General features: G+C 38.5%; 1 protein-coding gene across 1 annotated transcript; it reads left to right on the top strand.

Annotated features, from left to right (window-relative positions):
• Positions 1-39,900: 39,900 nt before the first annotated feature.
• Positions 39,901-41,308, top strand: LOC127100816 (ribonuclease S-2). The gene is made up of 2 exons (XM_051038100.1): positions 39,901-40,560; positions 40,649-41,308. Exons 1-2 carry the CDS (start codon positions 39,922-39,924, stop codon positions 41,066-41,068), a joined length of 1,059 nt encoding a protein of 352 aa, XP_050894057.1. The 5' UTR covers positions 39,901-39,921; the 3' UTR covers positions 41,069-41,308.
• Positions 41,309-72,089: the final 30,781 nt, after the last annotated feature.

The following is a 72,089-nucleotide window of genomic DNA, read 5'->3' as shown; positions in this document are numbered from 1 at the left end:
CTCGATATTCTAACCCGTTTGCTGAATTTTGTAAGGGCTTACATATTCCCGGAAAAGAAGCTGGCTAGGTATTCCACTTTATTTGTGGGATACCCATGTGGAGATTCATCCTAATTACTTAATTGATTATAATATGGACCTAACTACCTAATTGATTACAACTACCTAATTGATTGTAAAACATTGCCTTTGAATATGTGATCTTGGACCTCTCTTTGTTGCCTTACGGTATTACGGCATTATGGTCATGTCCCGCGAATGTGGGGATACACTTATCAAAGACCCTTCGGTTAAATCATCATGTCCCTATAAAATAAATCATAGTCCCTCGGATGTTGCCTGCGAATATATGATTTTGTCCCTCGATGACCCGTCGTTGTAGCCTACGGTTAAATGATGATCGTCCCTTCGAATGCTAAGGTATCCTTACAAATGTTGCCTTCAATGACCAATCGATGACCCTACGATGACCCTCTTACATCCAAAGGACAAAATTACTTACTTCTCAATAGTAAGGACAGTTTTACCCTCATAAGGATAGGAAACGCCCATAAAGACCTTGGGTAGGTATAACTCTTAATTGCTTACTCACAACTTAAAATACTTCTCACACCTCACACCTTTCAAAACTAAACGAGATAACCACTTTGTATACATTCATACAAGAATCATTACAAAATTAAATTCTCCTTTTCAAAACATTTCCTAAACACTTCTCAAACACTTTTTTCAAACAAAAGAAAAACATAAGTGATTAAGCAATTAAGAGCCCATGGATAACCATGGATACAAAGGGTGCTAACACCTTCCCTTTGTATAATGTACCTCCCGAACTTAAAATCTAAATTAAGGTCTTTCCTGTTCTTTTCTGCCTTTCCTTATTGGATAAAAGAAAAGTCGGTGGCGACTCTTGCTAACCGCGACATTTGCTTTCCAAAGCAAAACACAAAAAGTCAGTTCACCGTATGACAGAACTGGCGACTCTGCTGGGGACTACAAAGAGAGGTCACCTTAAAAAAATCATTTATGTTTTCAAATTGTTCCTTCTTTTAAGGGTATTTTCGAGTGAAAGATCCTACACCCGGATCTAGTGTACCTTAGGTAAGTAGCAATAGATCATCGCGACTATCCGGTGTATACTGGAATGGTTAAACTGATGGCTACGGTTAATGTGACACTTTGGATATCCTGATGTTCCTCATGTTTACTTGAGGAAAAATTTGGCGTCTGCGTGGTGTCATCAAAGCATTAACCAGACTTTAGCACCCTAATTGACTCATCTTAGCCATTAGAAAGTAGTGAGATAACTGGATTCGGTTCTGACTGAGGTTGGTTGAGACTCGATACTACACTCTTTGAGATTGGACTTTAAGGAAATTTTGGTCAACCACTTGGTGTTGCACTGAAGTGGACTTAAGGAAAGGTCGATGATTTGAGATCCTTCTAGAACCCGGTTACTATTCTAGGACAGGTTGAACCAACCAAACTTCAGTGGGGAGGGTACTTACCTATGGAACTCATGCAAGCCTTAAAACCTAGGAATGATTGTTGTGTGACTTGCTTGTGCTTGTTATTTACATAACATCATAACATCATAACATCATAACATCATAACATCATAACATCATGACATTGTGCTAACCATTTCAAGGACTTAGGGATTTAGCTTTGCTCCGTTAAACAGGTTATGGCTTCCAGGAAGACCATCCGGATCAATTTTGTAGTCATCTCTCCTCAACTCAAGGATTTAGTGTCAGAACTTCCCGATCATGCTCAGTTCATCAAGAAACATGGTTCTCTCCTCAATTTGGTTACCACCGGTTTCAAGGAAGATATGATGAGAGTTTTATTCCAGTTCTTCGACCCTAAACATCATTGCTTCACCTTCCCAGATTATCAGTTGGTGCCCACGTTAGAAGAATTCTCCAGGCTGTTGGGGATACCTATCCTTGATCAAACACCTTTCAGTGGTTTAGAAAAGATTCCGAAGTCTGAAGAAGTTGCCATGGCTTTACACTCGATAAAATCCAACATTGAAACTAATTGGGTAACAAGAAATGGAGTTAAGGGTTTACTTGCCAAATTTCTGATGAATAAAGCCCGAGAATTCCTAAAAGTTAGGGATGTCCATGCTTTCGAAGATATTCTAGCATTACTAATCTATGGTTTGGTGCTATTCCCTAATCCAGACCAATTCATAGACGTGAATGCTATTAAGATATTCCTCACTCATAACCCTGTGCCTACCTTGCTCGGAGATATTTTGCATTCCCTTCACACCCGTACTATGAAAAGGCAAGGGACTCTCGTGTGCTGCATACCTTTATTGTCTAGGTGGTTTATTTCGCACCTTCCTCAATCAGTCTTGAAGAATGAGCGAAATCTGAAATGGTCTCAAAGGATAATGTCACTCTCCCATTCAGACATCCGTTGGTGTCCCAATCTCAGAGAAAATGTTATCCTCATCGACCGTTGTGGAGAATTCTCTAACGTACCACTCATGGGGATAAGAGGAGGTATTACTTATAATCCTGCTCTAGCCCTACGTCAGTTTGGTTGTGCTCGAAGAGATGGTCCACATGAAATGATTATCCAAGGCACGGTGTTTGACTATGACAACGATTCTCAAAGTCTCCGTCAAAGGTTCGTACGAGCTTGGGGCATGGTAAAAAGAAGCACTTTAGGACAGAAAAATTCTATTCCTATGGAGCCTTATCTCAGATGGGTACGCGCCAGAGCTCGTGAACTTGTCATGCCATATCTTGCGGTCGGACCATTGATCGTTGAACCAGAAGTTGAAGGAGGTACTCCTCAGATCATTCCTTATCCAGATATGCCTACCGATGTTGAAGAATTGAAGAGATCCTGGATCCAGTTGAGAGAGGAAAGGGATACTTTTGAAGCCCAGTTCTGTGCTGAAAGGAAGAAAGTGTCAGAACTTACCAGCCAGCTTAATGAGGAACGAAGACTCAATGCATATCTTCGCCCAAAAAGAAGCCGTCCCTGGGAGACTTGAGCTTTCATTGTATTTTTATTATTTATTGTAATGAACAATGATTAAAGAAACTATTAATAAAAATTTCTCTCTTTTTGGTGGTTTACGCAAAGTTAAATTCCAAAAGTCCTTGAAAACATTTCATACATTGCATAGCATAACATAGCATCGCATAACAGGTATTCTTAAAGATCGATGTTCTCACGGTCTGCCTTCTAAACAGAAACATGGCCCTCGAACAAACTGTCAAAGATCTCCAGGCTCAAAACGCTGAATTCCAGGAGATGATCTCGAGCTTATCCAAGGGGCAGGAGGAACTGAAGGCTCTCTTGCTCGAGCAGAAGAAAGACAAGAAACCTGTAAGTTACATCAACCCGGGAAGAAGGCTTAAAGGACAGGCCGCAGGAATCAAAATCAGAATGCCAAAGGATCAAGAAGAGGAAACAGAGAATGAGTCAGAAGAGGAGAATGTTGATCTCTTCAACCCTGAGGACGACGATGAAGATTACGAGAATGGACAGTACTCTCCAAAAGATGGCAAGTACAAGTTGCTAGAAGAACGTATGCTAGCTATGGAAGGCCAGAAGGCGCCCGGTCTGGATTTTGAAAGCTTGGGTCTGGTTTCCGACGTGGTCATTCCCCGCAAATTCAAGATCCCCACTTTCACTAAGTACGATGGTGCGTCTTGTCCTCAGATGCATCTGAGAGCTTATGTGAGAAAGATTCAGCCGTATACCACTGATAGGAAGCTATGGATCCATTTCTTCCAAGAGAGTCTATCTGGCACACAGTTGGAATGGTATTATCAGCTCGAAAGCTCTAACATCCGCACCTGGACTGATTTAGCGACAGCTTTCTACAAACACTACCAGTATAATTCTGAATTGGCGCCTACTCGACTACAGTTGCAGAATATGACTGTGGGATCTAAAGAAAGCTTCAAAGAGTATGCTCAAAAATGGAGAGATTTGGCTGGCAGAGTCAAACCCCCTATGACTGATCGAGAATTAGTGGACATGTTCATGAGTACATTGACTGGCCCATTCTACAGCCATCTACTGGGAAGTTCTTCATCGGGTTTCACTGAACTTATATTGACAGGTGAACGTGTGGAGAGCGGCATTCGAAGTGGAAAGATACAGGCGACTACCTCTGCAAGCACCAAAAGGTCCTACCAGGGGAGGAACGAATCAAATGATGTGTACGGTCAAAAGGGTCGTAACAAGAAAAATCGTGACCATACCATTGGAGCAGTTACGATTGCAGCGCCGCCATCTCAAAACTTCCAGCACAGACAAGACAGGCCAAGAAGGCAGTTTACCAAGATCAATATGACTTTAGCACAGGCACTGCAGGGTATGCTAAAAGCAAATTTGATTACCCTCAAAGATCCTCCTACGAATCCCAACACTACTTCTCCTCGTTATAATCCCAATGCCAGGTGTGTGTATCACTCCGATAGCCCCGGGCATGATACAAACGATTGTTGGTCGTTGAAGAATAAAATCCAGGATATGATCGACGCTGGGGAAATTGAATTTGAGCCTCCGGAGACTCCCAATGTCATCACTGCACCTATGCCTAATCATGACAAGGCTGTTAATGCTATGGATGACAACTCTCACATTTCTAATGTAGCTGACTTAGCATCTCCTCTCCTGGCCATCAAGAAGAAGTTGTTGCAAGCTGAATTATTTCCAGGTTGTGCTGAAAATTGCGATCTCTGTATATCCCGACCCAATGATTGCTTGAAGTTGAGAATTGGTATTCAACGGCTGATGGACGATCATACAATTCTCTTCGAAAAGGTTCCTAAGGTGGAGGACCCTATTGAAGAAATATCTGTGATCGCTAGGTCCAAAGTTCCAGTGAAGATTACCGCTCCTAGAGTACCTGTGAAGATTACTGCTGAACCCAAGGTAGCTCCCCTGATCATTACTGCACCTGGCCCAATACCATATTCCTCAAGCAAAGCCATTCCGTGGAATTATGGAGGTGATGTTTACATCCATGGTGTAAAGCAAGATGATAATTCTGCTAATTCTGATGACGTTGACATTGTTGGGACTAGTAGAATTACTCGAAACGGAAGGATCTTTTCTCCAGAGATCTCACCTCCAGTCCCCGAAAACCGGGGAAAGGAAACAGTCAACCCTTCTCAGTCAGAGACATCGGTCGAAGTTACTACTGAAGATGCTGCCAAACAGGAAATGGAAGAAATGTTGAAAATCATCCGCAAGAGTGATTTTGATGTGGTAGAACAGTTGGGGCATACCCCGTCTAAGATCTTGATGTTATCCTTGTTGTTATCTTCTGAATCTCATGCCCATGCCTTGATAAAATTCTTGAAGACTGCTCATGTACCTCAGGAGACCTCCGTCGATCAGTTCGAAAACTATGTTGCTAACCTGACTGTTGACAATGGCCTAGGTTTTTCCAATGCTGACCTGACACCAGCAGGGAAGAATCACAATAAATCTCTGCATATCTCCATTGAGTGTAAGGGGATCACCTTGTCTCATGTGTTGATCGATAATGGCTCTTCTTTGAATGTGCTACCGAAAGCCGTGCTCGATAAACTTGACTGCAAGAGCATTGAACTGAAGCCTAGTGACATTGTGGTGCGTGCTTACGATGGTGCGAAGAGTGTTGTCCATGGTGAAGTGGTTCTACCTATCAAGATAAGACCTCAAGTCTTCAACACTACCTTTCATGTAATGAACATTCGTCCCGCCTATTCCTGCTTGCTGGGACGCCCTTGGATTCATGGGGCAAGTGTTGTAGCTTCGTCTCTCCATCAAAAGCTGAGATATCCAATAAAGGGTAAGATCGTCACTGTGTGTGGGGAAGAAGAGTATATCGTCAGTAGTGTACATACCTTCAGATACGTCGAGATGGAGGGTGAATTCTTTGAGACTCCGTCTCAGTCATTTGAAGTAGTTCCTCCGACTAATCCTGTCCTTAAGCCAACTTCCTGTGCGCCCAAGGTTATTCGTGCTCCTCCTACTATGATTTCTATGAAAGATGCTCAAGCTGTGGTTGAAGATGGTGGTCGTACTGGCTGGGGTCAACTGATCAATGTACCGTACAAGTCTGATAGATTTGGCCTAGGGTTTAGCTCTAAGAAGGTAGTCAAGGATCAGATTAATGCTGTAGAAGACGCTGACAGCGATTGCGACCTGGATAGCTGGATTTACCCAACAATTGGTGACGGACTCAATAATTGGACGGCTGAAGACACTATCCCGATTTCCTTTAGTCAGGAGTAATTGTTATTGTCTATTTTAGTGTTGCAAATTTTTTAATTTTAATGTTTACAATTGAACTTCTTAAAGCATTGTGTCTAGGCCCGGGGCACAATAGCTAATTTGTTAAGGGTTTGTCATTTCATAAGCATATTCACATTCAATAAATCAATGGACTTTCTGCATTCAAATATTGCGCTCTTTATCTTTCCTGTCATCTTCCAAACAAGCTATGTTTCTTACACACACTCACGTAACAAATTGCAGATCCGCACCCACTCTGGATCCTGTTAATAATAGTTCTACTACTGTTTATTATGACTTTGAAAATCCGATCTACCAAGCCGAGGATGGAAGTGAGGAAGAGTGTGAAGTCCCTGGTGAACTTGCCAGACTGTTACTACAAGAGGAAAAGACCATACAGCCGCATGAGGAATCAATTGAAATTGTAAATCTGGGTACTGAAGTAAACAAGAAAGAAGTCAAAATAGGAGCAGGCTTGGAAAACAGTATCAAAGAAAGATTGATTCAGATGTTACATGACTATGTAGAGATTTTTTCTTGGTCTTATGAAGACATGCCAGGATTGGATACTGATATAGTAGTGCATCGGCTGCCAATGAAGGAAGATTATTGTCCTGTTAAGCAGAAGGTTCGTCGCATGCGCCCGGAAATGTCTGAGAAAATCAAAGCCGAAGTTATGAAACAATTTAACGCCGGTTTCCTAGCCGTTACTTCTTATCCTCAATGGGTTGCTAATGTGGTACCGGTACCGAAGAAGGATGGTAAGGTGCGAATGTGTGTAGATTACAGAGATTTGAATAAGGCGAGTCCCAAGGATGACTTTCCACTTCCGCACATTGATGTTCTGGTAGATAACACCGCTCAACACAAGGTATTCTCATTCATGGACGGCTTCTCAGGTTATAATCAGATTAAGATGGCGCCTGAGGACATGGAAAAAACTACGTTTGTGACGCAATGGGGCACTTTCTGTTACAAAGTAATGCCATTCGGTTTAAAGAACGCCGGGGCAACGTACCAGCGTGCTATGGTGGTTTTGTTCCATGATATGATTCATCATGAAATAGAAGTATATGTGGATGACATGATAGCCAGATCTCATACTGAAGAAGAACATCTCGATCATTTGTACAAATTGTTTGAGAGGTTGAAGAAATACAAGCTGAGATTGAACCCGAACAAATGCACCTTTGGAGTAAGATCCGGTAAACTCTTGGGATTTATTGTCAGTGGTAAAGGAATTGAGGTTGACCCGGCTAAGGTGAGAACTATTCAAGAAATGCCAGTGCCCCGTACAAATAAAGAAGTCCGAGGTTTCTTGGGACGTTTGAATTACATCGCCCGGTTTATCTCCCATTTAACTGCTACCTGCAAACCCATCTTCAAACTACTGAGGAAGAATCAAGAGATGATATGGAATGACGAATGTCAAGAAGCTTTTGACAAAATCAAGAAGTATCTCCAGGAACCTCCAATTCTGATACCACCAGTTGAAGGAAGACCTCTAATCATGTATTTGACCGTGTTAGAAAATTCAATGGGGTGTGTGTTGGGGCAACATGACGAGTCTGGTCGAAAAGAGCATGCCATATACTACCTTAGCAAAAAGTTTACCGACTGTGAAACAAGATACTCGCTGCTCGAGAAAACTTGCTGTGCTTTGGCTTGGGCTGCTCGCCGACTAAGACAGTATATGTTGAGTCATACCACTTTATTGATTTCTAAGATGGACCCTATCAAATACATATTTGAGAAACCCGCCCTCTCCGGAAGGATAGCAAGATGGCAGATGATTTTAACCGAGTATGATATCCAGTATACTACCCAAAAGGCAATCAAAGGAAGCGTGCTAGCTGATCATTTGGCTCATCAAGCGGTGGATGATTACCAGTCTATGAATTTTGAGTTCCCAAATGAGGATGTCATGTTTGTTACTGATTATGAAAAACCTGGACCGGATGAAGGACCCGAACTTGGATCCCGATGGACTATGGTTTTTGATGGATCTTCTAATGCATTGGGCAATGGTGTTGGTGTTGTAATCATTTCTCCCAGGGGTGGCCATACGCCTTTCACTGCTAGACTATGTTTTGATTGCACCAATAATATGGCTGAGTATGAAGCGCGTATTTTGGGACTCAGAGCTGCTATAGACCTGCGAATCAAGTTTTTGAGTGTGTACGGAGACTCAGCATTAGTAATCAGTCAGATCAAAGGAGAATGGGATACTAAACATCCGAATCTCATCCCTTATCGAGAGCGGGTGTTGACGTTAATCCCATACTTTGAAGAGATTACATTCGAACATATACCAAGAGAAGAGAATCAGTTGGCAGACGTATTGGCTACCATGTCATCTATGTTCAGAGTCAGATGGGACAATGAAGCTCCCAGGATTACCATTGAACGATTAGATGAACCAGCATATTGTTATGAACTTAATACTGAGGGAGTAAAGGAGAGACCTTGGTTCCACGAAGTGAAAAGATATTTAGAAACTCAGGAATACCCTGAAGGGGCATCCATCAATGACAGAAAATTTCTGAGGAAGTTCTCCGCTAAATTCTTTTTGAGTAATAGAGTATTATACAAACGTAATCATGATTCGACCTTGCTTCGCTGTGTGGATAAAAAGGAAGCAGAAAAGATTATGGAAGACATGCATGACGGTATTTTTGGGACTCATTCTAGTGGACATACGATGGCCAAGAAGATTCTGAGATCAGGGTATTATTGGTCTACCATGGAAGCTGATTGCCACCATCACTCCAGAACATGTCACAAGTGCCAGATCTATGCGGATAAAGTACATGTGCCTCCTGCTCCATTAAACGTGTTGACAGCCCCTTGGCCCTTTGCAATGTGGGGCATTGATATGATTGGAGAGATTAAACCTACAGCTTCTAATGGACATCGTTTCATTCTTGTTGCTATTGATTATTTTACAAAGTGGGTAGAGGCAACCTCATTTGCTTCTGTCACCAAGAATGTGGTGGCACGGTTCATCAAGAATAGTCTTATTTGTCGATATGGCATCCCTGAAAGGATCATTACTGATAATGGTACTAATTTGAACAACAAGATGATTACTGAACTCTGCACGCAGTTCAAAATAAAACACCATAACTCTTCTCCGTACCGGCCAAAGATGAATGGCGCCATGGAAGTTACTAATAAGAATATTAAGAAGATTATACAAAAGATGACAGTAACGTACAAAGACTGGCATGAGACGTTACCCTTTGCTCTCCATGGTTATCGCACTTCAGTGCGCACTTCGACCGGGGCAACTCCGTTCTCTTTAGTCTATGGAATGGAAGCCGTTTTACCAGTGGAAGTCCAGATTCCCTCTCTAAGAATCATGAAAGAGGCGGGCTTAGATGAAGATGAATGGATTCAGACTCGACTCGATCAGATAAATTTGATTGATGAGAAGAGACTTGCGGCTGTTTGTCATGGGCAGATATATCAGAAGCGCATGACCCAGGCATTTAACAAAAGAGTCAAGAGACAGGTGTATCAAATTGGTGACTTGGTAATCAAGCGTATCGTTCTACCACAAGGTGATCCCAGGGGCAAATAGACACCCACATACGAAGGGCCATTTGTGGTTAAGAAGGTATTCTCTGGCGGAGCCATGATACTGGCTACGATGGATGGTGAAGATTTCCCGCATCCGGTGAACGCGGACATAGTTAAAAAATACTACGCATAAAAGACCCGCTAGGTCGACGTATCTAGACAAAAGTAAGGGCATCCCGGCGAACCAAAAAGGGTTCGGGCAAAAATTAGGGATAAACATATAAAAATGTACACCCGGCAAGTCGAAAACCTGAAAAGGCGACTTGGGCAAAAAAGGGTATCCTGGTGGACTGAAAACCTGAAAAGGCGGTCCAGGCAAAAATTAGGGATTAAAGCGTAAGACTATGTCCCGTTCTCAGTCACCTTCAACCAAGTTCAAGGGACTGAACAAGCTAATCACTTCCATCCGACAGCAAGGGATGAGATGCTTGAAGACATAATGACAGTAGTGGAATTAAAATCAATAGGACTTTTTCTGCATAGCTTTCTCTTTGTTTTCCTGACAATTTCCTCTTACTAGGATTTCTGTCTCCCTGTACACGAATTGCCTGTTTATAGGCCCTCTTTCAAAATCAATACAATTTTATTTCCCAAAAGATGATTTTGTTTTTACTTTTTCTGTTTTGTTTGCGTAAACGTCCATTGATTTAATTTGAATTAATATATGCATTTGAATATGATCAATGTTTACCAAAAATACATACATAAAATAGCAATAGCAATTACTAAAAGACTTCAGGATCGAGAAAAAGGTCTAACCATGCTTTCCAACAAGTCCAATTGCTAATTCTATTCCCCAACAAAAACCAGCTATTTCCCAGAAGAGGTCGGCATCACCAGACAGACGGATCATCTCTTCCATCCCCAGTGGGTATTTCCACCATCAGACAAAAATCAAATACCCCCCAGCTAAGAAAGGGTCATCAATACAAGTATTTCCAATCAGAATATTGGATTTATCTTCCCCCGGCAAAACTTCCCCACACATAATTCATTCATTACATCATTTCACATCATACACATGCATACAATGACCGCATTTATTTTCAGAAGCATAAAACATCCCATGCATCATGACATGGCATGAAGCTAACTCTATTTTTCAGGTTAACTATCCTCCTGACACAGTCAAAATAAAGATCCATTCAGACGGACATCTTTATCGATTACAGACACATCTTTCAGATATACTCCATGTCAACATTCATCCTGACATTCTCCTAATGATGACATCTCTAAGCCCATCCCAGACATTTATTGTAAATACAACATATACAAATATTGTCAGACATAGCCTAACTCTAGCGTACGACCCATTTGGATGTTCATCCCCTCAGATACGATCTCGCGTATGGTCCATTCTGATCTTTATTCCTCGGATACTACCCAGCGCGCGGTACATTCTGAAACGCGGTCTAGCATACGACTACCCTTTCATTCTCAGATGCGGCCTGACAGACAACTCATTCCGCAACTCCAATACGGCCTAACGTATGACCCCTTTGGATCTTCAACTCGGATACGATCTAGCGTACGATCTATTCTAATTCTACCTTCCTCAGATACAGCCTAATGGATGGCTCATTCTGCAACTCAGATACGATCTGGCGTACGATCCATTCTGATCTTTCGTCCCCAGTGGAGTCACCCGCGAAATCACCCGCCTAATGAATAACTCCTTCTGTGATTCAGATACGGTCTGGCGTCTGGCCCATTCTGATCCCTTGTCCCCAGCAGCATATAACACTCTGACTCCCCGGCGAAGTCGACTGCCTAATGGATGACTCACCGTACGGTCTAGCGTATGACCCGGTATGACACCCATGTCTTCTGATATCGTCTAATGTACGACGCACTCTGAAGTCCTCATCATCAAACTTCCTGGATGGCATCTTTAAGCCCATCTTCATCAAGACTAACGGTTGATTAACAAGTGGAAATTTTGGGGCATTCTAAGTGTTCAATAATCTTTCACCTCAAGACCACGAATGGCGTACATACCATTCTAATTCTCTCGATTCAAGAAAATTGAACAGGGGCAGCTGTCATACCCCAAAATTTGCCCGTTAATATTACAAGGCATTTTTTCAGGACACTCCAACTTATTTTTCAAGGCACTGATCCCAAAAGAACAAAGGCCCGGCACACAGATGGCCAAATCCAGAAAATGGCCCAAACTGGCCTGCTCGCTAGGCGAGCAAAACCGTCGCCTAGCGAACCCTTCGCTATGCCACTCGCCTAGCGAAGCTTGCGAATACCAGAAAATTCTGGGCTTCATTCTGAGCCCATTAGGTCACGAAAAAGCATTATAAATACTAAGGATTTCAGTCAGAAAGGGGGGAACGAAAACGGAAGGAAGACGGGAGCAAGAGCGAAGGCACAGCAAACCCTGGAGGCTAACCCAGAGAATTCAGAGCAACCCTAAAGGAAACCCTGAAGGAAACTCATCTGCATCAAGGTCACCTCCTCCCAACTCAATCCGACTTACCAATTCAAGGTTGCAATTCGATTGCAAACAGGTTTGCATTACGATTACTGCTTTAGGTTCTTAACTTGCATGTGATATTATAATTGAATTCATAAACATATTTGAGGTTTTGCATGTGAATTTAAGTGTGCCTGAATATTGTAATGTTGAACCATGTAATTTATGTATTGGATGCCATAAGGCGTGCAGCAAGTTGAGGTCGTACTTAATTGATTATAATATGGACCTAACTACCTAATTGATTACAAATACCTAATTGATTGTAAAACATTGCCTTTGAATATGTGATCTTGGACCTCTCTTTGTTGCCTTACGGTATTACGGCATTATGGTCATGTCCCGCGAATGTGGGGATACACTTAGCAAAGACCCTTCGGTTAAATCATCATGTCCCTATAAAATAAATCATAGTCCCTCGGATGTTGCCTGCGAATATATGATTTTGTCCCTCGATGACCCGTCGTTGTAGCCTACGGTTAAATGATGATCGTCCCTTCGAATGCTAAGGTATCCTTACAAATGTTGCCTTCAATGACCAATCGATGACCCTACGATGACCCTCTTACATCCAAAGGACAAAACTACTTACTTCTCAATAGTAAGGACAATTTTACCCTTATAAGGATAGGAAACGCCCATAAAGACCTTGGGTAGGTATAACTCTTAATTGCTTACTCACAACTTAAAATACTTCTCACACCTCACACCTTTCAAAACTAAACGAGATAACCACTTTGTATACATTCATACAAGAATCATTACAAAGTTAAATTCTCCTTTTCAAAACATTTCCTAAACACTTCTCAAACACTTTTTTCAAACAAAAGAAAAACATAAGTGATTAAGCAATTAAGAGCCCATGGATAACCATGGATACAAAGGGTGCTAACACCTTCCCTTTGAATAATGTACCTCCCGAACTCAAAATCTAAATTAAGGTCTTTCCTGTTCTTTTCCGCCTTTCCTTATTGGATAAAAGAAAAGTCGGTGGCGAGTCTTGCTAACCGCGACATTTGCTTTCCAAAGCAAAACAAAAAAAGTCAGTTCACCGTATGACAGTAGGCAATGGGTTTATCCATTCAAACACAAAAATTGTAAGTATTTTGTACATTCTTTCTCTCATCTCCTCAATCATGTTTGCACAAATAATTTTTCACAAATACCAACCTACCTTACAACATTGTGAAAAGGGCTCCCTAGGAGTACCTAGGATGTTTTGGGTGCTTAAAACCTTCCCATTGCATAACCAACCCCCTTACCCAGATCTCTGACATTTTTATTAGTTTTTTATTTGATAAAATTTCTCGGTTTTTGTTCACTTTCTAACCTTTCCTTTGGATAAATAGAAGTGCGGTGGCGACTCGAATTGTATGATTTACTTTTGATTTAATCAATGTATCTAAAGGTAACGAATACCCGCTACCCCGCTTTCTAACCTTTCCTTTGTGCAAATTTGGGATTACTGTATTGTATGTAATGCATGAATTGCTTGATATATTTATTACTTGTATGCTTGGTGGTCTTATGAGATGAGTTCTATACCTGAATTCGAGTGCACTTAGGATAGGAGAATGGCATAGTCTTGTCAACTTTTGTGGAGTTATTCCTTAGCAAGTTCACTTGCAAGCCCATTCACATGGTGAAGGTTATGTTGGGTTCAATAATGTCACACGAGTAGTCGTGGTTAGGCATTACTCTTTCCATTATAGACCTTAGAAGCCAAGGACCTTAGTTTACCAAGCCCATCTTGGCCTATTTTTAGGACGTAGTGCAAAGATCGTTCAAGTGTAAGATTTGATACGATTGTTACGCGATACTATACTCATAAGAGTCTCTCTTGAGAATATTTTTGGAATACGAGTAGTCGTTTATCCGATAATATCTGAAAGATGGAATGATGACTATGGGAACCTCTTGTAGAACATGATTGTCAGGTTTAACCATAGTACACTGTCTTTAGGTGGTTCTTAACCGAGACCCCATGCTCGTGACTTGCAACAAACCCTTGATTCATGGTTGATTCGTTTGTATCCTTAATATCAATGGAACTTGGGTGTTGATAAGGTGTAAACCATAATCCACCAAAATGGATGATTGATATTAACGATGACTTGATCCATCCCATGACCTTTGTGTGGTGTGATTTGCTTGATCCTTGAGTGTGATTGTTGCATCCATGCATTCGTGCATTCATACACATCCATATCATCAACAATGAGAAAATTTCAAGGAACTTAAGAGGTCTATTTGCAAACTTTCAGACATGGATAAGCAAAGAAGGAATAGAAAGAAGTACAGTTTCAGACAACCCGACTTGAAAGAGTTAAGGAATTTGACGTCCTATGTATTAGATCCCTTGGAATTCAAGGCTCGTTATGGGAAGCTTTTGTCTATTCTTGCTACCCAGGTGGATGAAGGTCTGATGAGTGTATTGGTGCAGTTCTATGATCCCTTGTACCATTGCTTCACATTTCCGGATTTCCAACTTTTACCTACGCTTGAGGAGTACACCTATCTTGTGGTATACCTATTCTAGATCAGTTGTCGTTCAGTGGCTTAGAGAGAGTTCCTACTTTTCAAGAGATTGTTGATCTATTGCATATAGATGAATCTATTATTGGTGCTCATATGACTACCAAAGGTGGAATTCAAGGTCTCCCTTCTGATTTCCTCATTGCTCAAGCTACTTTGTATGGGAAGGCCATGAGTGAGGACGCCTTTGAGGCCATATTTGTACTTCTCATCTATGGGCTAGTGTTATTCCCCAACATCGACAAGTTTGTGGATGTGAACGCTATTAGGATTTTCTCTACTCTTAATCCCGTTCCGAATCTGTTGGGTGACACTTATTTCTCTTTGCATATGAGGAATGCAAAGGGTGGTGGTACCATTGTGTGTTGTTTGCCTCTGTTGTACAAGTGGTTTATTTCGCACTTGCCACAGACGGTCGCCTTCAACGAGAACAAAGGATGTCTACGGTGGTCCACGAGGCTTATCTCTCTCACTAATGATGATATCTTTTGGTACAACCGTGTGTATGATGGTGTGCAGATTATCGACTCTTGTGGTGAATTCTCCAGTGTACCTCTTCTTGGTACATGTGGTGTGATTAACTACAACCCTATTTTAGCACGTCGTCAGCTTGGGTTCCCCTTAAAGGATAAACCTAATAACATTTTGTTAGAAGGTGTGTTCTTTCAAGAGGGTAAAGATCCCTAAAACTTGAAGGGCAGGATGGTCCGCGTTTGGCGCAAGATCCATAGGAAGGGAAGGAAAGAGCTCGGTCCGAAGAATTGTATTGCTTTGGAACCCTATACCTCGTGGGTAAGGAGGAGAGCTTCTGAGTACCTTATGCCTTATGAATATCCAAGACCTACACCTATGGTTATGGTTGGGCCTTCAACCCTTCCTGACCAAGGAGTAGAGGAGTTGAGAGACAAAGACTGTTCGCGTGCTTGGGTCCGTGAGCGAGAGGAGCTACTTCAGCAGCTTAGAGATAAGGATGCGTTGATAGAGTTTTTTGAGCATCAGGTTATTGACGAACCTGATGATGTGGTGACTTCTCTTCTTCCTCAGTCTTCCAAGTTTTGGAAGAGGAAGTATGATCGACTCGCCAAAGAGAAGGCAGATATGAAGGCAGCCTATGAGAGAGAGGTGAAGAGGCTTCGTGCAGCTTACCTTCCAGTCTCAAGAGCTTTGGACGATTATTTCTAGGGTTCCATATGATGTTCATTTTCCTTCTCTCTTGTATTATTTGGTTACCAAGACTGTACTTCTTTGGTGTAAAATTTTTTCCAGATATTATTGATATGATATTTCCATATATGTCTAAATGATTAATATTTCCAATATTTGTAAGTAGAACTCTAAAAGCTCCTCTGATAAAATATAAATCATATGCACAAGCATTGCATGCATCATGTGCATAAGCAGGTTTTGCTCCAGGGCTTCTTGTTCAGTGGTTTAACTCTGTGTTCTTCATTTATTTTGAAGACAAGCTGACGCACCGATATTATTCCAGAGCCAACTCATCAAAGCTGATGGATCACCTAGAACAAGAAAACAGAGAATTGAAGGAAGAAGTGGCAAGATTGACTACCCTGATGGAGTCTTTCTTGGCCGCCCAAAGCCAGTCGTCTCCAACGCCTTCAACTCCTCCCCAGAGGACAGTCATTTCTGAGATTGCCTCTTCAACCGTGCCTGCTGCCAGTGCCCATTTTGCGCCTACTACCATGCCAGCCGGGTTTCCTTGGGGGATGCCCGCGAACTTTATTCCTGAGGGTCTCGCCCCAACGTTTGCTTCTCTGTCGGCATCTAGCCCGGTCCTTGCTGTGCCACCTCTAGTCGTGCATACTATGCCGAGAGTAGATGACACCATTTATCACTCTGAGCCATCTGAGGGCCCAGACGTGTATGAAAATATGGATGCTATGAACGATCAATTCCTTGAGCTTCGCAAGGAACTCAAAACTCTCAGAGGGAAGGACCTCTTTGGCAAATCTGTTGTTGAGCTTTGCCTTGTTCCTAATGTTAAGATTCCTGTCAAATTCAAAGTGCCTGACTTTGAAAAGTACAAAGGAAACACTTGCCCGCTCAACCATTTGGTCATGTATGCACGAAAAATGTCGACTCAGACCGACAATGATCAGCTCCTAATCCATTATTTCCAGGACAGCCTGTCTGGTGCCGCCCTGAGATGGTACATAGGTTTGGACAACGCGAACATCCACTCCTTCAACGACCTTGGTGAAGCCTTCGTCAAGAAATACAAATATAACATTGATATGGCTCCCGATAGGGACCAATTAAGGGCCATGTCCCAGAAGGACAAGGAAAATTTTAAGGAGTACGCCCAGAGGTGGCGAGAATTGGCTGCACAGATCGTGCCTCCGCTAGAAGAGAAGGAAATGACCAAGATCTGTCTGAAGACCTTGAGTTCATTCTATTATGAGCAGATGATTGCTAGCGCTCCTTCTGACTTCACCAAGATGGTGAATGTGGGGATGCGTCTAGAAGAAGGAGTCAGGGAAGGGCGCCTGACTAGAGAAGAAGGCTCTTCTTCCAAACGTTATGGGGCGTTTGCAAAGAAGAAATATGGTGAGGCACATGTTGTGACCTCCCATATTAAATCTAGAAGACCCTATGTGAAGAGGAAGACTGTGCGTCCAGCCAGTAATTAGTATTAGGTGGCTCATATAACACCTGTTTTCAGAGAAAATCAGCAATATCAGCATCACAATCAGAACCAGCAACAGCAATATCAACAGTATCAGCAACAACAGCATCATCCTCAACAACAGGCCTACCAGCCTCGAAACAACAATCAGACCAGTACAAGCTATGATAGGAAAAGGGTCACTTTTGATCCTATTCCGATGACCTACGCAGAGCTATATCCTTCTTTAATTGAAAGGAAACTGATCACTCCACGTGACCCACCTGCTATACCTACTAACCCTCAATGGTGGTATAAGCCCAAGCTTCATTGCGTTTATCATTCTGGTGCTCCCGAACATGATGTGGAGAATTATTACCCGTTGAAGACCAAGGTGCAAAACCTTGTGAGAAGCGGTATATTGTTTTTCGAGGACGTAGGTCCTAACGTGAAGAAGAACCCATTGCCCGAGCATGGGAAACCTGCTATCAACATGGTCCAGGGTTGCCCTGGAAAATATAAGGTCAGATATGTCAGCCATATCCGACAATCTTTGATCGAGATGCACAGACTGTTGTGTGAATACAGTCACTACGAGCATGACCACGACAGTTGCCGTGTTTGCACTGTCAATGAGAGGGGATGTCGTCAAGTTAGAAAAGACATCCAAGAAATGCTGGATCAGGGTGTAATAGAGATACTTCAGAATCGTGATGAGGATGATGAAGTTAATGTGATATGACCTGTATTCAGGATCCCTGAGCCTGTTGTCGTCCGTTATGATGGCAGCAAGCAGAAGGCTTCTCCTACTCTCATAATTAAGCCAGCTGGCCCTGTGCCATATTCTTCTGACAAAGTCGTTCCCTATTGTTATAATGTTGTGGCATTGGAAGATGGGAAGGAGATACCCCTACCCTCCACTTCTGTTGTTAATATTGTTGATGACAGTGGTCTGACCTGTAACGGTCGTGTTTTCTCGGCGCGGCCGAAACCCCAGACTGACATCAGAAGAGCTGATGTTGCTGATAGTGTCGTTCGTCCGGTTGGGAATTCTTCTTCTTCTCCAAATCCGGAACTTGTTGTTAATAGACCTGTCGCCGCTGTTGCTAGAACTCTTGTCCCTGCTGGCCAGAATGGCATGATGAAAGAGGACTGCGATGAGATGCTTAGGCTCATCAAAAGGAGTGAGTACAATGTCGTAGATTAGCTTCTACAAATGCCTTCAAAGATATCTGTACTGTCTTTGTTAATGAACTTTGAACCATACCGTGAAGCTTTGCAGAAGGTGTTGGACATAGCGTATGTGGATCATGACGCCACCATAGAACAATTCGGTAGTATTGTTGCAAACATTACTGCTTGTAACAATCTGAGTTTCTGTGATGTTGATCTCCCCGAGGAGGGAAGAGACCACAATTTGGCACTTCACATCTCTATGAACTGCAAGGATGATGCCATGTCTAATGTGCTGGTAGACACTGGATCATCGATGAATGTGCTGCCAAAATCCACTCTGGCTAGACTTTCATATCAGGGGCCTCCCATGAGGCAGAGTGGAGTGGTCGTCAAAGCTTTTGACGGATCCCGCAAGACTGTGATTGGCGAGGTTGAACTCCCATTCAAGATAGGACCTAGTGATTTCCATATCACTTTTCAGGTCATGGATATCCACCCATCATATAGCTGTTTGTTGGGCAGACCATGGATTCACGAGGTAGGCGCCGTGACATCCACCCTACACCAAAAGTTGAAGTTCGTGAAGAACAAAAAGTTGGTGGTGGTAGGGGGAGAGAAGGCTCTCTTGGTTAGCCATTTGTCTTCCTTTTCTTATATTGATGCTAAGGACGAAGTTGGGACGTCGTTCCAAGCTTTGTCTATTGCTGAGCCTTCTAAGAAAGGAACTTCTTCATTTGCGTCCTACAATGATGCGAAGTTGGCCATTGAGGATGGCGCAACTACTGGTTTAGGATAAATGATCAAGCTGGAAGACAATAAATCCCAGGCTGTAATAAGGTACTCTTCAGGCACTTTCAACAAGCATGGGTTGTTTCAGAGTGGTGGTTTCATCCATACGGTTGAAGACCAGGAAGCAGCTGCTGTTGTGGAAGATGATGCAGAGGAAGATTCTGGCAACTTTGTCATCCCTGGAGGGGTCTGCAATAATTGGGTCGTTGTTGATGTTCCAACGGTTGTCCATAAGTCCACGTAATGTTCATTTTTGTTTAAAAACCCTTCTCCCATGCCAAAAGGAGAGGTGATGACATTGTTGGCCCATAAATACAATGATATTCATTCAATAAATTCATGTTAAATGTTTGTTTTTCCAAATTATTTTCACTTTTTTGCTTTTTGCATGAAATTGCTGATCACCAAAAAACCCTAAAAAGAGAATAAAAACAATCTTTTCATCTGCATAATGATTTGCCTTGTTTGAAATCTAAAATCTCTTTTATATCCAAAATCATTATGCAGGTTGATCAAACCCATTGAACATAATGATCCAACACCATCTCCCAACTTTGAGTTCCCTGTATTTGAGGCCGAAGAAGATGATGTTGAAGAGATTCCTGATGAGATTACCCGTCTACTTGAGCACGAAAAAAAATTCATTCAGCCACATCTTGAGAATCTGGAAACAGTTAACTTGGGGTCTAAAGATTGTGTTCGTGAGGTGAAGATCGGGGCACTCCTTGAAGAGTCTGTAAAGAAGGGGTTGATTGAGTTGCTATGAGAATATGTCGACGTCTTTGCCTGGTCATATAAAGACATGCCTAGTCTGGATACTGATATCGTGCAACATTTCCTGTCTTTGAAGCCTGAGTGTATGCCTGTGAAGCAAAAGCTCAAAAGAACTCATCCTGATATGGCAGTGAAGATTAAAGAAGAAGTTTAGAAGCAAATTGATGCGGGGTTTCTGGTGACTTCTGCATATCCTCAATGGGTGGCCAATATTGTGCCCGTGCCTAAGAAAGATGGAAAATTCTGAATGTCTGTGGACTATAGAGACTTGAATAAAGCTAGTCCGAAAGACAATTTTCCTTTACCACATATTGATATGTTGGTAGACAATACAACTAAATTCAATGTCTTCTCATTTATGGATGGATTTTCCGGTTATAATCAGATCAAAATGGCACCCGAGGATATGGAGAAGACAACATTCATCACACCTTGGGGAACATTCTGTTATCGAGTGATGCCCTTCGGTTTGAAGAACGCCGGAGCCACGTATCAACATGCTATGACTACCTTGTTTCATGATATGATGCACAAGTAGATCGAGGTATATGTTGATGATATGATTGCAAAGTCGAGAACGGAAGTTGAACATGTAGAGCACTTGTTGAAGCTTTTTCAACATTTGAGGAAGTATAAGCTTCATTTGAATCCTAACAAGTGTACATTTGGAGTCCGTTCTGACAAGTTATTGCGCTTTATTGTTAGCGAGAGAGGTATTGAGGTTGATCCTGCCAAGGTCAAAGCAATACAAGAGATGCCTGCGCCCAAAATTGAGAAGCAAGTCCGAGGTTTTTCTGGCCGCTTGAATTATATTTCCAGATTTATATCCCACATGACTGCCACATATGCGCCAATATTCAAGCTCCTCTAGAAAGATCAGCGTCATGATTGGATCGAGGATTGCCAGAAGGCCTTTGAAAGTATTAAAGAGTATTTGTCCGAGCCTCCGGTTCTGTCTCCGCCTGTGGAAGGAAGACCCTTGATTATGTACTTGACGGTTCTTGAAGACTCTATGGATTGTGTATTGGGTCAGCAAGATGAATCAGGGAAGAAAGAGTATGCTATTTACTACCTGAGTAAGAAGTTCACTGATTGTGAGTCTCGATACTCAATGCTTGAGAAGACACGTTGTGCTCTGGCTTGGGTTGATAAATGCTTACGCTAGTATATGTTGAATCATACGACTTGGTTGATATCTAAAATTGATCCAATCAAGTATATTTTTGAGAAGCCTTCTTTAACTAGGAGGATTGCCCGTTGGCAGATGTTGTTGTCTGAGTATGATATTGAGTATCGAGCTCAGAAAGCTATTAAAGGTAGTATCTTGGCTGACCACTTGGCACATCAACCAATTGAGGATCATCAATCAGTTCAGTACGATTTCCCTGATGAAGAGATTCTGTATTTGAAAATGAAAGATTGCGATGAGCCTACGCTCGATGAAGGGCCAGAGTCTGGTTCACGATGGAGCATGGTGTTTGATGGCGCTGTAAATCAATATGGAAATGGTATAGGGGCAGTGATTACTACTCCTCAGGGCACACATTTTCCTTTTACAGCGAGGCTAACTTTCAAATGCACGAATAATATGGCAGAGCATGAGGCATGTATTATGGGTTTAGAAGAATGTATTGATCTTAGGATCAAACATCTTGATGTTCATGGTGATTCGGCCCTTGCTGTTAATCAGATTAAGGGTGAATGGGAGATGAATCAGCCTGGCCTCATTCCATATAGAGATTATGCGAGGAGGATTTCAACTTTCTTTACTGAGGTTGACTTCCATCATATTCCTCGAGATGAAAATCGGATGGCAGACGCTCTTGCTACACTTGCTTCGATGATTGTGGTGAAATTATGGAATGAAGTCCCCAACATTACTATGATGCAGCTTGGATAGACCAACTCATGTATTTGCAGTAGAAGAAGTTAAAGATGACAAACCATGGTATTATGATATCAAGTGTTTTCTTCAGAGTCAGATTTACCCGCCTGGGGCATCTGTTAAAGATAGAAAGACTTTGAGGAGATTATCTGGCAGTTTCTACCTCAATGGCGATGTGCTTTATAAGAGGAATTTTGACATGGTTCTGCTCAGATGTGTGGATAGACACGAAGCAGACCTGTTGATGACCGAAGTCCATGAGGGTTCATTTGGTACTCATTCCAATGGACATGCCATGGCTAAGAAGATGTTGAGAGCAGGCTACTATTGGCTGACGATGGAGTCTGACTACTGCAAGTATGTGAAGAAATGCCATAAGTGTCAGATTTATGCGGATAAGATTCATATTCCCCCGACACTTCTGAATATGATTTCACCACCATGGCCTTTCTCCATGTGGGAAATTGACATGATTGGCATGATAGAGCCGAAAGCGTCCAACGGTCACAAATTTATTCTCGTAGCAATTGATTACTTCACCAAGTGGGTTGAAGCGGCGTGATATGTAAACGTGACCAGGCAGGTGGTTGTGAAGTTTATCAAGAATCAACTCATATGTCGTTATGGTGTACCAGATAAGTTCATTACTGATAATGGGTCTAACTTGAACAACAAGATGATGAAAGAGCTGTGTAGCGAGTTCAAGATAGCACATCATAATTCTTCTCCTTATAGACCCAAGATGAATGGGGCTGTTAAAGCTGCTAATAAGAACATCAAGAAGATTATCCAGAAGATGGTTGTTACGTACAAAGATTGGCATGAGATGCTGCCATTTGCTTTGCATGGTTATCGTACATCTGTCCGCACTTCAACAGGGGCAACCCCTTTCTCCCTTGTTTGTGGCATGGAGGTTGTCCTCCCAGTAGAGGTGGAGATCCCATCAATGAGAGTCTTGCTAGAAGCCAAGTTGACTGAGGTTGAATGGGTTCACAGTCGTTATGACCAGCTGGATTTGATTGAAGAGAAGAGATTGACTGTCATGTGCCATGGTCAGTTATATCAGCAAAGGATGAAGAAAGCCTTTGATAAGAAGGTCAAGCCTCGTGTGTTCCGAGAAGGTGACCTCGTTCTCAAGAAAGTCTTGTCTTTCACGCCCGATTCCAGGGGCAAGTGGACTCCAAACTATGAAGGTCCATATGTTGTTAAGAGAGCCTTTTTAGGCGGTGCTTTGTGTTGGTGTAAGCCCTAGAGGCCAATACTTTTTGGTACTTGTATCGAATTATTTATTAATAATAAAAGGCATTTTATTTATTATGGTTGATTAATAAAGTCCCTGGAATAGATAGTCCGTTTAATGTATTAAGTGTGACTTAATCATGAGAACACATTAAACATAAGAACACTATTCTTAAAGTATCCGTAGTCGAGCTTTAGTGTGAAGTGGGATAACATTAAAGCATTAAGACTATTATGTTTGTAGACTGATGATCACATCTCATGGATCATGGATAAAGAGTTATCAAGTCTTAAACATAGGTATGAATATTAGGAGTAATATTTATACCGGATTGACCCGCTATGAGAATTCTATATAGAAAGTTATGCAAAGTGTCATAAGTTATTCTCATGGTGATAATGGTGTATACCACTCTTCGACCTGAAACCACTATGGACCTTAGATGTAGAGTCAAGTGCTTTATTGTTGATCAAACGTTGTCCGTAACTGGATAACCATAAAGACAGTTGATGGGTACTCCACGAAGCATGCTGAGGGACATGAGTGACCTAGATGGAATTTGCCCATCCTGCATAACAGGATAAATGTCTATGGACCCAATATTGAAATGGACAAGGATGACACGGTCTATGCCTTGTGTTCAATATAGACATAAGGGCAAAAGGGTAATTATACACATAAGTATTATCACAGAAGGTTTTGTCAGATCACATGACATTTTCGTGTCTTGGGTAGCAGTGATGTGTTGCTAGATACTGCTCACTGTTTATTATGTTAAATGCGTGATTTAATATAATTGCCAACGTCACGAAAACCTACAGGGTCACACACAAAGGACAGATTGATGAGAGATAGAGTAACTAAGGAATATCGTAAGGTACGGTGCCCTTAAGTGAATTATAGAACATCGTAAGGTACGGTGTACTTGAGTAGAATATGAAATATGGTAAGGTACCATGGGCTTAAGTGATTTTGGGCATATTATAAGATATGGGCCAAAATACACTTAAGTGGGCCTTTTAGCTCGAAGCCCACACAAGTGGTTCTATAAATAGAACCCTTGTGCAGAAGCATTCATTGCGGTTGCATTATTTTCGTTTTCTCTCTCTCTCTCTCTCTCACTCAAAGCCTTCATTCGTACCAGCTAGCACTGAGATTGAAGGAATCCGTTCGTGTGGACTGAGTAGAGACGTTGTCATCGTTCAACGTTCGTGATCGCTCCGTGGATCTGCATCAAAGGTTTTGATCGTCACAAGAGATCTGCACCAAAGGTTTCAATCGTCACAAGAGGTAAATATTCTATCACTGATCATGACCATTTGTAAGGATCTCTAAAGGAGAAAATTTTATTTCCGCTGCATTTTGGACCGCAATTCTCCTTCACTTTGATACTTACAACTATGGATGGGGAGGATTTCACTCGTCCTGTGAATTCAGATGCAGTCAAGAAATACTTCGCCTAAAATAAAAACAGAATAGCTCGCTAAGTTGAAAACCCGAAAGAGCGGCTTAGGCAAAAATGAGCGTCTCGGTGGATCGAAAACCCGAAAGGGCGATCCAGGAAAAAGTTAGAGACATAAAAAATGAATATATATCCTGCTAGATTGAGTACCTCACCCTGGGGAAATCTAGGCAAAAATTAGGGATTTGGCAAGTAACTGCATCCAGACAAGACTTTGTTCTTCAGCTGTCTTCTGTCAAATAATTTCGCTCAGTCATTGTCAACTGAAGCTTCAAATACATTGGATTTAGAGTTGGTGGAGAAATGGTCATTATGTTCAATGTAGCCTTTTCCAATATATATCACCAATTTCAAATTTGTAAAGATCCATGGAGTCTTTCCATTTGCAGACTACCATTCCATCAAATAAATTTGAGCTTTTATCCAATTCTTTGCACTCTTATTTGTTTCTGTTCAACAAATGTTTGCATGTTTTAATTAATAAATATCATTGTTTTAAAATAAATAAAAAAAAATCATAAATTGTTTTAAACAAAAGTGAACATTCACAAAAGACTGAAAAGGGTACTTGGGACATCTTCAGTGCTTTCCCAAGGATAGTATGATCTCCGAAAGGGTAAGACATTTGTTCATATTCCTAGCATGTCTGTATTCTTTACATCATCTTTTAGGTTATCTCCTCCGCGAGCGCAGAAGAAGATTATGCATCACCAAAGTCCCCCAGAGAGTCTGGAGCTTTGGTCCTAATTTGTTTAGAGAAGTATAACGCCACTCAGATCCCCTGAGAATTTGGAGTTTGGTTTTAATCTTCTAGCTCCCTGGAGAGACTGGATCTAGCATCTGTGTTATCAATTATATCATTGTCATCCCTTGTATGGAGTGACCTAAAATCCCTTATAGATTGATAAATTGATATGTATCTTTTCGAGGAAGCTGGTTTTCCCTCATCTCAGATCGGAAATTCTCCGCAGAGTGAGCAGGAACTCTCTTCAGGAGCAGTTGGTTTGTAGCCTATTCCTTACGGATTCGCCTATATTAATCTCCAACAGGTTTGGCTCTTGTCCATACTCATCAGGGTTGATCCCAATTAACTCCCCAGTACGGTCGCCAGCAGGTTATCTCCAGCCAACCGCCTACAGGTTGTTCTTGGTTCAGTCCTCAACAATTGTTCCCCAATAGAGTTGCTTGATCAGGAATCTGATTGTTGTTGCTTCCTCCTTCTTGGATAGTTCTCCCTTTAGCATAGCGGGTGGTGAAAATGTTTATTTTCCTATCCCCGACGGAGCATTGTTTCCTCTCTCCTCGGCAGAGATTGTTTCTCCAGCTTTATGAGGAATTGTGGTGGTTTTTAGAACTTTTAGTTGGTGGTTATTCCCCACAAAGTTTCATCTCTCTCCTTGATAATTTCCCTAGTAGAGTTGTTTCTACGATGGATCTTATCCGTGCCTAGCTTCCCCAGCTTAGACTTTGCCTAATTTTGGTTTGGCGTTGGAACTTCGAGGAAGATGTGTTGATTTCTTCCCCGATGGAGTGACTGGTTCTCCTTCTCCGTAGCAGAGATATTTCCTTCCGTGCTTAGAAGCGAATGTTGTTTGGTGTGCTTCTGTTTGGTGGTTGTTCCCCACAGATTTCCACATCATACCCTGATAGGATCCCCAATGGAGTTTTTTCACTGACTGATCTTATCCATATCTCTGTATACTGTTGGAAGATCCCCAACTTTGGTGATTGTGATCCCTTGCTTATTCCTAATAGGAGTCTCTGATCCCCGGTGATTCTGCTTAGCAGTAGCTTTTGTTCCCGGTAATGATTATGTCTGATCCTCAGCATTGGCCTTGTTCCCCTGCAGAGATTGGTGTTTCCTGGTATCTGTTGCCCCCATCAGATTGGATGTTTCCCCAGTGGGTCTTGTTTTCTCTTTTGAGATGTAGTACCGGATGTTTGTCCATTGATTCTTGGACCTGTTTGTGTTAAATATGTCTGTTTGTCAGCATTTATCATACATAAACCACGCATATACATGCATAATTATAACATTCAGATATTCATGTTGCATTCTTTACCATATATCTTTGTTTGGTGTCTCCTGCTATTTGGTGACACATATTTCCCCAAGCAGATGTTTGTGTCTGATCTCTCCATATAGAGTCAGCCCCATAGGCAGAAAGTGTTTATCCCTTCTTCCATACTCCCCACTGAGTTATGTCCTCATGGATGATTGTTGTTTCAGTTTCCTCCCGAAATATGTATTGGGATGGAATTATTCCCCTGAGTTATATCCTCATTGGGTTGAGTCCTGTTTCATTTGTGTCTCTCTAGTTTGTTCCTAAATTGACTCCTCTTGTTATTTCCCCTGCCCTTCCCCGTAGTTTAGATGAATGATTACTCAGTAACTAGTAATTGTCCATCTTTTCCCCGACGGAGTTTCTGTGGCCTTCTACCGAGTAACCGGTAGTTATAAGTCCTACTTCTGTGGTTTACTACCCAGTAACCGGTAGTTGTAAACCCCATTTTATCACTTTGCAGAGTTAACCCTGGATTTTGTTCATCCTAATCGATGACGGTTACTCTCTTCTATGGTTTTCTACCCAGTAACCGGTAGATGTAATCCCCTCTTTGTTGGTTATCTTTATCCAATATTCGGTATTGATATTCCTTCCCCTTTTGAGTATACCACCCAGTAATCGGTGATATCTCTCTTGGATAATTGCTCTGATAAAGTAATGTATCCCCGACGAGTCATCTTTCATTTACCCTTGTTCGGCAAGGATTGTTTCTCCCCCCTTGATTGGTCATCATTTTATACCCAGTAGTCGGTATCCCGATGTCCTTTCTTTTCGAACGATTTATCCTTTATTAACCCAATAACCGGTTTTGGATAATCTTCCATGCGAGTATATTATATACGTTCTGACGGTAATAGATAATATATCTCATGCGCTCTTCAGTCGAAGTCTTTTTCTTCCCCAGTCGAGTAAGATTCGTATTTCCTTATGGAATCGAATGTCCATCCTGTAATTGAGTCTGCTTTTTCAGCCCTCCTTTCGAATGATGAGTGTTATGGAAATATTCCCCAATTCACGCCTGGTTGGTCACCTATTATATGCCCAGTAACCGGTATCCCTGTTGTTCCTTCCTTCTGTTCCCTATTATGACTTTTTGTCCCCTATGGAGTCAGATTTTCTTGAGTTGAAATATACCTTTTTAGATCTTCCTTAGATGTTTTGGATGATTGATACCTTTCACCCTTATACCGGTCTTAGATATTCATTCTCCCTGGGCGTGTGGTTCCCTCACCCTTATACCGGTGTTTTGATCACAAGTCTCTTAGAGCTTATTACCCAGTAACCGCTAATACCTCATTTGCTTCTCCCTCAGTTGATTCCTTTGTGGATGTTCCCAGCCTGAGTCCCTTTGTGGTTTGTCCCCACCTGAGTCCGGATTTTTATCCGAAGTATCCTTTGTGGATAGTTTTGTTGTATTGGCATATTCTCCGATACATGCATTTCTGTGTCAGCTCGAGTCTTTCCATTGATTTATTTTCATGGAATCCTTCGTGTCTCTTAGCAAGTTTCAAGTCGTGACCTGCTCACGCATTTTATCCCCTTTATTCCCCAATTAAGTCCCTAGAGTCTCTGTCCATTTACAAGTGTATTGCTCGTATGAATTTTCAGTTTCTCCTGATTTCTTTTTCTTTGTGGACATATATCCCCACAGAGTATTACCTTTTGCATACATACATTTGCATCATGAGGTCTCTTAGGGACCAAAATTCGTCTCTTTGTTATTATTTAAGCCCATTCTACCTCGTCGAGACGAAGATTTTAACCTTCACTTCTCCGGCTAGAATGACCTTAAATAGGGGCATCTGTAAGACCCTAATTTTGACCCTAAGATCCCTCATGGCATCATATCATTGCACTTTGCATTTGCCTCAAGGATCATAGCATCTTGGCTCCTTACCCTTGGGTTGGGACTTGTGTGAGTTGGTTTGAGACCACCAAGTATGCTTGAATTGTATATTATTGCTTTTCTTATTTTGTTTACTAACCAAAAGCACAAAAATATGTCAATACATCTTTTGTTTTGTAGCTTGAGCAATCATCAGATCCAAGACTCCTAGGAGGCCCCTATGTTCATTGATATGGCCAGGTGAAGGTGAAAGCAAGCATGAAAATGGTTCCCAAAGCTCTCATGTATTATATATGCCTCCCTAGCATCTCAATTTGTCAATTTGATCAAAGCAAACCAGAGGGCTTGAGGATTTTTCCCAAGGAAACCCTAATTCAACTGTACATCAACTGTACCTTGCTCATGAAGCAACCTCAACCCATGATTAAATACAATCAAGGGAAGTTCTTTAATTAATCATTTCATGCACATATGAGCTTATTTGAGTTTCCTCAATCATCAATTCATCATGATTTGAAGTTTGGACTTGAGAAGTTGATCAGTCAATTCATCTGACTATTTTGAAATCTACTGAGACCTAACTTTTGATGTGTTTGTCAAATAAAGATGACCCCAAGCGAAAATATGTTCTTAAGAACCATATTAACAACTTTCATGTTCATTAAAAATTGATTTGAAGCTTGGAAGGTCATCATCCATTTCAAAACATTATATGTCATTTTGACTGAAACCCTAATTTTAGGTCAACTTCCCAAGGGCCTAACTCATTCATTTTTCATGATTTTGAGGTGGGATTAAATGAATTGGAAATTTAAAGATGTCTACTTCATTTGTTATGTTCAACAAATTTTCATAATCCTAAAAGAAACACATGTGATAATACAAAACATTATAGGTCACTTTGGACCAAAGTCATTGAAATGTGAAAAAGTCCAACTTCAAGTGCCCATAACTTTCTCATAAAAAATCCAAATGATGCCACATTTGAGTCCAAATTGATTGTATTGAAACGATCTACAACTGTTTGTTGGAGGTTTTTCCATTTGGAGCTTGCATCGTTGAAACAGAAGGGCTTGAAGTTGGTCCATTTTGGCAAAATTCACATGAACATGTTTTGTACATTGAACTTCATGGCCTGTTTTCATTAATTTCCCAATCCCAAATGGATTTTTGTTCAACATAACAATTATTCCTCATGTCAAGACCTTTCCAACCATTACCCACAAGGTCATGTTTCATTTTGGTAAGAGGCATTTTCGAAGAAGGGAAAGTTTATGTACATTTTTAGAAACCATGTGAAACTTTATTGCACAAGCCAATTCCATCAATTTTACACGTCCAATTCAGCTTCATGTGATATCAGCATGCCAAATCATTTTCATTTGGGCCTTCCATGCGCCTGTACAGGCCCATGCATGGAGGCCCTCATCACACATGCACATGAATTTTCCATGCCTTGCATCAGCTTTCACTATAAATAAACATGCTCAGCTTCATTCACAATCAACCTTAAGGCGCCTTATATGCTGCAGAACTCAATCCTCACCTCACTCAAAAGGAATTTTTGCATTTTACTTCATTTTTTCAGATCCAATTTTCAACTTCCTTGGTTGATTATTGGACTCTAATTCCTTAGCCTAGCCCTATTTCCATCTCAAGAACAAGTTGTTATCAAGAATTGGGAGAGATCGTGCTTCATAGATATGCACTTCAAATGTTGCTATCCAAACTTTTTAAAATTGAAACTCACTGATTCTAGCTCATTTCTTGTATTTGTTGGCTCCTCTAAAGTCCTCTCATAAGAGGCAATTGAATTGTGTATTTAATTTTGTGAATCCATCAGGTTCAGATTGAACACCATGATTTTCTCTCTCTGATTTCTCTTTCTATGAGAGTCTAGAGGAGAAACCAATGGCACAGGGGTGATGTACATCACCCCAGCTTTCCAATGATATGAGGATCGCTCGTTTTCATTAAGATTTTATGACCTGAAACTTCCACCGGAGATGGCATGTTCGCCGGAGAAGATGGTGGTGTACACCACCGTTCCTTTGCCAGATTGATTATGGACCATTTGATCACATCTCCAGATCTAATCACAGCCTTACAATGTTATGACTTTTTTTAATTGTTTGTGTTTCTCATTTGACTTTGGACTATGGTGAGTGCGCGCATGGGGATCCTTGGATGTGCCACCTCATTTAATGAGGTTGATCCAACGCGCCAGATTTTTTTCTATTTTCTGATTTAATCCATTTTATTTCTTTATTTCATTTTATTTCAAAAATTCATATCTCTTTCATTTTAAATCCAAAAAATATAGGACCAATTGCATTATTTCCCTTTTAAATTCTAGTTTCTGAAAATGATTTTATTATTTTTTATTTTGTCCTTTGATATTTTTTGTGAATTTTCTCTTTTCTGGTTATTTTCAATTCATTTTAAATAGTTTCCAATATTCAAAAAATGCAAAAATATTTTCTTAACCTCTTTGAATGATGATGAATCTATGAAAAATATTCTCATCAATTTATTAATTGAGTTGAGATTTATTTAAGATTTTAGTTTAATTAGGTTATTTTTTATTCATTTTTAATGGTTTAAAATTAGTTTCTGGTTTCTAAAAATGCTGAAATTTTTTGTCAAACTTTGTTTGACCCTGTTGAACTTAGGACGATCCATTTGGACTTTTCAAAGTTGATTTAAAAATGGATTTGAAGTTTGACCTTTAATTGTTTATTTTAATTCAAGTATTATTTTAATTCTCAAAAATACCAAAAATATTTTATTTGTTTCTTGACTTCTAAGTTTCATTTTGCTTCTGTTTACCATTGATTGACTTTGATTCTATTCATGTTTGATTAATATGTGTTGGATATCTCGTTTGAATTTCAATTCATGTACATTTTTATTCATCTTCTTCTTCATCTTTTTTCTTTTTTTGATCAATGAGTTAAAGATTGGTGGTTAGCCTTGACATATGGGAGGCTTAACCTTCCTTGATTCAAATCTAATTCATCTTGATCAAAGATCAAGTGAACGGCTTTGCATTAAGGATAGGTTGCTTCTTGGGCAAGCAAAAAACCTAAATCAATACAAGATCATTCTTCTTTTCTTTTGGCATGGCAAGTTGTAGGAGATTGGCTTACTAGTCAAGGTCTCTAACTTGTGTTTGTTGCCTATATTTTTATTGACCGACCTCAGATAGGTGTGACTACTACATTAGTCCACTTACGATTGCTTAACATAACGCTAAATTGCCTTATGGCACACTAACACTAACTATCGACCATTAACTTTTAATCAATGCATTTAATTCTTGCAATTTACTTTGATGCAACTTAATATCTTGTTCATTAATTCATTTGCTTTTGCCCTTTTCTCACTTGAGCTCATGCTTATGTTAATGCAATTTGCATTTTGCTCACTTGAGCACATTATTGTGTATATACTATTGTGCTTGTGTTGTTTTGTTTGTGTGAATCAATTGCAAAAATGGACAAAAGGACTTAGACTTTAGGACATTCCCTATGCTAATGGAGTTTGAAAAGAAACTAGGCCTCATGCCTTTAGAGTGCTAAAAATGTCAAAGAGCAACTAGGCCTCATGCCTTTAGAATGCTTAAAGCTTGAAGATGAATTGAAAGGACCCAACTTCTAAACTCACTCTTGTCCATTCTTTCTATTGCATTGTGGAACTTTTTGATTTGTGTGTTCTTGTGATAAGGATCCCAAACTTGCCAAGTAGAAGAACCATTGTCATGAGCATCTAAAGTGAGAGATACAAAAGCCATTGGAATATTCTTAGGAGCTTGTTTGATTGTGTGCTTGATTGCTTGAGTTATTTGCTTCTTGCTTGCTATTACAAAGGAAAGGGAATGACTTGGATCATCACTATGATCTCAAGAAGGGAACTCCATTTGTGGTTTTATCTCTCCTCCTTTACCTTTGTATGTTTAGGACCTTAGTCATTCTTCTTCTTCCCTCCACTCTAACTCGAGCCAAACTTTTGTGCAAACATTAACATTTGTTTTCAAAATTAGAAACCTAAGCACTATGCTTTTGATTTTCTAAACTTCTTTTCATAACACTTATTTTGAATTGAATTCTAAGTCAACTTTGACTTTATTTTGTAAATACTTTTCATTGGTTAATACAACTCACTCAATTGTTTTTGTGGTTTCAATGGCCACTTTCTTGCCAAAGCTTTTCATAAACATTAGCTATTAGGTTTGAGTTATCTTAGAGGTTTATATAATACTCACTTATATCCTTAGTGATGGACAATAAGTCTTCCATGCTTATTATAGGGTTAACCCCTCACTAGCATGTTGAAGCTCTCCTCACATGATGGATTTGTGGTTTTAGGTTGAGTTTTCTCCCTTTGATAACAAAAGACCTTAAGGCTTTTGGACCAATTAATTGACCAACTTGTTTTTTTGAGATTTCTACCCCGAACTACGAGGTTTTGATCCTACCTTTTTAAGATGGTACGTAGGCAATGGGTTTATCCATTCAAACACAAAAATTGTAAGTATTTTGTACATTCTTTCTCTCATCTCCCCAATCATGTTTGCACAAATAATTTTTCACAAATACCAACCTACCTTACAACATTGTGAAAAGGGCTCCATAGGAGTACCTAGGATGTTTTGGGTGCTTAAAACCTTCCCATTGCATAACCAACCCCCTTACCCAGATCTCTGACATTTTTATTAGTTTTTGATTTGATAAAACTTCTCGGTTTTTGTTCGCTTTCTAACCTTTCCTTTGGATAAATAGAAGTGTGGTGGTGACTCGAATTGTATGATTTACTTTTAATTTAGTCAATAAATCTAAAGGTAACAAATACCCCGCTATAGTAAGATCCTGAAGAATGGAACTCAATGACTTCCCCAGGACGGATTTCCTTTTGTTACATGTATAACAATTTCCCCAACATAAGATTGTAGGAATGGTAGAATCCCTAGTAAGATCTCCTCTAGCATCTTCGCTTTATTGGGATTAGCCGAGTATCTGGTTGTACTGTGTTAGCAGTCTAACCCCTTTTACGCCTGTTTTGCCAGCATACTCATACGCATATGCATAACATTATGATGTTTGTTTGCGAATTTTGAATTCTCTTGGTGCCTCCCCACTTTCTGGTATTTTCACTCCCCGTAGAGTGTGTGTGTCCTCTCTCCAATAGAGTGTCAATCTTAAATAGAAAGAGTTTATCCTTTCTAATTCCCCATAGAGCTTGATCCTCATGGAAAACTTTGTTTCAGTTTTCCTTTCCAGTTCATTATCTGGATGGAATCGATCTCCAATTGAGTTCATGTCCTCATTGGATTGAGTCTTCTTTGACCGTTTTCTCTCTAGTTCATTTATGGGTTTAGATTTGGTCCCTTGAGCTCATTACCTTTGTTAAGCTATCACTCGACTAATAGTAGGTAATAGTTCCTCTTACCTTTGATTGGTTTCCTTTGTTAAGTTACCACTTGACTGGTAGTTGGTAATCATTTTGTTTGAGCTTATTACCTTTGTTAAGTTATCACTTAGCTGATAGTAGGTAAATTCCTCTTACCTTTGATTGGCCGCCTTTGTTAAGTTACCAATTGGCTGGTAGTTGGTAATCATTCAGTTTGAGCTCATTACCCTTGCTAAGTTATCACTCGGCTGATAGTAGGTGATTGTTCCTTTTATCTTTGATCGATTTCCTTTGTTAAGTTACCACTTGGCTGGTAGTTGGTAATCATTCGGTTTGAGCTCATTACCTTTGTTAAGCTATCACTCGGCTGATAGTTAGGTAATATCCTCCTCTAATGGAGTTGGGTTTCTTTCCCCTTTTGATGATTTTATTTCCCTGGTGGAGTCTTTCCTTGTTATGTTTTTCCCATTAGGTATTTGTTATGGTCTTTCTCTAACTATACATTGGTTTCTCTCCAAATGATGGTTATTCCCGAGACTTTTCTTTTCCCCTTCGGAACTTTGTTTGTCCCCAGTCGGGTCCCCCTGTGGAAACTGTTATCCCCCCCATAGAGATCCTGGTTTGCATTCATATCATATCATAAGCATTTTGCGGTATCTTAGGGCCAAAATTTGGGTCTTTGATATTTAAGTCTCTTCAATCTTGTCGAGACAAAGATTTAGACCTTCATATCTCCAAATTGAAGAAACTTAAATATGGGCATCTGTCACACCCTAATTTTTAAACCTAAGATCCAACATATTTGCATCCTTGCACACAAAGAAGGTCGCATCTTGATCCTCCCCTTATTCATCTTTGGGTTTGCTTCTTGCAGGGATTACCAATCACCTCTTTGTTAGTGTTTTAACCTTTATGTTTATATGATTAATTGCTTATATAACCACGAATAAAAATATAAAAAATATGTTTTATTTTCCTTAAGTTTATTTTGCAAGGTAGGGTTTTTCAATCAAGAGCATCTCAAAGCTTTGTTACTTACTTCTCAAGCAAAGTCAAAGGTTTGTGTGTTTATTTCCATGCCTTCTTTAACAAGTAACTTCAAGCTTTGGAAAATTTAATCAAGAGGCAATCAAGGATACCTTATTTTGAGTTTATATGATCACCCATGTGCTTTGAAATGCAATAAAATTCCATGTGTACAAGCTTGTTCTAAGTGGTTTGAGCAAAAAGTCAACATTTGAAGTCAAGGTTCCAAGGATTACAACTCCTTCAATTATCAACAATTTTGAATGCTTATTTTTTTATATGGATCTTCTCAACATCCTCTATAACTTCTCTTTACATGGACAGAGCAAATTATACTTGGGGGATCATCAAACGTTTGGAGACATTATATGTCATTTGTGGACTTAGTGAAATTTGACCTATTTTGTAGTAACTTTTTCTCAACTTTCAAAGATCATAACTTCTTAAATTTTCAACAGTTGAGCCTGATTCTTTTTGCACATTGTTATTTGTGATCCCCTCTACAAGTTTTCTTTAAGGATCAAGGTCAAAATATGCTTGGAAGGCCATGGAATTCATTGAGACATTATAGGTCATTTTCAGCCATGGAACATTTGAATTTTTGTAAGTTATATGATCAGTTTTTCATGTCAACTTTAACATGACATACATATGTGCTCAAACATCCAAATTCAACCTTGGCACATTGTAATCTTTGCTATAATGTCAACACATTGCAAAAAGAATTGAACCAAAAAGCCTCCTAAGTAAGATGTCTCATTGGGTTGAACATGGTAACTTGAAACTGAAGAAATTGCCATTGCCCGAATTTTGAACTTCACTAATCTCAATTCCAAGCCAAATTAGCATGTGTTTTGGACATAAACATGTTTAACCAAGTCTCAAGAAGTTAATTTACCTTTGAAACACGTCATTTGGCCGAGTTTTGATGAGTTACAAGTCACACTTTTCTCACATTCTAATCAAATTCGTTTTGCACGAATTCAACATCATTCCACACATATTTGGATCCAAACATATTCCCTATAAATAGAGGAAGCTACTGCATTCATTTCCAAGCTTTTGAGAGCCAAGAAATCCCTGCTGCAAGTTGAAATTTTCCAGGAAAAATCAACTATCGTGTTTTGAGTTTCAACTTGTTTCAATCGAATTTATTGAGTCCATTAGCATCTTCGGCATCCTCTAAAACTTTTGCAAAAATTCCCAAGTTCATAGACCTTCTGAAGTGCTCTAACCAGATCGAGCTTCATCAACTTCTGATCACCATCTAGACAAGGTAGTTCTGAGCATCATTTAAACTCAAACAATTTACCACAATATAGTTCTTCACTCTCTAATGCTTTCCCCTAACTTATCTGATGTTAATTGATCATGTTCATCATTTAATTTCATTTTTCGTGGCTTAGTTGCTTCTGAAACTTCTTTGAAATCCCCATTGCTCAATTTAGATAAATGAATTTGGAGCATAAAGTTGAATTCAGGATGAGAAGAGGATCACAATGGTGGTGATCTCATGTTCTGAAGTTGCCAAACGATGAAATTATGGTGAGGGCTCACCGGAGAAGATCACCAGAGTGTTCCAGATCGTCTATGTTTTGGCCAGACACGTTGGACAAACAAAATGTTTTGATGGACTAGTTTTGAATTGGATCATGTGTAATGTTTGTAGCACATTCCATCGTGCATCTTAATCTGAGGAGTGTTGGATATGTCACCTCAACTAATGAGGCATGGTCCAACGCTCCGTGTTTTTTTCTGATTTTAATTCTTTTTCTTTTATTATTTTTAATTGTTTTTTCTTTTAAAATTCATAGTAATTTCATTTTTTATCCAAAAAATCCCAAAATATTTCTAAAAATTCTCTTTTATATTTCTTCTTCTGATTTTTATTTTTCCATATTTTATTTCACTAATTTTCTATTTTTCATGGATTTTCTATTTTCTCCTTTGTTTTAATTGGTTTAAAAATATTTTTTTGTATTTTTAAATTCTGAAAAATTTATTATATGCTTCTTAATTTATTTGCAACCTCCCACAATTTTTTTGGCCATTTATTTGGTGTTTTGAAGGATTTTATTGATTTTTCATTTTATTTTTATTTTAAAATACCTTTGATACATTTTTATTTCATTTGATTGCATTTTATATTTGTGTGACGTTTGTGAACTTCTAGCCACACTTACTATTACACACGAGAAGTATATATTGTGGTTCTCTAACCATAAATATGCTAGAAAAAGAGCAGCACAATCTAAAAAACTTTGAATAAATAGGCTAGAAAATCGAATTAATCACACATGAGAAGTATATATTGTGGTTCTCTAATCAGAGCAAAAAGAAATGCTTATCCTAAGTGTGATATCAATTATCACTAAAAACCCTAGCTAATATATTGGAAAAAATTATTTAAACGGCACAATTCCAACTAAACAATGTGTAGAAGTTTAAAATATACCCCAAACTAAATTTGAAACTTTTCCAGTTGAGGTGTGATTTTTCTTGTAATGTTAAATCTAGTTCTACATTTCTTTTTAAATTTATTCTTCTACAAATTAATTATTTTTTATTGTAAATTCTTCTCTAAATTAATTGTTGGTATTACTCATTGTAGTTTAAGTTTTCTTTGAATGCCAATATGAGATATAAAATATATTTATCTTTTTTTTCAACAGAAAATAACTTAACTTCCAAATGTAATGCATAAATAAGAACAAAATTGGGGTCAATTTTTTTTGGGTGAACAAGAATATTAATTAGTTAATGAGTAAATGAATTATGTATTTTTGAATTTTACTAATTTTTTCATTCGAGATTATATTTATTTTTCTTTATAAATTTTATTATGTTGTAATTTTGGGTGTATGGTTGTATTATCCAATAAAATAATTATAAGTCATTTATAACAAATCATTATCTGTTTTTGAATAATGTAGTTGAAATCAAGCATCAACAATAAGGCCATTAAAAAAAACAGCATTAATTGTAAGACAGTGACATGCAAATTAATAACAATGTTTCTTCTCTCAATAAAAATTAAAAAGCTGCGACAAGAAAGCTACATGACTCCATCAATTTTATGTTTTACGATCAAATTTTCTTTTCCCTTATTTGTATCAAATTTTGTAGTTATCTTTATATATTCTTCTCCCTTATTTGTATCGAATTTTGTAGGAAATAAAATCTAACACCACTCATACGTTATCAAGTAATCATTTCAAGACAAAGAAGCTGATTTGTCCTTTAATTGACAAACACATGCCTCAATTTTTGGTGGTGCAACGTATGCTAACTTTGGAGTATTAGATAATATCCACGTGTTTTATTAATTCATTAAATGGTAATTTGGGTGTATGATTGTATTATTAGTTAATCATAATTTTCTCTTATTATTGATAAAAGATATTCTTATGTTTTATGTCTATATTATGCATGTTTGTTGTATCACAATTAATAATAAATTAAATTAAAACTCGCGTGATGTGCAAGACATAGATGATTTTTTTAAAGTAATATTAGATTTAATAGTTTTCTTAGTTTAAGTGGTTTTGTTATTAGACAATAGAATTAAGAGATTAAAAAAATTATAAAAAATAAGTACGTTAGAGTCATGTAAATACAAAATAAAATATTAAAATTAAAAATGAATATGTAAAATAAGTTTATACCATTATTATTTTTTAATACTTTCTAAGAATGATTCTTCATCATTTTGTGTATCATATAAATAATCATCATGTTCGAAATTAAACTTTAAAATAAACTCATGATATTCTAAGATGTTTTGCTATTTATAGAAGAAATTGGATATGACTTTTAAATCAAGTACAATGATATTAGTTTTGTATGTGTTAATTACAAATAATTTAATTCAATTCAGTTTTTTATAATATTAGTTAATAATAATTTATTAATATATTGAAAAAACTTATATGTAATGGATTATATATTGTAGCTGAAAAATGATGTATTTGTATGTCTATTTGGAAGATATATGTAAACTTAAATATACTATATGACCATTTTATTTTAAGTATTGTAATAAGATTTTTTTTACTGTAGTTTTAAAATGGTTAAATATGAATTATTATTCTTTAAAAAAAATACTTTATTTATAATTTTAGTGGAATATAGAAATATGTTTTTTTATAATGTTATGAATAGAATGTTGCACAATATAGTGAAATGATTATTAGAAATTTTAGATAGTAATATTTTCAAAAGTGTCACATCAAATTTTAACTGATGTGACAGGTTAGATGATGATTTGTAAATAAAATAAATTATCGTTCATATTTAATATATTATAGGCTCACTATTTTATTTGAATCACGAAATTAGCCCTCATAGTTTAAATTCAAACAATTTTTGTCTACCTCTAATGTTTTCCATAGAAAATTTATGAGATATTCGCTTTTTAACTCATATTTTTATTTATAAAGTTCGCAATAGATTTTTATATGATGATTTTTCATGTTTCATAAGATATTTGTCATTTAAAAAATGGAAACAACGTTAATTTTAAGTGCAAAAGTATGAGAGGGGATCAAAATTATTTAAATTTAAAATAGCGGAATCAATATCGTGAATCGCATAAAATAAGGAGATCAAAACTGTAACTAAGTCTATATTATAATAAATAACAAGTGAAAATATTTATTTTTCTAAAAAATTAAAAATACGTATTGGAGAAAGTTTTTCACCTATAAAAAGGGAATATGGAGATTTCAAACTCATCTTGAAAAAATCAATTGCGGCCGCCATGATTTCAATAATACCATTCATTTTGATTCACACTTTGTTTTATGTTGGATATTCTGATGATCAACCACTTACCACTACACTTCCACAATCACCAACATTATTCCTCCCACCTTTTCACATATACCATCAAATATCCAAACCATATTCTTCATATGAACCTCTCGAAGAAAGTAAGAGAAGATCTCCACCACCAAGGAGAAGATCTCCACCACCACCACCTAGGAGAAGATCCCCCCCACCACCACCACCAAGAATAAGATCTCCACCACCACCACCACCTAGGATAAGATCTCCACCACCACCACCACCTAGAATAAGATCTCCACCACCACCACCACCTAGGATAAGATCTCCACCACCTCCACCTCCATCACCACCACCACCTCCTCCATCACCACCACCACCACCACCTTCTCCATCACCATCACCACCTCCTCCATCACCACCTCCACCACCACCACCTCTTTCATTTGACCATTTCGTGTTATCACAGACATGGCCACCAACATATTGCAAGATTAAAAATAACAAATGTGTCTCTCCAGAGCCACTAAAGTTTGTCATTCACGGGTTGTGGCCAAGTAAAAAAGACACTCTGATACAAGATTGCGATGAAAAAATTATAGATGTTAATGACGTAAGTTATACTTTATTTGTTATATTTGTGAATATTTTAATTTATTTTACTATGTTATAAAAAAAGTAATGTTTTTTTCTTTTGCCAGCTTGAGCCACTAATGGAAGAACTTAATGAAGATTGGCCAGCATTATTTGAAAATGATAACCAAACAGAAGCGAACATTCAACTATGGGTTGACCAGTGGAATGGTCACGGGACTTGTTCGGTTGAGTTGTTCGAATTTGTTCCTTACTTTGAAGAGACATTAAATGTTTACCATCGAAATAGTATAAAAGACATCCTTATAGAGAATGATATTAATCCGGGCGGAACGTTTCCTAAAGAAATTATTCTCAATGCAATACACACACATATTTTATTTATGCCACAACTTCGATGCAAGCGGATTAATGATACAGATTATTTATTTGAAATAAGACTTTGCTTGACAGCGAGTGTTGAACTAGAGTATAAAGATTGTGATACTCCTTATAGTGGTTGTCACAATGAGGATGTGTATTTTTAATAAATTATAATGTTATTTTATGGTCATGATGTCTAAGCTTTTGAAGTTCAAAGGATGCTACTAAAGCTTCATGGGAGTGTGAAGTTTGTCTCTTATTTTAGTTTTCTACTATGTAATTTTTTTCTTTTTTTCCCGTGTTTTTATTTTGTTGGATGTTGTTGTTGTTTTAGTTCTAAACACCTTGTTGATTACTTTTGTGTCTCCTTGGTCTTGCTTGTACTCTTTCAATTTTCCTCTTTCACACCTTGTGTTAGAAGGAATTTATATGAATAAAATTTGAAGTTTATTAAGAATGTATATTGTTTCTATTTTATTTATCATTATAACTTTATCAATGTAAGAATTTAAGAGAAAAAAAATTAATGATCCTTGTGTCTTAGTGTACAGTCTAAAATGTATTAAAAATAGAAGAGCTTTGTTCAAAATAACAATTTAAGAAAATATTAACAAAAACTAACTCGAAAATAAGGAAGAAAATCCTAAGGAATTTTTTCTCATGTATGCTTGAAATTATGGTCCTGATAATTGCTTGAAGACTATTCACAATTTCACCTTCTTCGAACCATGTTGACTTGAAATAGAATTATTATTTCGATTTTTGTGTGAATAGTTAAAACATGGAAAATGAACCAATAAAGATGCATCCAAACTACTAAATGCTAGTTTTTTTGTCCATTTTAATTTCTTTTATGATGATGGCCACCATTACTTCAATAATACCAATCATTTTGATACACTTTATTTAAAGTTGGACACACCAAATACAACTACACTTTCACTATCACCAATATTATTTCTCTCACTTTTTCACATATATCATCAAATATCTAATACATATTCTTCGTATGAAACTCTAGATCAAAGTAGGAGAAGATATCCACCACCTTAGAAAAGATCTCCTCCATCACAACCTAGGAGAAGATCTTCACCACCACCACTATCTAGGAAAAGATCTACACCACTACCATTTAGAATAAGATCTCCACCCCTTCCTCCATCTCCTCTATCACTATCACCGCATCTTTCTTTTCACCACTTGAAGTTATCTCAAATATGACAACCAACTTAATACAAGATTAAAAATAATGATTGTGTCTCTCCATTGCCACAAAAATTTATCATTCATGGGTCGTAGACAAGTAAAAAATACACTCTCATACGAGATTATAATAAATAAATAATAAATGTCAATGATGTAAAAAGGACAATGTCATTTGGACAAGGTAGTCCTGAGCACCATTTAAACTCAAACAAGTTACCCCAATATAGTCATTCACTCTCTGATGGTTTCTCCTAACTTATCTAGTGTTGATTGGTCGTGTTCATCATTTTACTTTTCATGGCTTGCTTGCTTCTGAAACTTCTCTAGAATTTCCTGTGTTTAGTTTAGATAAATGAATTTAGAGCATGAGGTTGAATTCATGATGAGGAGGCGATTACATTGGTGGCGGTCTCATGTTCTGAATTTACCAAACAATGAAACTTCGGTGGAGGACCATCGAAGAAGACGACCAAAGTTTACCTCAGGTCATCTGAGTTTGAGACACGCTGGACAAATGAAATATCCTGATTGGTTCAATTTAAATATAATCATGTGTTTCATTTCAGCAAAATCCCATCATGCGCCCTAATCCGAGGAGTGTTGGACCTGCCACATCAGCTAATGAGGTTTGATCCAACGCTCCGTGTTTTTCTGATTTTAATTATTTTTCTATTTTCATTTTAAATTCCATTTACTTTTAAAGTTCATAGAAAATTCATTTTACATCCAAAAAATCCCAAAATAATTTCTAAAATTCTCTTTTATTTTTCTTAATCTAATTTTTATTTTTTCATATTTTATTTTACTGATCTTATATTTTTCATAGAATTTCCCTTTTCTCCTTTGTTTTAATTGGGTTTAAATACTTTTATGTATTTTTTAATTTCTAAAAAAATATTATATGCTTCTTATTTTATTTCTAACCTTTCATAACTTTCTTGGCCATTTATTTGGTGTTTTGAAGGATTTTATGGATTTTTCAGTTTGTTTTCTTTTTTTTTTAAATTCATTTAAAAATACTTTTAGTGCATTTTTATTTAATTTAATTTCATTTATATTTGTTTGACCTTTGTTGACTTCTGTTGGTCTTGGATTATGGTTGCTTTGATCATAGGTCTCATCAATCTCAATGGATCTTGGATGTTGATGGGGTGAAAACCCCAATCCATCAAAATGGATGATTGATTTTGATGATGACTTGATCAAATCTTTGATCCAATTTGTGTGATATCTCTAGTCCCCATCTTCTTCATCTCTTTCTTTCCCCAAGATCAAATGTATGACTTGTGTACATCTTGTTCATGATATATGGATTGGTACTTGATGAACTTTCATCATTTCAAATCTACCTCCTAATTGATCATGAATCATTTAAGGTACTTTTGATTGATGCATAAATTTGTCATTACCACTATGATGTATGGATTGAAGTAATGGACCATCCTCCTAGCCTTTATGCTTGATAATTTCTTTTTTTTGTGGCATTGATTTAGGAGAATGATTTACATATCATTTCTCAAGCATGTATTAACAATAACATTATTATTGACCGGCCTAAGATAGTTGTGACTTCTACATAAGTCCAATTACAATTGCTTAACATAGCGTAAAATTTATCCAAAAAGTAAGCCATTTTCATTAGTGAGATTGTAAGTCTCATACTCCTCATGGTATTGTGTGAAAATATTGCTTCCTTTTCATTTGTGAGAGTTAGTGGCATACTTATTGATTTTATCCAAATTAGATCCCTTCTCATATGTGATATAAAGACCCATGTTCTCATGCTTGTGAGTGAATAGTTGAGTGTTCTCCAAAAAATGACAAATTGTCACTCCCTTTTTTTTTACTAACATCATTTACTAACATTTTAACTTTACTTTAATGTCATTTATCTCATGCTCTTTATTTCTTGTTATTTACTTTATACTTTTATTTTAGCATCTTATATAATATTTCTTTATGGCTTACATTATTTTTTCTTTGACCATTGGGACTTTCATTTCCTTGTAAAAGACATTAATGAAGAAAACCCCCTAAAAAATTGTGGTTCTCTTAATTCATGGACTTAAGGTTACTATCCTTATCATTGTTATGGAGTTATGGACTTAGAGCTAGGACCTTGACCTTTGCTTTGGGAGATTGTGATTTGAGGCCTTGATATTCATCTGATACCTTTGACTTTGGACTTCTCTGTGAAGACTTGGCTTGGTTGTTTTGATTTCATATGATGCATGATTATTCTTTGCTTATTTTCCTTGTTTGAGGATTAATCTAAAGAAGGGAATTCTTGCTTGACTTATGTCATAAATCTTTCTATCTCTTGGTTAGATCTTTCCTCCCTAGCTTTTACTTTATGATCTAGGATAGTGTTAGATGCCCAAAAGTGTTTATTTGAGCTATCATATGTGGGCATCTTTCACTCTTTTGCCCTGCTAAAATTGTCAAAATCACATTTATTTTACATGGAATGCGTACATTGATAAACAAGCTTGGTGCCTTTGATGTGTTTGTTATTGTGCAGGAAAGGCATGAATTAATTGATAATAAAGACACAAGAGAATTGGCAAAGGAACCAAAGCAAAGGAGCATTTCATCTGCCAGCTCGCTAGGCGAGGATGTGGCGAAGCAAAACCTTCGCTAGGCGAGCTCCTGGCGAAAGGCTCCAGTAAATTGGTTAATTAATTCGCTAGGCGAACTGAAGGCGAAGTGGCAGCGAATTCAGTCTGTTTTGGTGAAATGAGCAGCCAGCACTAGCTCGCTAGGCGAGGCTCTAGCGAGTCCCCAGCGAGCATTCCAGTAGCAAAACCTCTCAACCTCGCTGGGGCGAAGGTTGAAGCGAGTTCTTCGCTAGGCGAAGGTCTGTTCGCTAGGCGAACATGACAGTTCCACAGGCCCAGTTTTCTCTGGGCGCAGGGGCATTTTGTGCCCATTTTTGGCCTTCGCTAGGCGAGCCATTCTGCTCGCCTAGCGAACGTGACAGTTCTGCACTTGTCTATAAGTAGCAGGTGCCACTTTTTGAGCCAAGACCACTTTTTACCAACTTTTCCATTTTTTGTACTTTCTCTTAGATATTTTACAGCATTGTTTGGAGGGATTTTTGATGCCCTAATTTCATTTCTCTTCATCTAGCAACCATCTTCCACAAAAAGAAGGTGGATTCCCATCCAACTTCGATCATTCGACTTGGATGTTGATCAACCCTCTTTTCTTACTTGCCGACCAAGCTACCATGAAAATGAGTAGCTAAGTCTTCCATTTGTCAAGGTTAGATGTAGGTGATTTCCAAGCTTTGTGTGTAAATGTAAGGATCCTCATTTGTAAACTCTTTAACGGTAAATATATGATGAAAACTTTGTTTCTATTTAAAACTCTTTGTGTTGGTATTTGATCGAGAGATGTTTACCGATTCTTGACCTAGGTTTTCATCCAAACTTGTTTGTTATCTAGAGATAGTGACGAATGATTTTGTTCACCATAAGGTTGAACCAAAACGTTGTCTTTTTGATAGATTGTGTTCGAGAGAAACAATGGATCAAAATGACAAAACTCACAATGGGTGTTCGAGAGAAACGCATTGAGAGGACTTTGTGAAATTATTTATCATCTAAAGGAGTTTATAATATTGTTGACCGAGCAAATACATGCAAAGCAAATGTAATCATTGAAACCTAACTCTGACAATATTTCTCATATTAATCAAAACATAACTTTTACCGCAATTAATTACTTTGTATGCAAGATAACTTGATAAAAACCAAAACCCTAGTGTTACATTAAGTTAAGATTAATTCAACCATTGAACGGCAGTGATATCTTACAATCTCTGTGGATACGATAACAAAACCCGACACTTAAAAACTGTCTCAACAAAATGGCGCCGTTGGCGGGGATTGTAAATTGATATTGCGAGCATCGCATTGGTTGTTTAAGTTTTAGCTTGTGAATTTTTGACTTGTGCTTGTAATTCGTTTGGTTTAGTGTGCAGCTTATGTTTTATGCGAGGGAAAATCCCTGTGGACGAACTTCTTTTTGATCCTGAGATCGAGAGAACCGCAAGGAGGCTCAATAGCAAAACAAGACGTAGGAGGCAACAGGCTAGGCAACGCCAAGAGCAAGGAGAAAGTTCTTCAACCACAAATCCACACCCATTCGTACCAAACATGGAGCCACAACCACCACCACCGATTTCTACTCCATGTATCAACAGTCCAAGGAACACTGCTCAGTTTGCTAACCACACAGGAAGGCAAGCTGAGATGAAGACGGGAACTCTGAATTTATTGTATGGGAGTCCATTCACCGGAATGGACCATGAAGACCCATTTGCTTTTCTCACAAAATTCTATGAGATAGCATTGGCTGCCGGAGTGGATCAGGCTCAGGAGCTTCCGTTGTTCAGACGTTTATTTCCTCACGCTTTGCTCGGTAAAGCAAAGGATTGGTATCTCGATCAAACACCTGCCGTAATGACGGATTGGAATGTGTTAGAGGAGAAATTCATTGAAAGATTTTTCTCTCATAACCGATTCATGGAATCAAAGACGGCCATCTCGGTGTTTTCTCAAGGAACCAGTGAATCGTTGAATGAAGCGTGGGAGAGATTCAAGTCCATGCTAAGGAAATGTAAAGGGCATGGATTTGATGAATTAACTCAAATCCATATCTTCAGAAATGGACTTCAACCAAACTGTAAGACGTTGTTGGATGCCACCTCGGGTGGCTCGTTGATGTCAAAGAGTGCCGAAGAAGCCACCAACATTATCAACCGTATGGCTTTGAATGATCTTCAAAGTCAAAGTCGTGGAAATTCTTTGAAGAAGGCGGGAGTGCTTGAGTTAGGGACGAATGATGCCATACTTGCCCAAAACAAGCTCATCTCACAACAAGTGGAACTCTTAACGCAACAAATCAAAGAGTTAAGAGAACCGTCAAAAGTTAAACAAATAGCTTGTTGTGAACTTTGTAAAGGTGAACATGACACCGGATTTTGTCCACCTCCCGGCTTTGACGAAGTGAACTATATGGCCAATCAACGGGACTATCAACCAAGACAACAACAACCTTATCAACCGCACCCTCAACAACAACAACAACAACAACAATTCCAAGGGAACCAAGGGTTCCAACCTAGAAGCAACTATTATCATAACCAAGGTTATGGAGGTGGTTCTTCTAGCCGTCAAAATCCTCCCCAAAATCCGTATCAATCTCAACAACCGCCGGTAGTCAATTCTAAATTGGAAGAGACATTGACGCAATTCATGCAGATGTCAATGGCAAATCAAAAGAGTAATGACGCGGCCATAAAAAATCTTGAAACTCAAGTTGGGCAACTTGCCAAGCAACTAGCTGAACAACAGACCGGTCCTTCTTTCTCGGCCAATACGCAAACAAATCCTAAGGAGCATTGTAAGGCGATTGTGACGAGAAGTGGAAGGGAGTTGGGTAGTGAAAACGAAAAAAAAGTGGAGAGTGAAAAAAGAGAGAAAGAGAAGGAGATTGAGGAGGAGATAGTGGAAGAAAATGTTGATGGTGAAGTAGGAGTGTGGAGTGATGAGGAAGTAGTTGAAAAGAATAAAAATAATGGTGAAGTTGAAAATGAAAAAAATGTGGAGATTGAGGAGAATAAAAATGATGAGGTAATAAGGGAGGTAGTGAAGAAGCCGAGATGGAAAAGCGCTAGAGTAGCGAAAGGGAAGGAGGTAGTGAGCGCTACTCCTGTCCAAAACCTTCCTTACCCTCATGCCCCTTCCAAAAGGGAAAATGAACGGCATTACGCCCGGTTCATGGATATTTTTAAGCAATTACAAATTAACATTCCGTTTGCTGAAGCTTTGGAACAAATGCCGAAGTATGCCAAGTTCATGAAGGACATACTAACCAAAAAGCGGAGGTATACGGAACCGGAGACCATCGTCCTTGATGCGAGCTGTAGTGCCATCATTCAAAGGACGCTTCCTAAGAAAGAGGTTGATCCGGGAAGAGTTACATTGCCGGTTAAAATTGGTGATGTGTATGTCGGAAAGGGACTTATTGACTTGGGGTCGAGCATAAATCTTATACCTTTGTCAATTATCAAGAGGCTTGGCAACATCGAGATTAAGTCCATCCGAATGACATTACAATTGGCGGATAAGTCGACGACCCATCCTCATGGCGTAGCCCAAGATGTGTTGGTGAAGGTCGACAAATTCTTTTTCCCGGTGGATTTTATTGTAATTGATATGGAGGAAGATGATGATGCTCCGCTCATATTGGGCCGACCATTCATGAAGACCGTAAGAATGATGATTGATGTTGATGACGGTTTAATGAAGGTGCGTGTTCAAAATGAGGAGGTCACCTTTGATCTATTCGAGGCGATGAAGCATTCCAAAGATAGACATGATAGCTTTCGAATCGATGTGATCGAAGACGCTATTATGGAAGTTTCAAAGCATATTCACGAGATATCTCCTATGGAGTTAGCTCTCGACGACTCATTGGAGGTTTTCACTGTTGAAGAGGAGCTAGCTCTTGAGGAATGCTTGAAGGAACTTGATAGCTTGGAAGACCTACAACCGTGGGAAGTAGAGGAAGAAAATTTGAAGAAGGAGGTAACTGACGAGAAAGCGTCAATTGAATTAAAAGAGTTACCTTCGACTTTGAAATATGTATTCCTTGATGATACCGAGGGCAAGCCGGTTATCATAAGCAACCTTTTGACAATTGAAGAAGAAGCCCGTCTCATATTTGTGCTAAAGACCAATCAAGAAGCTATGGGTTGGACTCTTTCCGATCTTAAAGGAATTAGTCCATCCTATTGTATGCACAAGATTTTGATGGAGGAGGATTTCAAGCCGGTGGCTCAACCACAACGCCGCTTAAATCCTACGATGAAAGAGGTTGTAAGAAAGGAAGTGGTGAAGCTTTTGGATGCGGGAATGATTTACCCGATCTCGGATAGTCCGTGGGTTAGTCCCGTGCACGTGGTTCCGAAGAAGGGTGGAATGACCGTAATCCGTAATGACAAAGACGAATTGATCCCGACTAAAGTTGCCACGGGATGGAGAATGTGTATAGATTATAGACGGTTGAATACCGCGACTCGTAAGGACCATTTTCCACTCCCATTTATGGATCAAATGCTTGAAAGACTATCGGGCCAACAATACTACTGTTTTTTAGACGGCTACTCCGGGTACAACCAAATTGCGGTTGACCCGGTTGATCATGAGAAGACGGCTTTCACGTGTCCGTTTGGAGTGTTCGCATACAGAAAAATGCCTTTTGGGCTTTGCAATGCGCCGGCGACATTCCAACGATGTGTCCAAGCTATTTTTGCCGATCTAATAGAGAAAACAATGGAAGTCTTCATGGATGACTTCTCGGTGTTTGGTGGGACGTTTAGTCTATGCTTGGCAAATTTGAAGACGGTGTTGGAAAGGTGTGTGAAGACTAATTTGGTGCTAAATTGGGAAAAGTGTCACTTTATGGTGACCGAGGGGATTGTGCTAGGCCACAAAGTCTCTAAAAGGGGGCTTGAAGTGGATAGAGCTAAAGTTGATGTAATTGAAAAATTACCCCCTCCGGTCAATGTGAAGGGCATCCGTAGTTTTTTGGGGCACGCGGGGTTCTACCGGCGCTTCATCAAGGACTTCTCAAAGGTGGCTAAACCTTTGAGCAATTTACTCGCCAAAGATCAGGTATTCCTCTTCACCGACGATTGTTTGCAAGCTTTCGAGGTTTTAAAAGAAAAATTGGTTACCGCTCCAATAATAGTCGCTCCCGATTGGAAAGAAAATTTTGAACTAATGTGTGACGCGAGTGACTATGCCGTTGGAGCGGTACTTGGCCAAAGAAAGGACAAAACTTTTCATGCTATACATTATGCGAGTAAGGTTCTTAACGAGGCTCAAATAAATTATGCCACAACGGAAAAAGAACTACTCGCAATAGTGTATGCGCTAGAAAAGTTTAGGTCCTATCTTATAGGGTCTAAAGTCGTGGTGTACACCGACCACGCGGCGATTAAATATCTGCTGACCAAGCCGGATTCGAAGCAAAGGCTCATCCGTTGGATCCTCTTGTTACAAGAATTCGATGTCGAAATTAAAGACAAGAAGGGGTCGGAAAACTTGGTAGCGGATCATTTATCCCGCTTGGTGAATGTCGAGGTTACCGCATCTGAAAAGGAAATCCGGGAAGAATTTCCTGATGAAAAATTGTTTAAGGTTCAAGTTAGGCCGTGGTTTGCAGACTTTGCAAACCACAAGGCTAGTGGTTGTGTGCCGGCCGATCTAACTTCGAACCAAAAGAGGAAGTTCCTTTCGGATGCGAAGTATTATGTTTGGGATGACCCATACTTGTTTAAGTTGGGTAGCGATAACCTGTTAAGGAGATGCGTAACTGGTGATGAAGCCCAGAGCATCCTTTGGCATTGTCACAACTCGCCTTATGGCGGTCATTATAATGGGGTTAGAACGGCCACTAAAATTCTTCAATCGGGATTTTATTGGCCAACTAATTTTAAAGACGCACATACCCATGCGCAAAGTTGTGACAGTTGCCAAAGAAGTGGTGGGATAGGTAAGAGAGATGAGATGCCTCTCCAAAATATCCAAGAAGTGGAAGTGTTCGATTGTTGGGGCATAGATTTTGTTGGACCTTTCCCACCCTCTTACGGGAATGAGTACATGCTTGTAGCTGTTGATTATGTCTCTAAGTGGGTTGAGGCGATTGCCTCACCTCGGGCGGATGCCAAAACGGTGATAAAATTTTTAAAGAAAAACATCTTTTCCCGTTTTGGAACACCCCGAGTGTTGATAAGTGACGGAGGGTCACACTTTTGCAATGCACCTTTGGAAACAATTCTAAAACATTATGGTGTGTCGCATAGGGTGACAACTCCGTACCACCCTCAGGCTAACGGGCAAGCGGAGGTCTCTAATCGAGAGATTAAGAGAATCCTAGAAAAAACCGTGTCTAATTCTAAAAAAGAGTGGTCCCAAAAATTGGACGAAGCATTATGGGCCTACCGTACGGCCTTTAAAGCTCCAATTGGCCTAACTCCATTTCAATTGGTATTTGGTAAAACTTGCCATTTGCCGGTTGAATTGGAGCACAAGGCCTTGTGGGCCCTAAAATTTCTAAATTTTGAACATGAGTTGGCCGGTAACAAAAGGAAAGTACAACTACTTGAGTTGGAGGAGATGCGCAATGCCGCATACCACTCAAGTTGGTTGTACAAGGAAAAAGCAAAGAAATATCATGACAAGAAGATCCGAACCAAAGAATTCGTGCCCGGACAATTGGTCTTATTGTTCAACTCCCGGTTGAAGTTGTTTCCCGGGAAGTTGAAATCAAAATGGTCCGGGCCATTTCGGGTGAAAGAAGTAAAAGAATACGGGGCCATTATCATTGAAGACATGGACGAGAAAGACAGTTGGACCGTGAACGGCCAACGATTGAAAGTGTATCTCGGCGGTCATGTGGATCGCGAGAGTTGTGCTCAGCCGCTCGATGCTCCCCTATGAGCATCGCACCGTCGAGCTTAGCCGACGTTAAACAAGCGCTAGTTGGGAGGCACCCCAACATTGTAAGTATTTCCTGTTTTATGTTTGATGTTGTATGAGTATTGTGTGCTTTTTCAGGCTGGATGACATGCAAGTGCTGCATTTGCAAAAGCACTTGCTGTCATGCTCGCTTGCAGCTCGCTAGGCGAGGCTGCAGCGAGCGCGCTCGCTGGCTTCTCGCTAGGCGAGGCAGCAGCGAGCGCACCAGTACTGTTCTATTTAAACAGTTCAGCAGGGCAGTTTTGCCCTTACCCTAAAAATTCTTCTAAACTGCTCTGCTGAAGAGTGCGATTTGCCTTCTCAAATTCTCTACTGTGCATCCATATCAACAACATTTGTGTGTCGGTCAATTGCAAACACTTCCCACTTCTCCTTTCCAAATCCGTTTACCTCAAGGTTTGCCCTATTGCATGTTTCTTTTGTTGCATTATTTATTTCCGAATTTGAATGTTAAATAGGATAGGTGTGATAGGAACCTTGAGGTTGCATGCAATTTTGGGAGTTTGCAATGTTGTGCATTTAGGTTTTTAAATTGGGGATTTACTCTTACTTAGGTTTTCCATGAAATTAGGTATCCCCAATAGCATAGAACAATTCATAGTCATGAGAAATCATTGGGTTTTGCTGTGGAAACCTTGTATTTACGGGTTTTGGGGGAAACAATTTTGAAAATGCAGAAAACCCCAAAACCCGTAAGGTTCGCTAGCACTCGCTAGGCGAACCTGGGGCGAGCATTCGCTGCCACTTCGCTAGGCGAAGCAGCAGCGAGCAAACCAGTCCCTTATAAAAACTGTTTTGGTTCTAATCTGTTTGTTTCGTGTTTGTTGCTTTATCTCTTGTTTTGCAGAATGGAGTCAAGATCTAGTGCTGGCAAGAAAAGAAAGGGAGCGGCAACTACTTCACGAACCGTGCCGATCCAATTCGATACCGACAAGTTTGTCGGTGCAAAGCAAGTGGCACGGTACATCGCTTTGGAGAAGCGAAAAATTTTGCCTGAGAAGCGTTTTCTGATCAACCCACAGGGCACGTATCGGAGTTTTGCCGGGTTGATCGATACAAAGAAATGGGATAGGTTGATAAATCCCTTGGAACACTATGACATCGCTACAGTGCGGGAGTTCTACGCTAACGCATTGCCAGATGATGATGAGCCCTTCACTTGGGTCTCTAGAGTGGCCGGTCGGCCAGTTCCTTTTGACAGGGATACGATCAACCAAATCCTCGGGGAGCCGCTTCAGCTGGGTGCTGACCAAAGAGACCAGTACCATATTGACCTCCGGCTGCACAAGGATGTCCCAGCAATTACGGCCGCCCTGCTTTTACCAGGGAAATCAGTTGAGCCGAACCCATCTGGGGTTCCTATGAGATATCATCGGGAGGACATGACTCCCATGGCTCAGCTGATTCTACTTCTGGTTTTGACCAACATACAACCCAAATCCCACACCTCTACTGTGCCGATCCCAGTGGCACATTTAGTACATTCCATCCTCGCCAATGTCGAGATTGATGTGGCGAGGATCATTGCCAATGAGCTGAAGACGGTAATAGAGAGCGGACTGAAGTCGGGGGCTCGGGTGAATTGCCCCCTTGCATTCCCTTGTTTGATTATGAGTCTGTGCATTAAGGCACGAGTGCAACTTCCGTCTCGGGGTCAGGTTAGGATCCCGGCTCCTATTGATGACCGGTATGTGGCAAAATACTGCAGAGCTAAGACCACCGGCAGCAGTGCAGCCTCAGGTAGCACTAGGGTTTCTGATGGTCCTAGTGCTTCTACTCCCAGGGTCGATCCATACCTGCGGGCTGCGTGTGAATTCAATTTCGAGTGGATGGCAGCATCGCAGAGGGCTATGATTGACATGCACGACTCGATGCAGCGTTTGCAGCTGCAGGGTAGTGGTGCACATGCTTTGATGACACGGGAGCAGTTTCTGACTAATGCAAATTGGCCCGTGGACGTGCCAGTCTATTCTGAGGGGGTGGGAGCTGATGATGATGATGAGGATGATGATGAGGCGACCGGTTCTGAGGCCGGTAGTGAGGAGGAGTCTTGAGCCCTTTGTGGGTTAAGTTTTTGTTTTTGTATTTCAGTTTTTTATTATGGCATTTTTATTTGTACTTTTGAATTTTGTATTTTTGACCATGGGTTGTACTATTGGGGTGTTTTGTCCCCCACGAACAAAATTTTATTTTTCAGTTAATGTTATTTATGTTTGTTGTTAATTTTGTGTGTTTAATAAATTTTTGGTTGAATAAGTGGCAAACCCTTCTAGATTGGTTGCTCCTCAAGAAGTACCCAATGAAGGTGCATCCGAGCTTGGATGGCAATGATAAGAATAACAAGTGAATGAAGTTAAGGTACATGGTTACCGTCGGCTAGAATTTTAGAATGCTTTAGGAACTTTACTCTTTTTGGTAAATTGAATATTGTCTTTGTGCAACATAATTGAATGAATGTTTCATCTAGAACCTAAAACCACAAAGTGTGAGGAAACCTCCATTGTTCACTTAAATGCTGGATTCTAATAAGTTTTGTTGATTCATGTGATTCATTATTTGTCTGTTATTATTGTGAAATTGTGGAAGCAATTAGAAATGATCAAGGCACTTGTTTTCTTTCGAGCACAACTACATCCAAAAACAACTTACCTGTGAGCAGAGAGAGTATTTGTTAACCCCTTTGAGCCTAAACAGTTGAATCTCGGCTTGAAATAAAGCGAGATCTCAAAAATCTTTTTTTTTACAACCCGGAAAATATTGATTGTTGTTCTTTTGCCGTAAAAAGGTAAGAGCATTCACTTAGGGTGTGGAAGAAATAAGTTGGGGAGAACGAAAAAGAATTGGTAAGCACCACAACTCTTGAAAAAGAAAAGAAAAACCGAGCAAGCATAGAAAAATATATGTATAGAAAATATAGAAAAGAAACATCTGTTTTGTACATTTGATGTGAAAGAAAAGAACAAAAATATAAAGAATGAAAATGAATGCTTGCTTGGAAGAAAAATAGTGAAAAATAAGAGTTGAGTTGTGGAATATGTGTTGTGAAGGTTACAAATAAGAAACAGATGAAACAAGTCGAGTAGTGTGAATAATACTGTGAATGTCTCTTTTGCATCGGCACTTTCGTTTCAATGGCCTTAGAAATGACCCTTGTTTGTTAACCTGACCAAGCTTCAACCGAAAAGCCCTTAGTGATCTTTTTGCTTCCACAGTACCATTTTTAATTGATTAGACATTGTATGAATCTGTTTGATTTCTTCATTATTTGTTAGAGAGCGAGATTAGTCCCGCGGTTGCAAACGCGCAAAATCTTCATTCCTTATTCGAAGAGGAGAGATAGGATGATTCATTCAGAAGAGTATTGTTGTAGATAGATAAATATTTTGCATTGCTATTTAAGTTTAAGTTCCTAGGTATTATTTTATTCAAACCGTTGGGAACTTGTATATGCGAATTTCGCTTGTGTTTGAGCCGTTTATCCAACTTCGGAGAAACTGTTTCTTTATGCAAATCCTCTTGTCTTTCAAGAGGCATACCTTGCTTGAGGACAAGCAAGAATCTAGTTGGGGAGAGTTGTTAGATGCCCAAAAGTGTTTATTTGAGCTATCATATGTGGGCATCTTTCACTCTTTTGCCCTGCTAAAATTGTCAAAATCACATTTATTTTACATGGAATGCGTACATTGATAAACAAGCTTGGTGCCTTTGATGTGTTTGTTATTGTGCAGGAAAGGCATGAATTAATTGATAATAAAGACACAAGAGAATTGGCAAAGGAACCAAAGCAAAGGAGCATTTCATCTGCCAGCTCGCTAGGCGAGGATGTGGCGAAGCAAAACCTTCGCTAGGCGAGCTCCTGGCGAAAGGCTCCAGTAAATTGGTTAATTAATTCGCTAGGCGAACTGAAGGCGAAGTGGCAGCGAATTCAGTCTGTTTTGGTGAAATGAGCAGCCAGCACTAGCTCGCTAGGCGAGGCTCTAGCGAGTCCCCAGCGAGCATTCCAGTAGCAAAACCTCTCAACCTCGCTGGGGCGAAGGTTGAAGCGAGTTCTTCGCTAGGCGAAGGTCTGTTCGCTAGGCGAACATGACAGTTCCACAGGCCCAGTTTTCTCTGGGCGCAGGGGCATTTTGTGCCCATTTTTGGCCTTCGCTAGGCGAGCCATTCTGCTCGCCTAGCGAACGTGACAGTTCTGCACTTGTCTATAAGTAGCAGGTGCCACTTTTTGAGCCAAGACCACTTTTTACCAACTTTTCCATTTTTTGTACTTTCTCTTAGATATTTTACAGCATTGTTTGGAGGGATTTTTGATGCCCTAATTTCATTTCTCTTCATCTAGCAACCATCTTCCACAAAAAGAAGGTGGATTCCCATCCAACTTCGATCATTCGACTTGGATGTTGATCAACCCTCTTTTCTTACTTGCCGACCAAGCTACCATGAAAATGAGTAGCTAAGTCTTCCATTTGTCAAGGTTAGATGTAGGTGATTTCCAAGCTTTGTGTGTAAATGTAAGGATCCTCATTTGTAAACTCTTTAACGGTAAATATATGATGAAAACTTTGTTTCTATTTAAAACTCTTTGTGTTGGTATTTGATCGAGAGATGTTTACCGATTCTTGACCTAGGTTTTCATCCAAACTTGTTTGTTATCTAGAGATAGTGACGAATGATTTTGTTCACCATAAGGTTGAACCAAAACGTTGTCTTTTTGATAGATTGTGTTCGAGAGAAACAATGGATCAAAATGACAAAACTCACAATGGGTGTTCGAGAGAAACGCATTGAGAGGACTTTGTGAAATTATTTATCATCTAAAGGAGTTTATAATATTGTTGACCGAGCAAATACATGCAAAGCAAATGTAATCATTGAAACCTAACTCTGACAATATTTCTCATATTAATCAAAACATAACTTTTACCGCAATTAATTACTTTGTATGCAAGATAACTTGATAAAAACCAAAACCCTAGTGTTACATTAAGTTAAGATTAATTCAACCATTGAACGGCAGTGATATCTTACAATCTCTGTGGATACGATAACAAAACCCGACACTTAAAAACTGTCTCAACAGATAGTCTCTTCTTCTCCCTTCTTTCTTTAATTTTTAAATCTTCTCTCTTTTTTCACAAAAAATCTTCTTGTTATTAAACTTGAACCACTTTTTCAATAAACTTTGACTTTGTCAACTGATTTTCAAAACTTTTCCTTATAAATACTAATTCATCTTAAGCATATTCAGACCGATTTCAAAAGACTTAAAAATGCATAACTCATTCAAATTATTTTGTGCCCTTTATGCACTTTTCTTTTTAAAATGTTTTCTCAAATGTTAGACATGAGTAATTTCCATAGTTGAGATATAATTATCCTATCCTCATAGTATTGATGATAATTCTTTTTCATCTAAGAGAGCTAGTGGTATACTTGTGGATTTTTATCCAAGTTGGAGCCCTTCTCATGGTGATGCAAAGTTCTCATACTTGTGGGTGACTAGTTGAGTATTCTCCTTAAAATGATAAAATGTATTTTCATTAAAATGAATCAAAACAAACATCTTTAATTTCTTTACCACGAAGTACGAGGTTTTGATCCTCCATTTCACTTTGTTGATAAGTAGGAATGAGACTTCAAAAGTCTTGGCAAACACAAGAAATTAAGAAAAAAAATACTTCTTTTCCCATCTCTCCAATCTTTTGCAAATAACACCTTTTTTAAACTAAAATGTACATTTTTTCAAAGAGGTTCCCATGGAGTACCTTGGATGTTTAGGGTTCTCATACCTTCCTTTGTATAACAAAACCCTAGACCCTATCTCTTTTTATTAATTTTATTTTAAAAACTTCTTTGGGTTTTGTTCGTACTTTTTCCATTTTCCATAGAAAATAATAAAAGCGTGACGACTCTTGATTTGCGAGTTAAGTTTATTAATAGCTTAAACTCAAAAAACTTTACCGCTACCGGTATCAGATTCATGACCATTCCACTTTTCACTATGGTTGGACAAACCAAATGTGATAAAATATAGCGAGTTAACCTTTTTTATACAATGGCCACTAAGCTGTGATAAAAAGTTGGGGACTTACTATCTCATATTTCATTACCACATACTTCCATATTACTCATCTTTGGAGTAGGAAGATTCCTTTGAAGTTCCTTATATTAGGGTGGAGATTATTGTTGGACAGGTTATCAACTAAGAATAACTTGTTGGTTAGGGAGTTATTAGCAGTACTAGATATTTAAGGTGTGCTATGTGTTCTTTTGGAGATGAGAACTTGCACCATCTTTTCTTTTACGGTCATGTCTCTAGATATGTTTGGAGCCAAGTGAGAGTGTTGTTGGGAATTGACTTTAAACATCATTACTTGCTTGATTATTTGGATGGAGCAAAACCATTCCTTATTTCAAGGTAGAGTCTTTAATTTAGATGAAGTTATTTAATTTAGATGAAGTTATTCTATCCATTAAATTTATTTAGTGGAATTGATTAATTGTTGATAGTCTATTGCCTAAGGCTTGTAGTTGGTACAATTAGTTTACCGTACCTTCCATTTTTCCAAAGAGTTAATTTTGATCGTACCCCTTATATTCTCTTTTTTAATATATCTACTGCTTATAAAAATCTCTACAAATTGATTTTGAAACTTCCGCAGTATTCAGTGCGATTTTTTTGTAATGTTAGATCTTTAATTCTACATTTTTTAAAATTTATTTTTCTATAAATTAATTAATTTTGTTTTTCAATTTTGACATTTTATAGTTATTTTTATTTACTTTAACTTTTAAGTTTATGTTTTGTGTAGATCGTTATTATTACTCATGGTGGTTTAAGTTTTCTTTAAGAGCTAATTTAAAATATAAAAGGTATTTTTTTCCAGAATAAAAAATCTACCTCTCAAATGTAATGCATAAATAAAAAACAATTGTAGTGTAAGAATATTTTGGTGAAAAAGAAAGTTATTTAGTTAAAAACAATTTAGAGTGAATGAATGATGTATTTGTTAATTTTTTTAATTATTGTTTTATAAATTTAATAGGTTGTAATTTTGGGTGTATGATTATATTATTCAATAATACCAATATAAAAAATTGTTATTTATATTTTTCATGTAGTTAAGATCAATCATTAATGATAATGATGATGAATGAAAATTTTAAAATATTGTAGAATAAACTAGTAAAAAATGAAGTGATGATCGAAGAATTATAATTATTAAATCAAATTCAAATTGTTAAAGACCGAGAGATAGATAATAAGTTATAGAAATTTGAAAAACATTGATTTTCGTAAATTATTCTTTAAATATAATTTAATTTTTTAGATTATTATTTTTTAAATAAATGGTTATATGTTCACTGATGGGTTGATAAAAGAAGTATTCTACAAAATATATAATAAACTTAATTGTATATATTACCTCAACTAAAATCCATAATTTTAAAATGAAAAAAATATGATCGTTGAGTATCAAATTAATGACCACTCCACTTTTCATAATGGTTGGAGAAACCAAATTCATGATCACTCCACTTTTCACAATAGTTGGACAAATCAAATATGATAAAATGTGGCGAACGATCCTATTTTATACAATAGCTACTAACATGTGATAAAAAAAAAAGGAGACTTACTATTAGACATACTTCCAACCATAAATATGCTAGAAAAAGAGCAGCAAAATCTCAAACTTTGGATAAATAGGCTAGAAAATTGAATTAATCACACACGAGAAGTATATATTGTGGTTCTCTAACCAGAGCAAAAAGAAAGGCTTATCCTAAGTGTGATATCAATTATCACTAAAAACCCTAGCTAATATATTGGAAAAAATTATTTAAACGGCATAATTCCAACTAAACAATGTGTAGAAGTTTAAAATATACCCCAAACTAATTTTGAAACTTTTCCAGTTCAGGTGTGATTTTAAATATCTAGTTCTACTTTTTTTTAAAAATTTATTCTTCTATAAATTAATTACTTTCTTATGGTAAATTTGACATTTTATATTTGTCTTTATTTGCTTTATCTTTTACTGTTTGTGTATTGTTTTTATTACTCATTGTAGTTTAAGTTTTCTTTGAATGCCAATATGAGATATAAAGTATGTATCTTTTTTTCAACAGAAAATAATTAACCTCCAAATGTAATGCACAAATAAAAACAAAATTGGGGTGAATTTTTTTTGGGTGAACAAGAATATTAATTAGTTAACGAGTAAATGAATTATGTATTTGTTAATTTTACTAATTTTTTCATTCGACACTAATTTTATTTTTCTTTATAAATTTATTACGTTGTAACTTTGGGTGTATGGTTGTATTATCCAATAATAATTGTTATAAGTAATTTATAACAAATCATTATCTATATTCTGCGAATTTTTTTTTAAAATATTCAGAATTTTTAAAAAAATTTCAAAAATATCTATTTTTTCCAAAAAAATTATCAAAATAGGCAATTTTTGCCGTAGTTTCCTACATGGACGCCACCCTAGTTGGCGCCTACCCTTAAAGGGTAGGGCAAGTCGCCACTAGGAGTGGCGCCTACCCTTAAATTTTTTTTTTTTTTTTTTTTAAATATGTTTTTTTTTTTTTTTTAATTTTTTTTAATTTATGAATTTATATTTTTTCTAAATTATATTAATTTATATTAACACATATATATAAATAAAATTATTTACAAGATATATATATATATATATATATATATATATATATATATATATATATATATATATATATATATATATATTATTTATATATATACTAATTTAATTTATAAGTAATTATTATTATTTAAATTTTTTGGAAGAATTAGGGTTAATCATGTTAAGGTTAATTTATCAATTATAATTAGGGTTTATTGATCGGTTATAATTAGAGTTTGGTAGTTATGACCTAATTGAAACCCTAATTCCCTATAAGATTAAGTAATCAAGTGCGACACTAATTAGGGTTAGGTAGACTGGTGTACAACCCAGATCTTTTCCTATAATAAAGTGTTATTTCCTTGCATTTTCTTCACCACTGTTTCCTATCACTTTCTGTATCAAGTTGAGTTCATGGCATCCCCAAGACCGTCGTCATGGCAGCGAACATCATCAAGGCGCCCGGATCCTGAACCAGTAATCTTAAAAAGGGATGGGCATGTTATTTTCTCGCCTTTGAAACCTCCAATGGAGATGAAATTTTGGAACATCCGTTCGTTGGACCAACTAAAAAGGTCCTTGATGTCTTGGTTAGAGGGAGATTACCAACCTGGTGAAGTCATCAGAAGGATTCAGAGGCTTAGAACAAGGTTCTCATTTGAAACTGGAGAAACGATACGTTGGTGGGTTGAAGTTGAAAGCGACATTGATTGCATCCAAATGATGCATGGATCAGACGACATAGTGTTAACTGTTGTAATTTCTTAGATTTTAATGGTTGTTTGTCATGTTGTTGTTGTATTTGTTATTGTTCTAGTACTTGTTCTTGTTTTAGTACTTGTTTTTGTTCCAGTATTTGTTTTTGTTTTAGTAATTGGTGTTGTAATGTTAGATGTTTGTGTTTGTTGTTCAATTGTCATCTTCTATTTGGAATAAAAAGTAAACTTTAATTTAAAATGATTTTGGTACACAGATTTATGAAAGTGAAAACTAAGTTGTGGAACTAGATCCACGATATGGACATTTGTTCTTATTATGCCCTAGTTGTCTACATATGCTACACTTCCTCTGCATTTTCTCTGCGACGTCCATTTCAGTTCTAATGCGCCTGCTATTTGGGCGACCACTTTTATTCCGCCGCATCGATTCGTTGTGCCAAACAATTTCCCCGTCATACTCTGGCCAATACGCCTCCAATGCTACCACCGGAAAGGGATTGTCGTATACATTGAGCAATGTTGCAACTTTGTAGATTGGAGACACTAGCGATAATGCATCGAAGTGGCTGTGTGAACACGCTGCAATGACATGGGAACAAGGCATACGATAGGCCTGAAATTGACCACAGTCGCACCAACGGTCTGGTATTAGGACCCTATACTCTTGTCTGGGCAGCCCTTGGTTGTGGTCAATTGTTTCCTTGACACTAAAAGTGTGGCCATGGCGGTCGAATTCCGTAACCCGATGGCTGTTGGCTTTGGCAGATTCCTGCCTCATAAACTTCATGCAGGCATCACTATATACTTGACTCGTCTGCAACACTTCATTCCAGCGCCTGCCTCTTGTTACGAACAACGTTGCCATCCGAAAATAGGTCGCACTCACCAATGCGGTTACCGGGAGGTTACGTATGCCCTTAAACACGCCGTTCATTGATTCCACAAGATTTGTTGTCATGTGGCCCCACCTCACCCCATCGTCGTATGATCTAGTCCACTTCGCTCTGTCGATATTATCGATCCACCTCCCTGCATCAGAATTTGCCAACACTATTTCCCGGCGATAGTATTGGAATCCAGGTTGGTTTAATGCATACCCCGCGTTTATCAAATGTTGCTTCAAGAAGTTATCCTTGAACTCCCGCATAAAATTTTGAGCAATATGCCTGATGCAGTAGACATGGGTAGACGGGGGGTCATGCCAACCATTTGCTGGATTATTGTATGCACTGTCTATTGAAGCGTGCCTGTCAGAAATCACGCAGATGCCAGCTTGTGGAGTCACGTGCGTTCGAAGATTCTTAAGGAAGAAACTCTAAGCAGCAGTCGTTTCTCCTTCCACCAATGCAAAGGCTATTGGGAAAATATTTGAATTGCCATCTTGTGCGACCGCCATCAGTAACGATCCTTTGTATTTCCCATACAGCCAAGTTCCATCGACTTGAACAAGTGGTTTGCAGAATGTGAACCCGATGATGCAGGGACGGAATGCCCAGAAAAGTCTATGGAAAATTCCATTACCTTCTAGACGAGTTCCGTCAGGGGATTGTGCAGGCAAGGTCTCCATTATAGTAACCGTCCTAGGTGAATACAATCGTAGTGCAGCCAGGTAGCGTGGTAGTTGTTTGTATGATTCCTCCCAGTTACCGAACACCAGTTCAATTGCCTTGGTTTTCGCTAACCAAGCCTTTCTGTATGACGGTGTATATTTGAAAACAGCCACACAATGGGAGATAATTGTTTTGACCTTCAGTGACGGGTCAGCCTCAACTAGAGGTAATATGGAATGGCAGATCATGTCATGGCTAAGTTTGCGATGATCCTGTGCCATGTTGGTGTTGACGCAAATGTGAGCTTGAGATATGGACCCTATCACCCACGCATTATGCTTCTTCTTGTACGATGCCATCAACCTATATCCACACTCCGGATTTTTGCATACAATAACGTATCTTTCCGGATTTGATTTGATAACATCGTAGTCAAAACAATTTTTCAAGTGCCAGTTCTTTATTGCTAACAGACACTCTTCCTTGGTCCGAAATTGGTCACCCTTCTTTAAGTCCTCATCAGACCTCATATATGGGTTGTAGAACATATCTGATGAGGGCTCATCCTCGCCCAAGTTAAGTGTTGTGAAGTGCGCAGGAGGTGAGTAGCGTTGCGCTATAGGTATTTGAGCTTGGTCTTCGTCTTCAGAATGACGGTTCACCAAGTCATCAACCACGTCTTCAGCATCATCAACCACATTGTCTTCAACGTGGTGCTCAGCATCTTGTTCGTCATCAATCACAGGATCAATAACCTGTGATTGAATATTCTGAGTTGGTTGAGGTTGTTCCAACACAATGTACAACACTATGTATTCGTAACCAGAGTACTCATGGTTACGAAGCATGTATTGTGTCTCCATGTCATTTTGAATCAATGACTTATAAAACTTGACAGAGTTGTTTTCTGAAAAAAAAGGTTGTTGATAAAAAATTTGGGACACGGGTTGTCTTAGTTTGGACTCAATCTTCCTCTTCAGATAAGAGAAGTCAGCTCCTCTATTTAGACAAAAACGAGTGCATTCGGTGTTTCTAAATAGGAAGCCAGACATATCACATTCATAAGTCTCACCATTGACGTGAGCTTTGATTTTGTATTGTGATGAAGATGCCATGTTTTGTGAAGACATTGTGAAGGTTTTGTGAAGGTTTTGTGAAGGTTTTGTGAAGGTTTTGTGAAGATTGCTGTGAAGATATTGTGAATACCTTTGCGAAAATGTGTGTGAATATTTATACTGCAAGAATCTTACTGCCTATCCATCAAGTCTTCACCACCAAGTCTGAACTTAGTCTTAGAGATTCCCATGCATGCCTGTTCCCCATCAAGTCTTCACCACCAAGTCTGGCAGATTCCCACGCATGCCTTACACGTGTCACACCCTTGAATGCAACACTCCCACCTAGTCTGTACTAATGCATGCCAACCTATCCACCTAGCCTGAACTTAGTCTCAGAGATTCCCATGCATGCCTGTTCCCCATCAAGTCTTCACCACCAAGTCTGGCAGATTCCCACGCATGCCTTACACGTGTCACACCCTTGAATGCAACACTCCCACCTAGTCTGTACTAATGCATGCCAACCTATCCACCTAGCCTGAACTTAGTCTCAGAGATTCCCATGCATGCCTGTTCCCCATCAAGTCTTCACCACCAAGTCTGGCAGATTCCCACGCATGCCTTACACGCGTCACACCCTTGAATGCAACACTCCCACCTAGTCTGTACTAATGCATGCCAACCTATCCACCTAGCCTGAACTTAGTCTCATAGATTCCCATGCATGCCTGTTCCCCATCAAGTCTTCACCACCAAGTCTGGCAGATTCCCACGCATGCCTTACACGTGTCACACCCTTGAATGCAACACTCCCACCTAGTCTATACTAATGCATGCCAACCTATCCACCTAGCCTGAACTTAGTCTCAGAGATTCCCATGCATGCTTGTTCCCCATCAAGTCTTCACCACCAAGTCTGGCAGATTCCCACGCATGCCAACCTATCCACCTATCCATATTTCCCCCCATTTTGATGAGGACAATGCATCTCTCAAGGGGGTGGTAAATAAAAAATGTTGGATAAATATTTGGAGTGATTAAACGAAAACAAGGGAGAACTAAAGCCACATTGATTCACAAGCATACAGTGAACTCATAGAATTAACATTTGAAATCACAAAAACTCTCAAGAAAAACCATCTAAAATGGATTCCAGTCCTAATCAAACCCAAAAACCACATGCTGTATTCGTACCATTTCCAGCACAGGGTCATGTGAATCCTTCCATGCAGTTAGCCAAACTCTTCCGTTGCAACAGTTTCCACATAACCTTTGTCAACACCGAGTTCAACCACAAACGTTTGATTAAATCTCTTGGAGAAGAGTTTGTGAAAGGTCTCCCAGATTTTCAATTCGAGACCATACCTGATGGTTTACCAGAATCAGATAAGGATGCAACACAGGATATCAGTTATTGTTTTATTTTATTTTTTTCATTCCAATCAAATAAACTTTTGGTGAATTTTAAGATCGATTACCCATAACCATTAAAATAAATATTTGAAAGTCAAATTTCAACCGTTAAATAAATTATTGGGGGATATCAAAGCTAAAATTGGATTCTACTATCTCTGTGACACTTAACTTCTAATCTGACCTGTACAGTCTGACACTGTACAAAACAAATCTCAATAAATCACGTGAAAGATTCCCATCTAGTCTGCACCAATGCATGCCAACACTACCACCTAGTCTGCACCAATGCATGCCAACACTACCACCTAGTCTGCACCTATTCTGCAAGATTCCCATGCATGCCTTCCACGTGTCACACCTTTGCATCATCAGATTCCACCAAGTCTTCCCCAAGACAAGACAACTCCCACCTAGTCTGCACCAATGCATGCCAACACTACCACCTAGTCTGCACCAATGCATGCCAACACTACCACCTAGTCTGCACCTATTCTGCAAGATTCCCATGCATGCCTTCCACGTGTCACACCTTTGCATCATCAGATTCCACCAAGTCTTCCCCAAGACAAGACAACTCCCACCTAGTCTGCACCTATGCATGCCAACACTGCCACCTAGTCTGCACCTATTCTGCAAGATTCCCACGCATGCCTTACACTTGTCACGTTTTTGCATCATCAGATTCCACCAAGTCTTCCCCAAGACAAGACAACTCCCACCTAGTCTGCACCAATGCATGCCAACACTGCCACCTAGTCTGCACCTATTCTGCAAGATTCCCACGCATGCCTTACACTTGTCACATTTTTGCATCATCAGATTCCACCAATGCATGCCAACACTACCACGCATGCCTTACACTTGTCACATTTTTGCATATTCAGTCTACTTGAAAACGAGTATAAATAGAGGGTCATTCTTGCAAGTTTTCATCAACCACTAACACTTTTATTCAGAGAACTCAGGCGAAACTTCTCATCCACCAAGCTTCTTCCTACATTGCAGTCATGTCGCTTCTTACCATGGGCCAAGAACACAGAGGAACTAGGGCAAACATTGCCTCATTCGTAAGTTTTTCTTGAACATTGCCTCTTTCGTATGTTTGTAATTAGTTTTTTAAAAGTCCAATATAATGATTGTTTATATTGTTTGTTTTTAAAGGATCCCAAGAAATTTCGTCAACGTTCACACCCAATGCCTTATCCAGACCCATGGTGCGTACCTTACATAGAGCGTGCGGGTTTCGGTCATGTAATGCATGTCGTAAATGCCACCATTGATGCCAAATTCATTTTGGCTCTGTGTGAACGTTGGAGACCTGAGACACACACTTTTCACCTACCAACTGGTGAATGTACCGTCACATTAGAGGACATGTACATGCTTTTAGGTCTTAGAATAGATGGTAAGCCTGTGACCGGAAATGTTCAACAGCCTAACCAAATATGTGTTCAAATGTTGGGGGTAGATCTGGTCGAGGGTGAGGGGTCTGCCAAAGCAAGGGGTCAGGGTATTAAATTATCTAGCCTACAATTGTACCACGACTCCATAACTTTGACTGAGGAATCCTCCGAACAAGAAAAAGTCATAAAAACCCGGGTTTACATTATGCTATTGTTTGGGAACTTGCTATTTCCCGAAGGGACGGGAAATAGCATAAATTTTATGTACTTGAGTTTGCTCGGGGACATTGATAGAATAAGCACATATAGTTGGGGTTCTGCAGTATTAGCATTCCTATATAGCTCTTTGTGTAAAAATGCACAAAATGAGCACTGTACATTTTCTGGATGTGCTTTTTTGCTCCAAACATGGGGGTGGTGGAGATTGCCGAGGCTAGCCCCAGAAAATCCTAATGACTACTCCTTCCCCTACGCAACTAGGTAAATTTATGAACTTATTTCATTTTGTATATTTATTCTATAAATATTTGTAACTAATATTATTTATCTTTTTTTGTTTAGGTTCATTACAACCGGACTGGATTACAGTCTTACCCCCAAAAATAAAATTATATTTTATCGTCAACTGTTGGATCGTCTCCGAGCACAGGATGTATTACCACTAAATCACTCAGCTTCTAACTGATTTATTAATATCATGCATTCTCGATAAATAACATATTTACTTTTTTCTTTGCAGTTTATTTGGAGGCCATATTTGGGATTGGAACATCAACCCAACCGCGAAGATGCAACTGTTTGGACAGCAAAAACGGCCATAATGCGGTTCACCACTGTGGAGATGCACCAAAGTGACCGTGTCAAGCTTCAATTCGGAATGCATCAAGAAATCCCAGGCCCCCCAATGTCTATGGAACCTTGGCATCTAAAAAAAGTCAGCCACCAGTGGTATGCCTAAAATTGGAAGGAATTTGCTAAGGAGTTTCGTAAAATGTGGAAAGACCGTGCCCACTATGTTCTACAATTTCCGGTGGCGCCCAACGAAATGAAGCCGACAAGGGAATATGTGGATTGGTATAGAGCAAATATCAATCCAGAAATGATTGTGTCTGACCCGTTCTATTTGGACGATCCCCGGATGCAACAACCATATTTCCAACAACAACAACCACCACAGTATTCCCAACAACAACAACCACCACAGTATTCCCAACAACAACAACCACCACCTTATTACCAACAACAAACACCACAACCATTTTACCAACAACAACCACCACCACCTTATTACCAACAACAACCACCACCACCATATTACCAACAACAACCACCACAACACATGTCCACCCCCCAACCAAATCAACAATACATACCACAAACTCAATCCCAATACCATGAAGACTACCAACAACAAACTCAACATTCCCACCACCATCAACAGTCCCAACACCTACCACAATATCAATCCCCCTACTTCCACCAATCCCAACACTTCCAACACGACAATTTCCCAAGCTCTTCCAGTCCTCCACCTAGCCCCGACACGGGTATACAAGAGGACTACCAACAGGACTACTACACACCACAACAAACATTGAACTTTGGCCAACCCGATTCAACCCTAAACTACCAAAGACCACAATTCGAGGGCGCACCCATCAGTAGTCAGTTTGTCCCACCGAGACAAAGCTTCGAGGGCGCAGAGGGGACCCGTCTTTCCTACAGCACTGAAGGGACTTCGACCCAACCACAACGGCAAGCGGCAAGGGGGCGCGTTAGGGCAAGGGGTGGTAATAGGGAAGCACCACCACCACGTGAACCGTCTAGGCGAGTAACTAGACCTCCCCCGTGCGGATCGTACCAGGGACCACATCATATGTGATTAATCATATCTTTGTAATATTTGTCTTGTCTATTATTTAAATAAAAATATTTTCTGTTTATTATCTTTATATCTTTATCTTTATCTTTAAAAATATTGTCTATCATATCTTTATACGTATATAAATTAATTTTTTTTCCAAAAATTTACAAATAATATTAATTACTTATAAATTATATTAATATATATATATATATATATATATAAATTAATATATATATATATATATATAAATTAATATATATATATATATATATATATATATATATATATATATATATATATATATATATATATATATATATATCTTGTAAAAAATTTATTTATATATATGTCTTAACATAAATTAATATAATTAATAAAAAATATAAATTTATAAATAAAAAAAAATAAAAAAAACAAAAAAAATAACATTTAAAAAAAAAATAAAAAAAATAACATTTAAAAAAAAAATAAAAAAAATAGGAATGGGCATAGGCGCCACTCCTAGTGGCGACTTGCCCTACCCATTAAGGGTAGGCGCCAACTAGGGTGGCGCCTAAGTGTAAAAAATGGCCAAAATTGGCCATTTGTGTAATTATTTTGAAAAATTGTATATTTTTGAAATTTTTTTTAAATTTTTGGATATTTTAAAAAAAAATTCATATTCTGCATGTAGTTGAAATCAAGCATTAACAATAAGGCCATTAAAAAGAAATAGCATTAATTGTAAGACAGTGACATGCAAATTAATAACAATGTTTCTTCTCTCGATAAAAATTAAAAAGCTGCACTCAAGAAAGCTACATGACTCCATCAATTTTATTTTTTACCATGAAAAGTATTTGGACTGTTGTTAAGTAGTTATCTTTATATTTTCTTCTTCCTTATTTGTATTTATCAAGTAATCATTTCAAGACAAAGAAGCTGATTTGTTCTTTACTAACAAACACATGCCTCAAATTTTTGATGGGGAAACGTAGGCTAAACTTTGGAGTATTAGATTGTTACATCTATCACTAAATTTGAATGGATCTAGGTTTGAATCATGATTGATGTTATTTTTCTTAAAAGTATTTTAAACATTCTTTTTATTGTCTTAGAGTTGAATACAAGAATATCCAGGAAAATTCAGTTTCGTAATCGAATCTGCACAAGACTACTGAAGATTCTAATGCAAGGAAGTGTGTTTGGAATTTATGAGAAGAGGATGCACGATTTTGATGTGTTGATTTTTGAATACTAAACTATGTATTTATAGGTCATGCATGTGTTGTTTCACAAGGTTGCAACTCTTGATGAATAAACACATTTTCAACATATGTTTGCAATGGTTCGCCTATGGATACATTATGTACCATTGCATGAATGATTGCATGTTTCGAATTCAAAATTCAAACTCTAAGCAACGACCAAAATCAGGAGCAATAATTAAAGTTAAATTGTTGCATGGCGGCCGCAAGCCGCCGTCTTCTGGAGCACTATCGACGCCGTCGTATAACGCCACGAGTAGCCTGATTGCTCTGATGCGTCGTACCTAAGTGCTTAAGTTTCCCCTACAAACTATCACTAGTGCCTCTACGCCCACGCCCTCAAACCCGATCTCGGAGCCGGAGCCGGTGTCGACGGTGGTAACACTGACGAAGGGTTGTTTGGATGAGACATGTGTCACAATGTTTGGGACCAACACATTTGTCCATGTGGAACTTTATCCTCTTTAGCTCCTTTGTTGAGTTTAATGTTCTTAAGTCTTTATAAATTCTTTTAAAGTGAGCACCACTTTCTATGTGGGACTATTGACAATGCATTTATTGTCATTAACTCAACTTCACACATTTTGTCATATTGGAACACTCCCATGAGAATTAACTATCAATAATTTCCAACGATCACCCACTTGTTCTAATGATGACAAGACCAATTCCAAAAACTATAAACAAAAAATGTTAATACGGTTAAGTATCTTTCGACTTGAGCTTAACTTTAGTATGGATAACACAAAGTCTAATCGGAATGTTAGGTAGCAATGCTTTGAACCGTTATCCCTTGTGCTTATATAGACATTACCTTACATACACTCTTTAATAGCCCTTCACCTGCATCTCTCGCCTATCAATATTTATGGCCATGTGCTTTTCCTATTTTCGTGAATTTTTCATGAGAGAAACCCCAACTCTCACTTTGAGACGACACCATGTTCATATAGGTGAAGTTCATTTTATATCTATTTCTTAAGATACATGTTCTTGATAAAGAGCTTCATTAAGAATTTGAAAAACTCAACCCTCAATATGTAATAGTCAACATTGTCACGAGATGTTGCAAAATGATCCAACTCAATGACTTTTTGTTACCCATTGAATCTTAGCTTAAGATTTATTAACTTTAGATTGGGTTGCTACCTTTGTCGGAACCCTTATTCTAGAAGTTTTAATCCCATACTCTCGAGGTAGTCTTTACTAAGTCTTTCGCCAGTGACTTAGTAAATGAACCAGCTAAATTATAGCTTGTTTGTATATATGTTAGTGAAATGATTCCATCCTTAATTTATTTTCTTACAAAAGAATATCTAAAACTTATGTGCGTAGACTTTCCATTATATACTTCACTTAATGCTCTTGCTAGGGTGGCTTGGCTATCACAATGCATAAACACTTCCAAAACATTATCTTTATCCAACAAAGCTTCCAACAGAAGGTCCCTTAACCATTCATCTTCTTGACCAGCAGAAGCCAGATCCACAAACTCTAATTCCATGGTCGAAATTGTAATACATATTTGTTTCTTGCTCTTCCAAGAAATCACACCTCCACCAAATGCAAATATCCATCCTGTTGTAGATTTATGATCTCCAACACTCGAAATCCAAATCGCATAAGTATCCTTCTAGTATGGAAGGAAACCTACCATAATGAAGGCCAAGATTTTTAGTTTTTAAGAGGTAACCAAAAATCCTAGTTATGGCTTTCCAATGTTCACCATTTGGATTTCTAGTAAATCTACACATCTTACTAACTGCAAATGCTATGTCAGGTCTGACACATTGCATTAAATACATCAAATATCCAATTGCACCTGCATATCCCAATTGGGCCATAATTCTTCCATTGTTCTTTTGAAGTTTGACACTAGGATCAAATGAAGTGCTTACTTCCTTAAAGTGTAGGTGTTTGAACTTATCCAATATTTTCTCAATATAATATGTTTGACTAAGTTTGTAACCCCCACTATTTTGTTTTACTTTGATCCCTAAAATAGTGTCAACTAATACTAGATCTTTCATCTTGAATGTGGAAGTTAGAAATATCTTTGTTTCTAAAATTCCATGCATCTCATTGCTAATGATCAACATATCATCAACATATAGACATAAAAATATTACAATGTTTCCAAGCACCTTTGTATGCAAACATTTGTCACAAGAATTTGGATTAAATCCATTTGAAAGTATGACAAAGTAAAACTTTTTATGCCATGGTTTTGGTGCTTGTTTTAAACCATATAAGGATTTCACAAGTTTGCATACCTTTTGTTCATTTTCAGGAAGCACATAACCTTTTGGTCGTTCCATGTAGATTTCCTCATCCAGATCTCCATTTAAGAATGTTATTTTAACAACCATTTGATAAACAATAAGATCATTCAAAGAAGCTAACACAAACAATACTCTTATTGTCGTAGTCCTTGCCAATGGTGCATAGCTATCAAAATAATCAACACCTTCCTTTTGTCTGAATCCTTTTGCTACTAATCTAGCCTTGTAT

This window comes from Lathyrus oleraceus, chromosome 7 (assembly GCF_024323335.1).
Source record: "Lathyrus oleraceus cultivar Zhongwan6 chromosome 7, CAAS_Psat_ZW6_1.0, whole genome shotgun sequence".
Taxonomy (NCBI): Eukaryota; Viridiplantae; Streptophyta; class Magnoliopsida; order Fabales; family Fabaceae; genus Lathyrus; species Lathyrus oleraceus.
Note: the sequence above shows the minus strand (reverse complement) of the source record. Positions and strands in the feature narration are given on the sequence as shown.

What these genes read in the sequence shown, in the direction of transcription:
- LOC127100816 (XM_051038100.1), top strand. Translation starts at nt 39,922, where the DNA reads ATGATTTCAATAATACCATTCATTTTGATTCACACTTTGTTTTATGTT. An exon ending in AAATTATAGATGTTAATGAC is followed by an intron (nt 40,561 to 40,648) that starts GTAAGTTATACT and finishes TTCTTTTGCCAG; the next exon opens with CTTGAGCCACTAATGGAAGA.